The 72,089-nt window shown below is 44.4% G+C and overlaps 3 protein-coding genes across 3 annotated transcripts; 2 read left to right on the top strand and 1 right to left on the bottom strand.

Annotated features, from left to right (window-relative positions):
* Positions 1-29,401: 29,401 nt before the first annotated feature.
* Positions 29,402-34,931, top strand: LOC136492975 (uncharacterized). Its single transcript, XM_066488996.1, has 2 exons — positions 29,402-29,715; positions 32,284-34,931. Exon 2 carries the CDS (start codon positions 32,345-32,347, stop codon positions 34,307-34,309), a length of 1,965 nt encoding a protein of 654 aa, XP_066345093.1. The 5' UTR covers positions 29,402-29,715; positions 32,284-32,344; the 3' UTR covers positions 34,310-34,931.
* Positions 34,932-50,972: 16,041 nt separating this feature from the next.
* Positions 50,973-59,429, bottom strand: LOC136492974 (uncharacterized). The gene is made up of 9 exons (XM_066488995.1): positions 59,078-59,429; positions 58,873-58,965; positions 57,658-57,762; positions 57,238-57,390; positions 52,261-52,359; positions 52,047-52,175; positions 51,566-51,745; positions 51,354-51,470; positions 50,973-51,264 (listed from the first exon to the last, which is right to left on the bottom strand). The coding sequence occupies exons 1-9, from the start codon at positions 59,357-59,359 to the stop codon at positions 51,100-51,102; spliced, it is 1,323 nt and encodes a 440-aa protein (XP_066345092.1). The 5' UTR covers positions 59,360-59,429; the 3' UTR covers positions 50,973-51,099.
* Positions 53,398-56,561, top strand: LOC136492973 (uncharacterized). The gene is made up of 3 exons (XM_066488994.1): positions 53,398-55,671; positions 55,779-55,897; positions 55,972-56,561. The coding sequence occupies exons 1-3, from the start codon at positions 53,922-53,924 to the stop codon at positions 56,488-56,490; spliced, it is 2,388 nt and encodes a 795-aa protein (XP_066345091.1). The 5' UTR covers positions 53,398-53,921; the 3' UTR covers positions 56,491-56,561.
* Positions 59,430-72,089: the final 12,660 nt, after the last annotated feature.

The raw sequence follows: 72,089 nt of genomic DNA, 5'->3' as shown, positions 1-72,089 counted from the left end.
GACGGCGTTACTGCCGGCCGCGAGGAAGAAAGACGACGCGCAGCTAAATTTGGCAAAGTTAGTCTTCAAGGACTAGATGGCTAGGTTCACAAAGATTAGGCAGAGCTATGACATGCTTTGTCGAGATTGGAAAGGTGCTACGGCGACGGTGCGAGCTCGACGGAGTTGGGCGGTGACGACGGGAAAAGCAGAGGAAGGAGAAAAAGCGGCGATGACAGCATCCCGGCCTTTATAACGCGGTCAAGGCACATGGAGATGATGCGCAGTAGCTTCTCCACGCTGAGGAAGCTCACCGACGGTGAGGTGTCGCCCATGGTTACTATTCACCATATTTACCGAATTGCCACTCATCTAATTTCCCAAATTACTCCCAAATTTGTATGGTAACTCAAAAATCTCCAAAAACAAAAGTTGTTACAAATTCAAAGTTATACAACTTTGCTTTAATAACCATACCCAAATTATGTCTACATTTTGAAATGCAAGTTTAAAATCAAAAGGGGACAGTTTAGGAACATATCGCCTTTTCAAATTACTTCAAATTTTATATAACAACTTTGAAAACTCCAAAAACCAACTTTGTACAAAATGACAAGATCTACACTTTTCCTTTTAGGCTTAACCCCAAAATGTGCTTAGATTTTGAATTAGGTTTTCTAGGCTAAAAATAAATGCTAGAAATTAGGGTTTTCGGAAATCCAAATCAACACAAATGTTTTGAAATTGATTCATTCCATACAAGTCAACACATATAACATGAAAGTAAACTTGTTTTAGTGAGTGCATATCAAAGTTTTCACTAACACCAAAATGATGTGCAATGCATATGATAACATGGCATGTTTTAGGGTTTAAAACACCAGAGGTGTTACAATCTTTCCCCCTAAAAGAAATCTCGTCCCAAGATTTAAAGTCATAGGGTAAGTAATGGAAAAGGAAATGTGTCAAGCAAAAACATTCAAAACTCAAAATAGCTAAGGTCCCTTTACAAAACATGGTTCGTAACGACAGGGCACAACTAACATTCTGATTAGGCACTCGAAGATATTTCTTTAACTGAGAAATATGGAACACATCATGTACAGCTGTGAGATGTTCTGGTAACTTCAAGCGATATGCCACATTTCCATACCTTTCCAATATTTGAAATGGTCCAATATAACGAGGTGCCAACTTGCCTTTAACACCGAAACAGGTAACTCTCTTCATTGGTGATACCTTCAGATATACAAAATCTCCCTTGTTAAATACCAATGGTCTACGTCATTTATCCGCATAACTCTTTTGTCAAGACTGAGCTATCTTCAAATTACTTTGTATATGCCTAACCTTCTCTTCTATTTCTTTCACAAGGTCAACTCCAAAGAACCATCTTTCCCCGGGTTCAGACCAATTTAGCAATATTCTACATCTACGACCATAGAGTGCTTCAAACAGAGCCATCTTAATGCTCTCTTGATAACTATTGTTGTATGAGAACTCAGCCAAAGGCAAACATTCATCCCACTTATTGGAGTAGTTAAGGACACAACACCTTAACATATCTTCAAGTACTTGATTTACTCTTTCAGTCTGACCATCAGTCTATGGATGATAAGCTGTACTAAACAAAAGTTTGGTACCCAACGAAGCATGCAATTGTTTCCAAAAGTTGGAGACAAACTGTGTACCTCTATCTGACACAATGGTCTTTGGTATACTATGTAAGCTCATGATTCTCGCTAAATACATCTTGGCATATTGGATAGTAGGATATATACTCTTGACTGGAAGAAAATGTGCTAACTTAGTTAGTCGATCTACAATAACCCATATTAAGTCAAAACCTTTAGATGTCTTGGGTAGACCGACGATAAAGTCCATACTAATATCCTCCCACTTCCAAGCTGGAAAAGGCAATGGTTGTAACTCTCCAGTGGACCTCAAATGTATAGCTTTTACTTTTTGATAAGTATCACACTTGGCTATATATCGAGCAATCTCTATCTTCATTTTAGTCCACCAAAATCTCTGTTTCAAGTCATGGTATATTTTATTACTTTCTGGATGAATAGAGAACCTGGTTGTATGTGCCTCTTCAAGAATTGACTGTCGCAACTCAGGAACCTTTGGTACCACTAAATGATTCTTGAACCATAGCACACCTGCATCATCTATTCTAAAGCATTCTGCTTTTCCCTTCCTCACTCTTTCTTTGATATGGGCTATACCCTTGTTTTCTTTCTGAGCGGCAATAATTTGGTCTCGAAAAGTTGATTCAACAATTATATTGGTCAAACTACCTTGTTGAATTATCTCTATTTTCAACTTCTCCATCTCTTGACATAAAGTCAGATCCATTGTTTTTACTGCAAGACAATTGCAATGACTCTTACGACTGAGTGCATCTGCAACCACATTTGCCTTACCAGGACGGTAATGCACCTCCAAGTCATAATCTTTAATCAATTCTAACCATCTTCTTTGCCGCATATTCAATTCTGATTGAGTAAAGATATACTTTAAACTCTTGTGATCTGTATAAATATGGCAAGTATTACCAAGCAGGTAATGCCGCCAAATCTTCAAAGCATGGACAACTGCTGCTAACTCCAGATCATGAGTTGGATAATGTTCTTCATGTTGCTTAAGTTGTCTGGAAGCATAGGCAATGACTCAGCCTTCTTGCATCAATACACACCCAATACCAATACCCGAAGCATCACAATAAACGTCAAACGGCTTCTCGATATCTAGCTGTGCTAACACTGGGGCAGTGGTTAATAATTTCTTCAAAGTCTGGAAAGCTTCTTCACATTCAAGTGACCAGACAAACTTGGCTTGATTCTTCAACAATACCGTGATGGACTTGGATATTCTAGAGAAATCTGGAATAAAACGACGGTAATAACCCGCCATTCTCAGAAAACTCTAAACTAGATGAACAGTGGTTGGTGGTTTCCAATCTAGTACATCCTTAACTTTTCTTGGATCTACTACAACTCCTTCAGCTGACAAGACATGTCCTAAAAATATACTTCCTTTAGCCAAAAGTCACACTTACTGAACTTGGCATATAACTGATGTTCTCTTAGGCGGGTCAGAACAATTGTGAGATGTTCTGCATGTTCTTTCTTGTTCTTAGAATATACTAAGATGTCATCAATAAACACCACTACAAACTTGTCTAGCTCAGGCATGAATACTAAATTCATTAGATATATGAAATGAGCTGGGGCATTCATCAAACCAAAAGACATTACTAGGTATTCATATAATCCATATCTGGTGGTAAATATCATTTTGGGAATATCTTTAGGCTTAATTTTGATTTGATGATAACCTGACCTCAAATCAATCTTGGAGAAAACTTTGGCTCCAGCCAGTTGATCAAAAAGTAAATCTATCTGAGGTAAGGGATATTTATTCTTAATGGTCACTTCATTTAATGGACGATAATCAACACACAATCTCAGGGTCTCATCTTTCTTTTTCACAAAAATAGCAGGACATCCCCAAGGTGATGAACTAGGTTGGATAAACCCTTTATCAATCAACTCTTGCAACTGAGTCTTCAACTCGGCTAACTCCTTGGGAGGCACCCTATAAGCTCTCCGAGAGATTAGAGCTATTCCAAGTTTTAGATCTATGTTAAACTGAACATCCCTATTAGGTGGTAGACCGGGTAAATCTTCAAGAAAAACATCTGGAAATTCACCAACTACGAGGATATCTCTAATCTCCTTAATGGAAGTAGCACAAACTTTTTCCACTGATCTCTTTAAGGTTGGAAGTTGGATAAGTAGCTGAGAATTACTATCTAGCAAACTCAACCTTATTGTCCTATTCAAAGTATCTATAACAGCTTTATGCTGATACATCCAATTCATTCCCAAGATCATATCTATATCCTAATCTTTTAGAATAATCATGGTGGTGGGAAAAATGTGCCCACCTTGGTTTATCGGTACCTGGTATACCATTTTCTTAGTACACAGACGTCCCCTGGGCGACTGTATATAGAAATTTTCCTTCGTTGCCCCAATTGGAATTTCATGCTTTATGACAAAGGTTCTATTGATGAATGTATGAGATGCACCAGAATCAAAAAGCATAACTGTAGGATGATCGGTGATAGGAAACATACCCAGCATCATAGGTTCCCCTTCCAGAATCTCCCTAGCTTGAGTATAGAAAACCCACCCTATCTTCTTTTCATTTTTGCCCTTCTGAGCATTTTGGTTGTTGTTCTTGTCCTGAGCTTGACCCTGTTGTTGATTTCTAGGAGCCTTCTAAAAATTTGGATTATACTTCTTAGGATACGGACATTCCCTCGAGAAATGACCTGACTTCCCACAATTGAAACATGGGTAATTGTGGCCTTGTGGTGTTGGGGCACAAACACTAGGAACATTTGACTATTGGGAGTTTGGATAAGTCATGGCAGGACGGACATTTTGTTGTTGACCGGCTTGGAACTATGGTGGATGATAAGGAGGACAATAGTGATTTACTAGATGATAGATTATCTTCTGTCTCTTTTGATTGCCACTGAAAGACCCAGATGGCCCACTATTTTTCTTTTTAATCTCCTTATGCTGCCGATATTTCTCCTCTGATGCAATAGAAATGTTAATTGCCTCATGATACATGACATTGGTATAGGTAGTCATCATGGTCTGAAGTTTGGTATTAAGGCCACGCATGAACTACTTCTTCTTGGCATCTATGTTAACATGCTTAGGTGCATACTATGAAAGGTGATTGAACTTGCCCACATACTGCATGACTGTTTGATCACCTTGCTTTAAAGCAAGAAACTCATCAAGCTTCATGGCCATAACTCCCTCTGGAATATAATGGGCACGAAAAGCAGTGCAGAACTCGGCCTAAGTTAACTGAACACCTACTGGTTGCATAGCCACATGGTTCGCCCACCAAGCGCCTGCTGCACCTCTAAGCTGTTGGGCAGCAAAAACAGGCTTTTGAAACTCAGTGCAAGGAATGAGGTCAAACTTCTGCTCCATGGTACAAAGCCAATCATCAGCTTCAAGTGGTTCGTTAGCCTTAGTAAATACTAGTGGCCATGTATCTGTGAAGTCAACATATGTAGCTTCTTGCCTTTGATAATTACAACCACGGTTCCCTTGCATCATATTCTGATTGCTTTGAGCTAACTCCCGAAGCAACCGAGCATTATCTACAGTCACATTGACTAGTGCTATGATAGCATCAGCCAAATTTGGTGGAACTAGTGGTAGATCAGGAATATCATCCTCGTCTTGTGAAGAACCAGGAATAGTCGAACCCCAAGTACGACGCATCTATTCATGACAAACCAAACTTTACTCACAAACATTTATTGAACTGTTAAAAGAGCTTGCGACAAACACATTACACAGGGACCACTTATTTATACACAAGTCTGCACTTAAGCAAGACTACCCAACTAGACTAGAACTCGCTATATTACAACTCTACTCTTCTCCTTGATCACATCAAACCTCATGATCGGTATCCATTCCAGAAACATTTCCACCTTCATTATCACTTTCATTGACCATCACTACTTCTTCTGGATCTTCTTCTTCTTCCTCTTCCGGTTCATCATCATCTGCTATGATGACACCTGGGTCCATTGCATCTGCCTAAGGCTCATGATTTAGATTCAGGAGATTGTTCAGCCTATGGACTTCTTCATGCAGATTGGTATAATATTCTTCTAAGTCTTCTATATAGAACTCTAACTCATGAGCTCGGGCTCTAGCTACATCTTCTCTATGCCAAGCTTCATTCCTTCCTTCCACCATATGAACTAACATACGCTCACAGTTCTTATGAGTGGTGGTGAGACACCTCAATTGATCCTGTAACTTGCCCACCTAGATGGCATCCAAGGCCCTATCTCTAGTAGCCTATGCTAATTCTGCTGAAAACCTCTGTATCTCAGCCTAGGGATCAGGCCTAGAGCTGATACTGCTAGCACCATCACTTCTAGGGGTAAGCTAGTGATGAGGAACTCCTTTAGGTCCAACTGACTTACAAGGCATTACCTTGGTACAAGCCATACTGTAGAAAGCAAGATTTCAATACAGTAAGACGATCTAATAAAAGTTTAAAGAGCAGCAAGGATGGATTACACTACTCAACCCAGACAAAGAGGGAAAGTAAGTAACAAGTGGATTAATTATGATGCACGAATCATCCGTACGAAACTTAAACATCAAAGCTCCTATGGTACATAAACAATAGTTCTTGTTATATAGGGCATAATAAGATTACTACTCCACCATACAAAGCCTTTTTAATCAAATAAGGAATGACGAGAATGAATTAAGATAAGTCAGAAGTAATTTGGACCAAATTAACATGTTAAATTTATTTGTTCCAAATCATTTTGAAGTTTTGTAAAATAATACTACAAAAACCTTTGTAATGTGCTCTGATACCATTCTATGGTAGAACCTCCTAAATTATAGGGCCCACATGCACCTATCACTGTCCAATGACCTCTGACAACTATGCATATGTTCTCGATAACTTAAGAAGACTATCAGGTGTCCGCGGGGAACCCCGAATCATCCACGATTTTCCAAGCAGGATCCCATTACAAAGTCATTGCAGTATTACAACAGTTTATTCATTAATATACATTAGAGTGAAATAGCGGAAGTCTTACAATAACTTAGTTTACAAAATAGTTATTTCAAACCTTACAAACTAAGTATGATTATTATTACAAACAATAGTAGAGGAGTGGCATTAGTAACATAAAACAAAACACGCAATTTAAGTACCCTGCCCAAGGGTCACACATTTACTTATCATCTTTGATTTGAACAACCATCATGCAGCACGGTCCAAGGCAGACCTGCGCATGAGGCTCACCTGCAACAAGGGTCAACGAACCCTGAGTACGAAAGTACACAATAAGACTTAACCAAAATAAAAACTAATAAGACTCAGGAATGCAGGCTCCGAGATTCAAGGTATGGCTTTAGCAATAATCAAAATTCTTTTGCGTAAAAGCTTTCTAACAAGATTCTTTCATTCAACATTTAAATCTTTCTCAAAATCGTATATGAATCTAGCACGATCCGTAATGAGATCATGAACTTCATATCAAACTCTTTCTCAAATCTAGCTCAAGTTTCATTTGTTAACTACGATAATGAACAGTGAGTTGAGTCTCCATAACCGAGGAGCAATGATGAGTCAAACCAATTAAAACCCAGCTGGGGATTCCCAACCACATGACATATGCAGGTCCCCAACCTATATATACCAACCTACCCTTAGATCCTCTAAAACAAGAACGGGTCCGCACAACCAGAGAATACAGTACTCCACCAATCTAGCCCATTGCCACGTGGGTACACGCTACTCTCGCCACCTCTCCACTCCTAGTGCGTGAGTAGCCATTCTCGTAATAGAATAGCCAAGTTAAGGCTTATGGGGGTATGTGATCAGTACTACAAAGTCTCACCTCATGCAATTCAACAACGGACATGTCTTAATCGACACAGGCGGAAAGAACCTGCTCACAAGACCTCCATGTCTTGTGGCTCCCATACACCGAGTTCGCCCGGTCTAGATTTATTACTCCACATGCTCATATCTCATGATCACATAAATAACCAGTCGTAACCAAGAAACCATTTATATCTCGTAGGTGACCGGTGATCCCCCGACTTGTATCGTTCTAAGCATGGCTAAGCATAAATAAGCATTCTCGGATTGAAACGGGTAACAAGGTTGATATTGAAAAACAAGGTTGGTAATGCACCAATTAGGTTTTCACTCAACTCCTAATCACTTAATGCAGTATTGAAAAGCAAAAGTGATATAAATTTGTAAAACACAAGGTAGGTTTAAATGCATTCGGGGCTTGCCTTGGTTGTCAAAAAAGTCAGGTTCAGGAGATTTTCCACAGATATCAAACCCGACCTCAACAAACGGATTAACTTCCTCCACAACTTGATTGACTACCATGTTCTCGCTTTTGTTCACTACACATAGTAACAATGCCGTGTTTAATATGATGCGAGATATAAAACATGATGATTGACGATGGATGCAAAAGTTAATTACTTGAATACAACTTTCCTTCGCGGTACAGTTGCAAACCAACAACTAACTAAACCTTTTCATAAACTCAAACACTTTCTTTAGGTACCAAAAATTATTTTATACTAATGACCCAAGGTCATCACTCAATCCAAAATTCAAACAAAACCTAAGTCATTATGGTTTACTATTTGCTTTTATGAATTAATTATTTAATTCAAAATTATGAAATAAATCAACTTCCTCCAAATGAGCTCAAATTTTTTGTGAAGACTCATCATATGATAACTAAGTTGCAAAACAATTTTCATAATTTTTGGATAATTATTTAAGCCTAGAAAAAATCATGGAACCCATTTATTAATTAATTTGAGCAATTTTTATCACATTCAAAATGTACTAAAAATAACATTTAATATTTTTCCTGAATAGTTTGCATCTCAGAGAGGTCACACAAAAATTTTCATAATTTTTGGAGCTTTATTTAATTCTACACAAAAATAACAAATCACAACACTATTCATTCAATTCTACAAAATAGAAAAATCCATTTTCAAACCCACGGCCACTGACATCGGGTCCCACATGTCAGCACCAATCTCCCGCGCTGACGACGGCGGTGAAACTCACTGACCAGTGATTTCTCGCCGATGGTGAGGTCTATGGCGACGGCAAAAGCACTACCATGTCCCCCTACTCATAGCAGTTCGGTTAGAGGTACTAGCTACACCAATTACGGCCTGGACCGAGCTTGTCGCCGGCCATGGTGGGTTGGCCAAGCTAGGCATGGCGGTGCCGTGGTGTCCTAGATACTAGAGTTAGCGAGAGATTCATGAAACCACTCGAATAGCAGTAGAGGCTCACCTAGATCATGCTAAAGGGTTCGGTTGACGATGAGCAGCAAAGGTCGCATCAGTCAGCGTTGATGGCGATGGTGGCAACGGCAAGCACGACGTTCCAGTGACTACAGCAGAGGAATGGATCAATCAAAAGGCCCTAGAGCATCATGGCAACATGGAGAAGCTAAAGGTATGCTTAGCAAGGATAGAAACACACCGTAGAGCGCTGGCCACGGCGAATCGAGCTATACGGCGTTGCTGCCGGCCATGAGGAAGAAAGATGGCGTGTAGCTAAATTCGGCGAAGTCAGTCTTCAAGGAGTTGTTGGCTAGGTTCACAAAGAGCAGGTGGAGTTGTGACACACTTTGCTGAGACTGGAAAGGCGCTACAACGACGGTGCGAGCTCGATGGAGTTGGGCAGTGGCGACGGGAAAAGCAGAGGAAGGAGAAAGAGCGGCGACGACGGCATCCCGGCCTTTATAACATGGTCAAGGCACATGGAGACGACATGCAGTAGCTTCTCCACGCCAGCATGAAGCCAAAGATGGCCACGGGCACGACTGGAACGCTGAGGAAGCTCACCGACGGTGAGGTGTCACCCGCGGTTACTGTTCACCATATTTATTGAATTGCCACTCATCTAATTTCCCAAATTACTCCCAAATTTGTATGGTAACTCAAAAATCTCCAAAAACAAAAGTTGTTCCAAATTCAAAGTTCTACAACTTTTCTTTAATAACCATACCCAAATTATGTCTACATTTTGAAATGCAAGTTTAAAATCAAAAGGGGACACTTTAAGAACATATCGCATTTTCAAATTACTTCAAATTTTATATAATAACTTTGAAAACTCCAAAGACCAACTTTGTACAAAATGAGAAGCTCTACACTTTTCCTTTTAGGCTTAACCCCAAAATGTGCTTAGATTTTGAATTAGGTTTTCCAGGCTAAAATTAAATGCTGGAAATTAGGGTTTTCAGAAATCCAAATCAACACAAATTTTTTGAAATTGATTCATTCCATACAAGTCAACACATATAACATGAAAGTAAATTTGTTTTAGTGAGTGCATATCAAAGTTTTCACTAACACCAAAATGATGTGCAATGCATATGATGACATGGCATGTTTTAGGGTTTAAAACACCAGAGGTGTTACAACTCCAAAAGGCGCTCTATGGGCTTAAGCAAGCACCAAGAGCATGGTATGAATGCCTTAAGGAATTCTTGCTTAAACAAGGGTTTGAAATAGGCAAAGCTGATCCTACCCTTTTAACTTGCAAAGTTGGTAAAGATATCTTTGTGTGCCAAATATATGTCGATGACAGAGGAAAGTCCTGAGCCGTACTCCGAGACCTCTGCCAACAGCTGCCCATCTTTTCCTTAGGTTTGGGGAGAGGGTTTTTTCATGGTTGGCTATGATAGCATTGCTGTCAATGGAGAGACCAGTGTCCAGCATCATGAGTGCGAAGCCAAGAACACCGATCGTCAATGATGTCGCAATGAAGAAGCAAAAAACACTGCCCAAGCCACCAGAGGTGGCCCGCCGCCTCTCGCTCGTAATCTCTAATAAGAGTTTCTCATGGTGGACAATCAGCAAGTAGAGCAGACGCCAAGCGCCAATCTCACTGTGGCCACCCATGAGTTGGCTAGACTCTCACAAATGCCAGAGATACTCAAGATTCAAGTGCTGCTCAAAGTAGCTTAGGCCTAGGTCAACAACATCTAGAATTGGATGTGGCCACCCATGAATTGGCTAGACAGTGAGGCCATCTCTACTTTTACTAGAGGACTCCATCACTGTCAGGAGCTGTGCTCCAAAATTTACCGCAAGAGGTCCTAGATCGTCGTGAACTCCTCAAGGGTGCAAGCTCATACGTAGACTCCGAAGAAGCAGATCGTCTAGAGAGATAAAGGGCTGCACAGCCACATCGCCGTCGACCAGGAAACTCCATTGACAACGTAGAGCAGCCATGCGCTAAGCAAAATTTCAATGCTGCCTATGAAGAACTCCTTGATGGTCCATGCCTAATTCACAAGAACAGCAAGCACACCATGCGGCAATGCTATGGCATGGCCAAAGCTTTTCGCGATGAGGAGCAAAAATGGTGAACGCGCAAGGATGACAAGTCAGATGATGGCAAAAGGGAGGAGCATCCTAAGGGTGCATGACCTACTCCCTAAGATGCCAACAAGACCGTCACCACAATTTTTGGAGGATGTGCCATCTCTGAGAGCAAACGCCAGTAGAAGCTCACCGCTTGACAGATCATGTCAATCACCAAGTATGACACGGTCGCTGATCCCAAATATCTAGACTGGTTGGAGCATCCTATCATGTTCAGTAGGGACAGCCAGTGGGTAGATATCCCATACTCTAGGCATTTTCCACTCGTGCTGGATCCAACCATCTGCAATGTGCAGTTTAAGAAAGTCCTCATCGAAGGTGGGAGTACCTTCAATATCCTCTTCGCCGGAGCCCAAACTGAGTTAGGCCTCACTAAGGATGATCTCGTCCCTGTTGATTCTCCATTTTGGGGTTTTGTACCTGGCAGAGCATCCCAACCTTTGGGGTAGATCACCTTGCTAGTCTAGTTTGGCACCACCGACCACTTCCATACTGAGTACGTGAACTTCTTCATGGTAAACTTCGACACCGCCTACCACGCCATACTTGGCTGACTAGCTCTCACCAAGTTCATGGCTATGCCCCATTATGTCTACATGGTGTTGAAGATCTCAATGGAGCAAGGTGTTCTCACCCTGCTCACCAACGTCTCCACTGCCTACGACTGCAAATGAGAAGCAATGGACCTCTTAGCTAGTATGGAGGTTTGCATCGCCGACACCAAGAACATCCCAACAGAGGACCAGGCGATCCTGACTCAGGAGCCACCTCGGTCTGTGACTAAATCCAAAGACACAAAGTAGGTTGAGCTCATGATCGGCGACAGAAGCAGGATGGCCTAGATTGGGGCCCATCTTGACCCAAATAGGAAGACACACTCGTCAGCTTCCTCCATAGAAACATCGATGTGTTTGCATGGAAACCTACTGACATGCTCGGTGTTCCTTGGGAGCTAATTAAGCACTCCTTAAACATCTTGCCGACCGCCAAACCAATCAATCAAAAGCTATGATGATTCATGCAGGACAAAAAGGAGGCCATTAGGGCAGAAATAACATGGCTCTTAGCAACCGGTTTTATTAAACAGGAGTATCACACGGAGTGGCTCGCCAATCTAGTCCTCGTACGAAAAAAGAATAATGAATGGAAATGTGCGTTGATTACACTGGTCTCAAGAAGCACTGCCCTAAAGACCCCTTTGGATTACCTCGCATTGATGAGATCGTAGATTCAATAGCCAGTTGTGAACTCTTGTGCTTTCTCGGTTGCTATTCTGGTTATCATTGGATCTCCTTAAAGGAGGAAGACCAGATCAAGACTTTGTTCATCACACCCTTCAGTGCCTATTCCTACACCACCATGTCCTTTGGGCTTAAGAATGCCGGTGCCACCTACTAGAGGGCTATCCAACAATGCCTCTAAGAGAAAATTGGGAAGAACATCAAGGCCTATGTTGATGATGTGGTGATTAAGTCTAAGACTACTAATAACCTCATAGATGACCTCGAAGAAACCTTCCAGAACCTAAAGAAATTCTAATGGAAGCTCAATCCCACTAAGTGCATATTCGGTGTTCCTTGTGGTATACTCCTAGGCAATGTCATCAGCCACCATGGCATCAAAGCAAACCCAGAAAAGATAGAAGCAGTCACCAAGATGAAGCCACTGACCTACATAAAGGATGTCCAAAAGATAATGGGATGCATGGCAGCTTTAAGCCGTTTCATATCCCGATTGGGGGAAAAGGGTTTACCTTTCTTCAAGCTGCTCAAAGCTTTGGGGAAGTTCACTTGGATGCCTGAAGTCGACAAGGCCTTTGATGAGCTCAAACAATTCCTCATGATGCCTCTAGTTATGACAGCACCACAGCCTGGTGAAACCTTATTGGTCTACATCGCCACAACCAACCGTGTCGTCAGTATGGCCATTATCGTCGAACGAGAAGAAACTGAGCATGCCAATAAGGTTCAGTGCCCTATATACTTCATCAGAGAAGTCCTGAATGAGTCTAAGGCTTGGTATCCTCAGGTCTAGAAACTATTGTATGCTATCCTTATTACGTCCAGGAAGCTCCGCCATTACTTTGAGATGTATAAAGTAGCAGTGGTTACTAAGTATCCACTGGGCGACATCCTACATAATAAGGAAGCCAATGGCTGCATCATTAAATGGGCGGTAGAGCTTGGCACATACTCCATTGATTTCAGGGGCCACCAGATGATAAAGTATCAAGTGCTCGCCGACTTCATCACCGAATGGACCAACATGTAAGCCCCTTGTCTCAGTCGATCAACCCGAGCATTCGGTCAAGTACTTCGATGGATCCCTCAACCTTGGCGGTGCTAGGGTAGGTATCTTTTTTATTTCTCTATCCTAGGATCACCTCTGTTATGTCCTCTGAATTCATTTTCTAGCCTCCAATAATGCCACCGAGTATGAAGCTTGTCTCTATGGTCTCCGCATTACTGTCAAACTTGGTGTTAAACGCCTCTTGGTATACGGTGACTCTATGCTTGTCATTAATCAGGTCAACAAAGATTGGTCTTGTACCAGTGACAAGATGGATGCTTACTGCTCGGAAATTAGAAAGTTGGAGGGCAAGTTCTACGGTATCGAATACCAATATGTCATTTGAGATCAGAACCAAGCAGCCGATAGTTATCTAAGCTAGGGTCGACCAAAGCTAAGGTCCCAGCTAGTGTCTTTGTCTAGGATCTTCAAACTCCATCCATTAAGCAGAAGCAAGTAGTTCATGAATCTTCCCCTATCGAGCAATTGGTCCTGGTAATTCCCGCACCGAGCAGTGATTGGCGAGAGCCTTTTATCAAGTACTTGACCACTGCAGATGTACCGGCTGACAAGACCAAAATGGAACGCCTAATTTGCCGCAGCAAGCATTATGTGCTAGTCGATGGCAAGCTAATGTGGAAGAATGCAAAGGAGGAATTGCTTTAGAAGTGCATATCTTAGGAAGACGGTGTGGCATTGCTACAAGAAATCCACGCTTGATCCTGCAGCAACCACGCATCCTCTAGAAGTCTGGTCGGCAAAGCCTTTTGAGCAGGTTTCTACTAGCCTTCAGCAGTAGCATACACCAAAACACTCGTTCGATGGTGTGAGGGTTGCCAATTTTTTGCCAAATAGATCAACATTATAGCTCAGGCTCTGTAGATGATTCCTGCCTCTTGGCCTTTTGCATGTTGGGGCCTGGACATGATTGGGCCATTCAAGAAAGCCCTTGACAAATTCTGACGTGTTTATGTTGCTATTGACAAATTCTCCAAGTGGATCGAGTACAAGCCACTCATCCAATCTATTACAAAGAAAGTAGTGGAACTCTTCAACGACATCATCCATAGGTTTGGGCTATCGAACAGTATCATCACCGACCTTGGTTCTACATTTACTAGCAGCGACTTCTAGGATTTCTGCGAGGATCGGTGCATATCCGTTAAGTATGTATCGTTCGCACACCCTAGGGCCAATGGCCAGGTTGAGCGTGTGAATGACATGATTTTAGACACCCTGAAGAAGAGGTTATATGAGAAGGATCAGAAACATCTAGGCAAATGGCTCAAAGAACTACTAGCTGTGGTCTAGGGACTTAGGACCCAGCCCAGTCACAATACTAGAGTCTCCCCCTATTTCTTGGTGTTCAGATCAAAGGCCGTGCTACCTGTAGATGTTTCTTTCCGAGCACCAAGGATAGAGAATTATGATGAAGAGAACAACGATCAGGCACGATAAGATGATGTTGACCGACTTGAGGAAGAATGCTTGGTCACATGTGTTCGGATGTCCAAGTACCTAGACAGTCTGTGTAAGTACTATAGAGCGATCCTTCATGGTCGACAATATGGTACTCCATAGGAGACAGAAGACCGACGGGATGCACAAGCTATCTTCACCTTGGGAGGGTCCATATATCATCAAGGCTATGACCCGACTAGGGTCATATAGGCTTTGTGATCAAGACGGCGCTGACATCCCTAATTCCTGGCACATTGAACACCTTAGGTGTTGCTATCCTTGAGACGTCCTGCAAAAGGTATGTACATTTTTAAGCATTTCAATAATGATTCTATCCGTGATGTTTTCTCCATTTGCTTTCTGTATTTTTTCTAGAAATACTTATTTCTCCATGCTAAACATCTTTGAGACAATGCATTCTATCGTCATTTGATTCGACGACCAGCCACGTTCTCATTTGTGTTACCCAGAAGCAGCCCTATCCTCGACCTAGCACTCAAGTCTACATGAGCAGTAGCGCTCCGTGCCATGGGTGATCGGCAGCGGCTCCTTGGTGATGCCTATACCCCAAGTATGCATGAGCAGTAGCGCATCGTGCCATGGGCGATTGACAGTGGCTCCTTGGTGATGCCTATATCCCCAAGTATGCATTAGCAGTAGTGCTCTGCGCCACGGGTGATCGATAGTGGCTCCTCGGTGATGCATACATTCCTAAGCGTGCACAAACATCTCGGGATAGAATGGCCCCCATGTTTCATTGGTATAGTGCTTAGCACTCTCCACGATCTCCAATTTTTGGCACGGGTCTCCAAATTTCTCCATGGTCTCCATATTCAGCCATGGTCTCCAAATTTCTCTACGGTCTCCAATTTTCACCACAATCTCCATATTTCGCCACGGTCTCCAAATTTCTCCACGGTCTCCATATTTTGCCACGGTCTCCAAATTTCTCCATGGTATAGTGCTAAGCACTCTCCATGTACTCCAAATCTCTCCATGTTCTCCAATTTCACTATGGTACAGTGCTAAGCACTCTCCAAAATCTGCCATGGTTAATTGCTAAGTATTCTCTCCATTTTTAAGTGCTCAGTACTCTCCAAATTTTACTCCTATGTCTAGTGCTAACCACCAAGATTTTGTCCTTTATATAAATATGAATAAACTCCAAACAAACATAAACTGCTCTGTAGGATATAAAATTCATGGATACATTGCTCCTGATAAACTTCGCTCTATTTTCTTCATCACCGACTTCATATATTTTATTTTTATACCACATACTATCTGTCCTACATATTTATATTGCAGGAACATCGTCTAGACCACTAGGTCACACCATCTGGCCTTTGGATTTCTCTGCTGATCAACTGGTCAGACCACTAGGTTCATGACTTCGTCGCCGACCAGTTGGTCGGACCTTTCAGCATTCACTTCTACTCGGTGCTCACTTTGCCGCTGACCAGTTGGTTGGGCTACTCGATACTTGATCTTTGCCAACCAACTGGTCAGATTGTCTATCGCTTCATCTCAGTTATGTTGGGGGCTCGCCAGCTAAGCTAGGGTCTTCATCTGCCAATTCGCTTGTTGGCTTACTACGTTTTGCCGATGCTGCATGTCGTGTGTGATATCAAGGTTTTCCATGTTGTCTAGATCAAGGTGCAGATCTTGAGCGGCATGTTAGGGGCTTTGATAAGTATATCTATAGTAGCAATCCAGTGCTAAGTACTTTCTATTTTCTCCATGTTTTACTGCTCGATATTATCGAGTTTTACTCCACACGCCTAGTGCTAAGCACGGGGACTTCGTCCTCTACACTTAATTCTCTGATCCTACTACAAGATGCAACTCTATCTTACAGCAGGCTCGGGGACTAAGTGTGTACACTTCACCTAGCACTGAGTATAATTTTCATAGCTAAGCTGAGAATATATTATTTGATCTCAATATTAATAATGTTCTTTGATCCTACTATAAGATGTTTCTCTATCTTACAGTAGGCTAGGGGACTAAGTGTGTACACTTTACCTTGCGGTGAGTATACTATTTTTTCTCCTTACTAGTTTTTAGCTAAGCTAGGGACTAGTTGTGTGCTCGGCTAAGCTAGGAGTTGGTTATTCTAACTAAGTGATCGTTGATATTTTTTGATCCTAACACCAGGTGTCTTCTTCGCCTACTATTAGGCTTGGGGACTACAATGTATACATTACACCTAGCGGCGCATGTATTGATACTAACATCATCTTTGACTAAGTCAAGGATGATGATCATCTTACTTCACCAACGAAGCCTAAGCGTGTACACTTCACCATAGGTGGAGAATTTTTTAAATTTTAAACTTGAGCTCCTTACATCCTTCTGGCAAGCCTTACTTGGCTAAGTCTAAGATCTATGTACCAGTTAAATTGGTTGGCTTCGACTGGTCGAATTACTAGTTAAACTGGTTGGCACTACATTTTGTTGTTTGGATTACCAGTTAAACTAGTCGGATTACCAGATTAACTATCTGACTCCAAGTTAAACTGCTCAGACTTGCTCAAGACGGCGTTGCTCAGTGGATACAAGGCGCTCAGGGACTAGCTATGGGGGGTATAACCCTAGGTACCCACTTCAATGGACATGTCCAAACCGCTAGGGGAGGTCCAGCCCATAAGATCAAGGCTTATGGTGCCCAGTTCTAGTCAGCGTGCACCACAAGGCAATCACAAGACATCTTGGCGATGAAGGAAGATCTTTTTAGATATGATAGATATCATATTCCTTGTAAATACTTACCACATAACCGAATAGATCTATGCCTAGACTAATTTGTAACCCTACCCCCTAGACTATATAAGGTAGGTAGGGACCCCGTGGAATGCATTGATATTCAATACAATCCAACAAAGACACAGGACGTATGGTATTACGTCAATTAGATGGCCTGAACCTATCTAAATCGCTGTCCCTACGCCTTATGTCACCATTTGGTTCCTATCATGCGCACCTCCATTGATCATCTACTACCATGGGTATACCCCTGGATAGACTGCCGACCAGATTTCATCGATAGGTAGAGAGAGAGGGTGTTTGCAAATGAATGGATGAGTGAGAGGGTGAGTGGGAGAATGCTCCTTCAGCTGGTGAAGTGTCACAACTCATACTGACATGTGGGTCTAGGTCCATAAATTAGAAACAACTCAATTCCACTTAACTCTGTTCTGTCCTGACTCCTATCGGATGGTCCGGTATGTTGGTGGACGGTCCGGTGTTCCTTGTCTTTGCTGAATTGACTAAGTCATTGAATGGATGTCATCGATGACCATGGCATCATGCTAAGGTATGTCCTTAGGGGTGATTGGGTGTTGATGATGTCAGTAGGAGGATTGCTAATCAAGTAGAAGTTGTCTTCCAATATGAATATGAGCCTGGCCCTGGTTATCTAGGGATTCTCACAAGGTGCTTTGGTGGTTTCTTGGTGTCGGGCATCGCATTGCATGTTGCGAGTCTGCATGGAGGGTCGATGGCTGACTCCTTTCGCCAGTCAAAACGGTTGCCTAGGTTGCAATGAACTCAGGTCATTACACATTGTTAACATCATGTTCGGGTGGTGTACCAGATAACCAGAAGCGTAGCCTCCAGGACATCGTGGATGCCATGCTAGGGTAAAAATACCGCTGTACTTGAGAAGTTGGTTCCCAACATATTTTGACATGTAAATAGTGGTTGCACATCATTAAGTCATAGCTGTAAAACAATAATGAGGATGGGGTAGGTGCACCTCCATCGCTCGCGTGTCACTAAGCCAGTTGATTTTTAGAGTGACCTGTTGTAGGTTGCTTGTTAACAAGCACTAAGGGCATCATGTTTTTCTTTGAGATCCATCAAGTAACATGATTAGAATTTTCATGAGCCTCATTAGTGGAAGAGCGAGGACGTTGTCTCAGAGCCTTGAGGCCAATATAACAGTGTCTCGGGCCAGGCACCATTGTGGGTCAAGTAACGAATGCGTGAGCAGCTCTCGATAGTTGCGCTTATTACTCTTCGAGTTGGTAATGAGTAGAATGAGTGAACATCCGCTATCACTAAAAGAAAGTGGCAGGACAAAGCCTGACCAGTGGGGGAACGTCATGAAACTTTTTTTCTAGATTCCACGAGCTTGTATGTTTGTTACAGCCATAGGCCAACCAGTTTTCTAGTTTCCCTCGAAGGGGCACATATCCACTGAAATAAGGTACTTCGAGCTCGTCCGGGTATTGGGAGATTTACGTGACACTGAGTGTAAAAGGTTTTAGGATCAAACTGGTGACCCTCCTGAATACCCCTGGCTCTAGAGGGGCAGGGTTGATAATGAATGAATCGCTACCACTTACAGCTGCTGAGGTGGTGAGCCAGGCTGAGTACCCGATCTGAGTGTCAGATCACTCGCCTGCACCTGCTCGAGTGATGGTACATCGGATTTTGGGCCATGAGGCCCATGGTTTCCATGATTGTGGAGATGGGTTCCTTCTCGGCGAAGTTAAAGTGTTGGTTTCGGTGGCCCATTTCCCCACGTATGTCTCTCAGGAGGCCTCCCTCCAGAAATCATGGGGACATGGTGTGGCCTCAATGTCACCATTGCTCAGAGAGATTATTGGAATTCCATCAGCAGTGTGCATCCCGTGTCTATAAAAATAGAGGAAGCGAAGGAGGGTTAGTAAGCCAGTGTTGTAGCTTTTATATTCTTATCTTCCATCGTTTGCCGTGGTCCTCCTTGAGCTTTTGTTCATCAACCATGGCCAGCGACAAAAGGTGCAAGGATGGAGATGGAGGAGGAGGGGACTATTGGGAAGCGCATGTTCTAGGGCGCCATTCTTCTCCATGAAGCATTGGTGTGACTTGGGTAAGTATGAATCTACCTCTTATTCTTGTCGATAGGAGGAGGGTCTGAGAGAGTCATCAATTGTAGGGTGGTCTCGATGGCGTGTCCTACTCCAAGACCCCCCACTAATGGGGGTGTTTCGTTGTCATCATGAGTCCCATCAGGATGGGGTGGTGATGGGGGAGGCATTCTTGCCATGGTGTAGGAGGGCGACGTGACACGTGAAGCCCTTTGTGATGTCGCTCAGGAGGAGAGGCGACTGAGAGAGTATATCTCGGTTGTGAGGGCAGCGATTGACACCATGAATGAGGAGACCGGTGAGGCCAAGTCCACGATAGTGGCAACCCAGATGGAGCTCATTGGTAAGTTGGATTCTGCATTCTTCAGGCTTTATCCGATCTAGATGGGGGAGTTCTGAGTTTTTTGTTTTTTTTCTCCCCAGGTGCTAGGGAGCAACTGGCTGTCGTGCAAGCTGAGGTGGCAGAGTTGCGGTAGGCCAGTGAGGGTCCGGCCAGGCAGTTGATGGAAGTTACCCATGAGCAGGACAATGCAGCTGCCTAGGCGTGTTCCTCCACTGCCCTAGCGCAGTCTAGCAGCGAGCGTCACTCGGCGCTTCATAAGGCGGTGATCGCCGCCATTATGATGGTGCTGTTGGTGGGGATGGACATTCCCAATTGGCTCCTATGCCTCCCAACGTAGATCCACGAGGTTGTGGCTCATGGAGTCTGCCATAGGGCCGCAGGAGCCTTGACCGTGGCTCATCTCCGTCTTAGTCATAAGATGGATTTGCACGAGGTGGCACCCAGGTTCCTAACGGTGGACGAGATTCCCGATGACATCGACATCCACCGGTTGATTGCTGAGTTTAGTGATTATGCTAAGGCGATTGCTACCGTTGTTGACCTAGAATAGGTCATCAAGGACGCCCCCCTTTAGGAGTAGATTCTATACCTCTTTGTGAAAGGTGTAATAAAGTGCAGGCTTTGCAGTTATTCGATGTCCCTACAAATTGGATTCTCTATGCATGGTGATTGTGTGTGCTAGTATGTAGCCCTCGAATGCTCGGGTAGGTCAGCGTGGTGCACCTAAGGGTTGGAGTCACATCACAATCGTCATGAACCCATAGGGTAGTCGATGTCCTAAGACTATCTTTGATTCTATGATAAGTATTGTCGTGCGCGCATAGCCCTCGAGTGTTTTGCTCGAACATTATTCGACTGGTTACCATCGCACTTTAGGTGGCATGCTAATTATTAGCGTAGCTACGCCAATATTAGCTCCATGACCCACAGATATCTCATGAGACTTTTAGGGTTGAGGTGCTTGAGGGTATTTGTCACGTGGGACCAAGGCCTCACTCAATCTAGGGAAAGAGCGCGAAGCTTTGGTTCATAGTGAGTTTCGATCAAATTCGGGTGGTTCACCCGACTTATTTGGAGCAGAACGATGTTGCTTGAAACAAGCTTTTGTTCGACATAACCTGCGCACCTTTTCGTTTCTTGTCTTTCTATCTTTAGTGTTTGATGTTGGTTTAAGCTTTTGGACTAACTACCTAGGGATTATTCGACCAGAACGAAATGTCCTGGTAGAGTCCACGCAAGGTCTTGTTAAGTCACTTATACCATTTCACAGCCTATGAGACTTCGATCGATGGAAGGAAAAAAGGGGAGCAAGTGTGCGGTCCATAGGACGGCCTCTGTAGTTCCCTAATGTAATAGTAGGTCAGTGTAACCTTCGATCATAACAACTACAGATGTTCGTAATTGGGTCAGTCTGATATAGTCAGCCCCAAGTGGTTCGGGGATATCCTCCTCGAGGTGCCCGGGAGGTATCGATACACATTTGAATCAAAAGAATATATGTGAATTCTCACAGAATGTAATGCAACGGGAAAAACACATGAAACAATAAAGGTGAAATAGACATAACTGATGATTGTCAACTATCATCCTAATGCTCATTGAGTTCTTACTAATAGGCTGTGTCCTTAGGGGCGGGACTCACCATTGGATCTGTCCTTGTGAGCCTTCACCGTCCATCTCGCTTGTGGGTAACCTCTTTGTCGATGAGGGGAGATCCATTTAGGTCCTCGATCTCGGACAACAGATGAGTTAGGGGTGATCAGATCCTTTGGTGGGCAAGAACATAACAAGATGATTGGTGCAGCCACGTAGTTATGCGTGTAGGCTGACTCATACAGTTTCCAGCCTCGCTCGGCTTGGGAGGTGCTACTAGTTGTACAGGCCCTCCCCTCGGGTGATTCTGCTGGCTAATGGGGGTTTCCTTCTCGTTGAGGGAGGGATGACAGCCCCCTCTTACCTGCGATCATCGGCCATCAGATGCAAGCATGCAACTTGGATCAGGAGTATCCCAAAGCAGGGTCAGTGCTTGAGTAGTCGACCGCACTGCCCTGTTACTCTTTTTCGGTTAAGGAAAAGGTCTTACTCTTTTGTCGATGGGGACTGTCTAAGTTTTGGCTACTTGTCTGATGATGATTTGGTGTTAGTGCCCGCGCACATGGGATGGCCTCCTCATCGTCGCCATTAGACTCTGAGTTCTCGGGTAGCTAGTCCTAGTTGTAGAGCAAACAACGGAAAGCCTCTAGATCGATGAGTCCGGTCAGCGGCGTCCCACCAATTTTGTTGATCGGGAGTGCCGTCGATGTCGTCACAGTCTGTCGATTCCTATGGCTGGTGTTCCTCTATGGGAGGTCTGGTTGGTTCCACCGTAGCTTGCGAGAGTGTCTCGCAATGGGTTGTCGTTGCATGCCCCGATCTTCTCAAAGATAGGGGGCATGGCGGTGAGGTATGGGTGTCGCACCCAATTTTGTATAGCAAAATCAAGTACTCATATATGTGCGCCCAGGATATCCAAACACACACATATATCACAAATTGTAATAATATCAAAGTAAAGTACTTATTACATCGCATATCTCATCATAATGTTAATACATAGTTTTGCTCATTGGCAACATTATTACACATACAGCGGAATAATTAGACCCAATCTGCCATAGGGACTCCAACTGGTGAACATCTCCTAGTAGTCCTGGACATCCTCCGGAAACTCCTCATACATGTTATCTGTTACCCATCCAAGATTTTCATTGAATGTAAAGCAAGTGTAAGCTCACCATGCTTAGCAAGTATATCAAAGGGATCTATGAGGCTCAAAGGCTAGACACGGATTAATTCTCTAGAAACCGAGGGACTAATTTGCAAAACATCTGGCAGCTGGCCGTGGGTTGACTGCGGCTGCTGACTGGAGGCCACGCGTCAGTGTGTGAGTGGCCCTGTGCACCATGGGCCGATCCATAGCCGCGGTGGACCAGTTACACACTAAACCGTTACGTTTTAATCCCGACCATTCAAAATAGATCTGAGGGCGCCGGTGTGATCAGGTGATCTCCCGTCGGTTGCATAGTGGCTCCGGTGAGCCCGCCATGGCTAGCGGTGAGGCAAGCACGATGGCAAACACCGGTATAGTGTTCTAGACCTTCTTGGGCAAACCAAGCACACAGAATCGATCTATTGGTGCTCACAAACTCAACAGGGTGCAAACCGAGGGCGGGGGACATGCTGGAGCGATGGTCCCACGGTGGCGCCATGGCCAACGGTGACTAGTGCTTGTCGATACGACGCTCCAGTGCGTTATTCGATGAATGTAAAGCAAAGGTAGGTGGAGAAGCTCACCGTGAGTCCAACGACGATGGGACGTCCGGGAAGGCTCCAAAGGGGTGGGTCGACGGTGGCGGTGAACTAGAGAGAGAGAAAGGGTGTGTGTGAGAGTGAATCCAGGTGACAGTTGACCAAAACGATGAATTGATGGTACCTACAGACACGGGGGAGTACGGCGGAGCTCCGAGGCACGTCGGCGTCGAGGATTACGGCGCTGGTATGGCGTATTGCGGTGGTGGTGGTGAGCTCGAGTGCAGACAAACAAAAGGGAGAGGGAGGGGCTCGGCTCAGGGCTTTATAGGCTGGATGGGTGCTGTGGTAGATGGAAGGGGAGCGAGAGGTGGGCGAAATTGGTCACCTTCCATGCAGGCGTGACAGTGGTGACTTGCCGTGCATGGCATGCACCATCGTCGGGTGGTGAAGAAGGAAAGGAGCACCGGGAAGGAAAGGAAAGAACGTCCGACAGGTGGGACCCACGTCGCAGCGAGAGGAAGGGAGGAAGCGGCTTGCGGGCGTTGGCGTGCGATGAAGGCCAAAGCGGGCCACGGTAGTGGGCTGCGGGCGTGCGCATGCGGTGCGGAGGAAGGGCGTGGAGCGGCCACCAAGCGGGCCGGTGTGGAGCAGGCCGTATGGGAGGAAGGGAAGGCACTGGCTAGGCCGCCAGCAGGCCGAGCACGGGAAGGGGAGGAAGAAAAGGCCGGGCCGGTTTCAGAGTTGGGCTGAAAAGGAAGAAGAAGTTTTTTAAAAATTAAATCCTTTTCTATTTCTAGTTTCCAAATCCAAGCCAAATTCAAATGGAATTTGACTTCAACCATTCTAGCCCTACACTCAACCAAAAATAGTATGCTTCGGCATGAATGCAACAAACATGTCTTTAAACCTTATAGTTAATTTTATTTAACCAAAATTTATTATTTGGTCTAGGTTAAAAATACATAGAAAATTAAATAAATGCTCAATGTTAATTACTAATTTGTAAATGATATTTTAGGGTGTTACAATGGGTATCGGATCTGAGGCAGAGTCGAGATCCATGGTTTTGCTGATGTGGAAAGTGGGGACGATCTCACCTTCTCGCCCATCTTCGATGAAAAGATGAGCGTAGCACTTCAGGTATAATGCAAGGGCGTCTGGTCCGGCATCCACAGCCTCCTCTAGCCCGATGGTGAAAGCATAGATCTAGAGGGACTGTTCCCCTTCTTCAGTCAGCTCGGGTCCCTAAAGGCATAGGTCCCCGAATTGGTTGACGATGAAGTCAAGCTTGCCGAAGGTGATCCTCTTGCCCAGCTGCTCCTGTCCTGGTTCGTCGCTGATGTTGAAGATGACTCCCATCTGAAACACAAGATTAGTCTGAACACGAAAGGCCCCTACCTAGCGCGCTAACTGTCAAATTGTTTAGCTTCGGCTATGCCTAGCAACGTGATCGTCTAGACGAATCCAGAAGGTAGTACACAAGACAAAAGGATTTATACTGGTTTGGGACATGCTACCTGCTAATCCCTTCTCCAGTGGTGCTGCTACTCTTGTATTCGTATACTCAATTATAGGGGTTGTTGCTCCTAGCTACGAGGTAGATTAGGACAGCGGAAGATGGATCCTGTGCCCGAGGTCTCTACCCTTCTTTATATAGGCAGGAGAGGTAGGGTTATAGAGAGGGCGATCGGGCTAACAGATTGTGTTCTTAGTTTGTTACAACACATTGATCCTTGCTATCATCCAGATATGTCTGCCTTGGTTTGCCTTGATCTCCATGTTGGTCGACCGTGTCAGCCCTTACAGGCCTCCTCCTTGATGGCTGCTGGGTCGATAGCTTGGCAATGGTCATATATACGGGCGGTGCATGTACCCCTGGCCCATATCTCTGATACTCTGCAGAGTTGATCGATCTATACGTATAGCTGTGTCCGTGGATTTGGACATTCCTATGACCTACGCTTCCCTTGATTAGAGAGTAGAGTCCTTTCTCTTCTCCCCCAGGTTGGTATTGGTTTTCGGCTTTGGCCGTTGAGGCAAGGCACGAGAGGGAGTTATCCTTGCCGCCTAGAGAGGGAGAGTGTGGTGAGATCTGTGTGATGGGTTGGGAAAATGTGTGTGGAGGAGATGGGTTTAAAACTTGATGAATTATTATAAAACTTGACTACACTTGCATAGGAAAAACTACAGACTAAAGTAGGTCTTTTGCTCTACCCTTGCATTACACTACCACAAAGCAAACGCAAAGCATAGGGTGGGAGCTAGTGGCCAATACAAATCATATTGATAATTGTTTGGCAGGTCCTAAGTCTGAGTACGACTTCCAGGGAGATGATTGGGAGGATTAGAGGTCTTGTTCTTCGCTCGAGTTTGGTTCATGAAGATGGAGTTGATGTCTGCTGCCGTTCTACCTGAAGTTGTTCTAGATGCTGCGTGCTCTGTGTGATTCCGCCAAATGGCAATGTAATGATGAGTAAACCTTGCGATGGAGATGCTATTAGATTTCTCCACAATGATGATCGAGGAGCTAACGGGGCGGCTCAAGGCTATCGACGACCGCGAAGTTGAAGGTTCTACATCAACAAGGGGCATCACCTTAGAGATTGAATAATTCATGCTCGCTAAACCTAAGTCCGTTATAGGAAGTTTTTACTCAAGCACTTTTTATGTTAGCAATGGTGCTAAAGTTGAGAGCAGCATGCTTTCACAAAAGACTTTATCATGCTAGTTTGCTCTTACAAGGTTGAATGTTTTATTATTGTGCTCTTGTATGATTTGGCTCTTTGTAATAAGTGCTTCTTCGGGGGACTCTCAAGATGAGATTCCTGTTAAGGGGTAGTTTGTCACACCCTACGATTTCTATTTTAGGTTGCGAATAGAAAACACAACAAATAATGATTTTAGATTTTTCTAAAATTTTGCCAAGATGTATTTAATTTGTTTTGTTAATATAAACAATGAAAATGTGATATTCTAATTTGTTTTCTAATTAAACTTAATAGAGGTGTCGCATCCATGTTGGCTGCATTAATGTGATTGTATGAAAAATGAATTTAAAAATTTGTTCGAACCGAGTGTGTGTCATTGTTCTTGTTGAAAAATAGAATTCTAATATTTTGTTCCCAAAACTGATGGTGAGTTTGGAAATTTTCAAAATCTCAAAACAGGTTTCAGATTTTTTTCACTAAATCAATTTTCAAAAAGCTCATTTATTCATATACCAAAAACTTAAAATTCATTTTGGTCCAAGTCTCTTTCCGTTCGAATCTCGATCTATGAAAAACTACTTTTTCAGTTTCACCTCTCCGTTCCTTTATGAGAGCATGAAAAAAGAGTTTTACCCTATGACTTGTATTAAAAAAGATATTTAGCAACAAACAACTCATGAAGCTGTGCTAAACATGCTCTTAGTTTTCTTTCTATTTATCTATCTAGATTTTTTTATCTTATTTCTCTGATATATTTTTGAAAGGATCCAGGCTAAGCCTAGAGAGGGGTGACTAGGCTTGTTAAAACAAAACTTGAAAACTGTTGTCAGATCCTGCGCGGCACTGCTGCTCGAGTAGCACTGCCCGGCACACGCGCGACACTGCCGCGTGCACAGACACCTATGAGAGCATAATTCAAGGTCTGCCTAACAAAAAGTAGATCGAGCAAATTACTGATGTTTCTAAGGTAGTGTAGATCCTATTCAACTAGTTGAATCAAGTCGAAAGCTTAAGCACAAGTAGAAACAACAACACACAAGAATAACACAATCCAAATAGCAAGAACACGAGAGAAAAAGAATTTATCTCGTGGTTCAACTTGTCACTAAGGCACCTCCACTTTGTTGAGAAAGCCACTATGGCTTGGGCTTTGCAATCCTGTCCTCGTTCTCAAGTTAAGAAAGTGAACTCTTAAGAAGAGGAATTTTTTACTAGATAAACGGGTGATTACAAACATCCCAGAGCAGCCACAATGAGTTGGGAGCTTTCGGGCGATGCCTAGCCTGCTAGGAGTCTTGCTCCAAGAGTAACAAACACAATTCACTAGCTTGAACGCGAACCATGTGCTCTAGGAGTTGAAGATCAAGTGGAGCAGCTCTCAAATGGAGTTTGGATACTCAATCTCTCAAAGATTTGCAAAGGAATCAAAGGGATAAAGCTTAGAAGCTTGGGAGCCTTGATTGGGAGAGAGAGGCTGCTCTAGATGTTGTTGTGTGGAAATGGTCGAGATGACTAGTAGGGGTGGAGAGAGGGGGTGTTAAATACCCCTCCATCCCAATAGATCAGTTTAAGTCGCGGCAGTGCCGCGTGAGTCCCGGCATTGTGGCTCGCGCGGCAGTGTCGCTCCACCTAGCAGTAGTGTGGCTTTGCCCAGACAGCCAAAGGTGTTGGAGTGAAAGGCTTGCCGTCTCGGTTCTAGTTTTGATGATATTTTTTTGTGAGTATTTGAGCACATGGTTGTACATTGAAGCTTGTGCATTGTATCCCCTTTATAGTGTGGCTTTTCATAAACTCAAATTCGAAATATAAAGAATTTAAATGCCTTTCAGTCGATCACCATGTCCTTTTGTAATTAGAGGCTCCACCAACACGCGTATTATCCTCCTTGCATTTACCTGTTTGTCATCTCGATAAATATCATTAGTCCTCTAAACATGTGGTCATCATCACCAAAACTCACGATAGAGCTTGATTGCACTTACAATTTTAATATGAACCTAATAGCTTGTTGTTTGTGTTTGACTAGCTGAGCCTGAAGCATTGTTTCGTATAGTAAGAGGATCTCCGGCTGTACTACCTAAAATAGACTATGTATTTGTTTGTTTGGCAGCCATCCATTTTTATACTGTCCATATTTGTCTCTCAACTCCAGCAATACTACCTAAAATAGGCTACCCAAACTAATCCTAGTAGAGAATGACATGTGGATCCCACATATCATCCACTCTCATGTTCTTCTCGCCATGCGTGGAGTCGGAGGTACGCCGGGGGCAGCCACTGTGTCTAGCAGACCGTTGCGCTAGGGCAGGGCTGCTTGCGTTGCCTTCTTCGCCAAGAGGACCTCCGCCCTCGAGAGTAGCCGGGGAGCTCGCCGCAGGAGCCGTTGGGGCAGCTGCCACGCCACCGGCGTCGGAAAAAAGGGCCGCCGGCCGGCCAAGAAGCGATAGCATCGGGGCAAGGCCTCCACATCCAGCCAGGAAGCGCTGGCGTCAGGGCTCGACGCTCGCGCACGGAGAAGAAAGAAGGGGGAAGAAAGTTTGGGTAGTCGAGTAGGGGGCCAATAGGAATGGACAGTGGAAGGAGAAAATACGAGCCCAACAAATTTGGGGGTCTTATAGAGGCCTGCTGGAGTTGCATTTTTTTACCTCCACTATCTAAATTGAGGATAGGGGTTCACTTGGGCAGTGCTGCTGAAGTTGCACTAAAAGTACAAGCCGCAACAACAGATATGTGTTTTGCCGTTTTTATTTAGCCAGGATATGGAGAGAAATTGTTTGGTTTGCTTGTGCGCCGCACCATCCCTCTCTATCCAGCGCGGCATGCCCATTGCTGCTGCACGTGGTCGGCTAGGCAAGAAAAGCAGAATTTTTTCGCATGCATCGAGCCAGGCCTGCGCACGTTCCTTGCATGGCATGCCCAGACAACGATGCAGGCAACCAATCATGCAAATCTTGCATAAAGGCAATCTAGCCGAGCTAAAGAACCAAACCCGCTAGAGCAACTCTAACCGCTTGACTAAAATTAGTAGCTAAATTTTATTATTACCATTTTGTAAAATAGAAAACTTTAAAAAAAGAAGAGGTCCACAACAGTTTGCTATTTTACAAAATCAAACAATGGGTCTCCGTGGTTGGCTGTATATGGTCACTGAAAATTAAGAGATAGAGATTCCTAATTTTATAAAGACAGATAGCACCTGTTGGAGCCTAAAATTGGCTATAAAAATTCTAAAGTAGCCTCCACAATAAAAATAATCCAGCTGTGCAGCATTGCGCGCTGTCAACCTGAATGAACCCATAATAAAAAAAAAAACTGAATGAACCCATTCTGGGCTGGAGGTTTTTGTTGTTTGGACGACGAGCCCGATCGCTGCGTCTCGGCCCATGGGCTTCAGATGCCGTGTCCTGCGGTTTAGCTGGAGTCGTTGCTGTCCCCACCTCACCTCAGTTCCTCCCCAGCGCGCCGCCTGTCCTCGCCCTCGCCCTCGCCCTGGCGCCGCCGCTGCGCCGCCTTCTAGCGCCCGCCGTGCTGTTCCTGCCTGGCGTGCCCTGGCGTCCCGCTGCGCCGCTCCCTAGCGCTGTGTGCCATCGTCCAATCGTCGCATACGCAGCGCGTTGCCCGTCCATGCCCTCGCCCTAGCGCCGGTGCTGCGCCACCGCCTATCTTCTGCCGTTCCCAAACTCGGACGAGCGCACAGGTGCCGTGGTCTTCCTCGTCGCCTGCAACTTTCTGAAACCTCTGAAGCTGCCCCGGTGAGTTAAGCCACTCTCTGGAACCTTTGAAACTCTATGCAACTCTCTCGTACTGCAAGGTCAAGCCACCGAATCCCCAAACAAATAAAAGCATGGCCCTTGAAACTCCAGTTCTTTTGAGACCACTGAATCCACAACTGTCAAATTTAAAAAAGAGTTGAGCCTCTGTCAGTTATATGTTCATCTGAAAAGAGTTGAATTTTGTGACTACTGAATCCACCATTGTAAAATTTATGTTGTTCTAAAAAACATAGTTGAACTGCTGTCAATTTTATGCTGATCTGAAAATAGTTGGAGCAAAACTGAATCCACCCATATCAGTTTTGCGCTTTTTTTTTTCCTTCTGAACACTGAAGAACAGGATATATGTATTTGAATTAAAGTTTGCCATTTTTGTGTAGTGTTCAAGCTTGAGCTCTGAATTTTATTTCCTGAACACTGAAATAGGTCCATTTATCAGCCACTGAACTTAATAGTTGAAGATAATTGTGAGGTCCATTTTGCTACACAATCCCTTGGTTTGATCACAGCCACACATGAAAAACTCAAATTCCCGCAGGTGGCACAAGATAATAAGCCCTGGTCTAAAAGGCCAGCAACACTGTTTATATCCCTGTCGCCACTGCTGGATGTTCAGCCAGACAAGTTTGCACAGTCATGTATGCACGTTGTAGGTGGGACCGTCTTTCCTGAGCAGATTGGCAATGAAATTTTCTCGAATATGCAGGAGTCTGGCAATGGAATTTACTAGAATTAGTTGTTGCCTTAACCTGTCACAGTTGGGCCCTCCATCACTCCAAAGCCCAGAAGTGCCAACAGTAGGAGCACCCAGCCGAACAGAGAGAGATGTGAAGCGTGCGGCACCTGGAAAAAGGAAGCCATCTTTCCCTTCCCCACCGCCACCTCTATTTATCGCCGGCTGCTAGGGTTTTATGGTTGGAGCCATGACCCCAAGAACCATCGCCTCCACCCCCGAAGCCCTCTCATTGCATGGCCGATCCTTCGCATCGCCGCCATCCCTGTCCTCTCTTCCCGTTCCATGTGACCTCCCTGACCCTCATGCCGCCTCCTTTCAACAAGCCAACGCGCAGAATGGAGGGAGATCCGTTGGCCCCGGTCCTTCTCTCAGTAAGGAAGCCCTGATCAGACCTTTATTTGTTCTAATCCATGTTCGAGGCTTCGATATTTATTGTGGGGAGAAGGGGGTTAGGTCACCATCTGATTAGTGAGAATGCGTAATTTATGATGCCCTCCACCATGGGCATCTGTGATACCTGATGAATTTGAATTAAAGGGGGCTTATGCAGCGGGTGGCCACCCACCCCATCCTGTGCCTTGTTGGGCTTGTTTTGTGGTTCTTAGGATTAGCATTCCATGCTCTTCTAATTTGTTCTAGATTGTGTGCAGAGTACTCATGTCGTGTTGCATTTGTTTACCTGCTTGTAAGTTAAGATCATTGGTGCTGGTTCGATTGCACTTTGTTGAAGTATTTTGTGTTACGTGACCTTGCAAATTGAACAAAAGGACTGCATTTGTTCAAATCTCCTTTCTTGGTTACATATTCCCAGGGCTTCAGTTGGTCTGTCCGGGGATTGTTAAACAATTAACAGTTCTGTAGCCTTATAAGAGTTGAAAAAAGGTACTGCATTTGTTCACGTCCTATGTTACACATTCGAAATTGAGCAAAGTGATTGTTTGTTCTAATCCCCTTCCTTTGTTACATATGATTACACAGTACACCCACTCACAGCGCACGCACACTCATCCCCATGAATGCACGCACTCTAACCCTACCCCTATGAGCATCGTCGAAGACTGGGCTGGCAAATCCTCGAGATTGACAAAGTCACCATAGGCGCCTTGCTGTCGACGGGAACGTCGCCTACCACTGAAAGCACAAATGCAGTTAAATCCTAGAAAATTCGCTGCCATGGGAGTCGACCCCTGAGGTGCTACTGAGGCTCTTGTAACCACTAGGCTACAGGCCCTTTCGCCAGCGTTTCAATTGGTCTATCTGCTCATTATAACAATTAAGAGTTGTATAGCCTTAAGATTTGAAAAAAGGTGCTGCATTCTGTCCAAATGTTCTATGTTATGTATTACAATGAGGCACAACAGGGTTTGTGCACTTATTGTTGAACATTTACAGGTTGTGTAGCCTTGCAAACTGGAAGGGGGCTGCATTTTATGAAGTGTCCTAGGTTTCATATTCCAGTGGCAGCAAGTGAGCTTAAAAGCTATGATGGTTTACCTTAATTATTAATCCTTAATATACAGAATACTAGTACGTAGCATTTATGCTGTTTTAGCTACCAAGTTGCCTTTTCATCGCATGCAACTTGTATTACCACTTAATCAACTTAGATAGCAGATGGCATGCTAAAGATTAAACTTTACATATTGTCAACTGAGTGATGGAACTTAGCTTCTTATTTGTTTGTTTGTTCATCATTTGGTTGCACTGATTACTAATTAATTGTTGTATATTTTCTACTTCGAAAGATGTTGTTTTTCAACTTGGAACCAATTTGCTAAGTACCTGGCTAATTGACTTGTTAATTTCTGCAGGTTGTATCAGTTTATCTTGACTCAAGAGCTTTATTAATTAATAATTTGAAATCATTGACATATGGAGTCCCAGAAGAGTTGTCTTCTGATCACTTACTCCCAGGAGATTGTAGATGGAGTGCCTTTGTATGTTTCATCAAACTGCCTGCCTGTAAAAGCTTTGAAATATGAACCTGCTGGTCATTCGTTCCATGCTGCGGCAATGAAGCTTCTTGGTCTTGTGGAGCATGAAGACATAGAAACTGATGATCGCAGCGTTTCATTGGATGACAAAAGCCAAGATTTTAACACTGGTTCTGATACCTTTAGCAGCAAAGGGAAGAAGAAGTCATCTGGCAGTCAACAGCAGGATCACTATGCATTGCTTGGGTTGGGACACTTGAGGTTCTTGGCCACTGAAGATCAGATTCGGAAAAGTTACCGTGACATGGCTCTCAAACATCATCCAGATAAGCAGGCTGCCCTGATTCTTGCAGAGACAACAGAGGAGGCAAAACAAACAAAAAAGGATGAGATAGAGAGCCATTTCAAGGCCATCCAGGAGGCCTATGAAGTCCTCATAGACCCTACAAAGAGGAGGATTTATGACTCTACAGATGAGTTTGATGATGATGTCCCAACAGACTGTGCCCCACAAGACTTCTTCAAGGTTTTCGGCCCAGCCTTCATGAGAAATGGACGCTGGTCTGTTACCCATCCTATTCCTTCTCTTGGAGATGACACTACTCCTGTAGAGGAGGTTGATAAGTTCTACAATTTCTGGTACAACTTCAAGAGTTGGAGGGAATTTCCAGATGATGATGAGTATGATTTGGAGCAAGCTGAATCTCGTGAACATAAGAGATGGATGGAGAGGCAGAATGCAAAGCTACATGAGAAGGCCAAAAAGGCGGAATATGCGCGAGTACGCACACTTGTAGACAATGCTTATAAGAAAGACCCAAGGATCCAGAGGAGGAAAGAGGAGGAGAAAGCTGAGAAACAGAGAAGAAAGGAGGCAAAGTATTTGGCAAAGAAATTACAAGAAGAGGAATCAGCAAAAGCTGCTGAAGAGGAAAGGATAAGGAAAGAAGAAGAGTCTAAGAAAGCTGCAGAAGCTGCTCTACATCAGAAGAAGCTAAAGGAGAAAGAGAAGAAGCTGCTCCGCAAAGAGAAAACTCGTTTGCGCACTCTTGCAGCACCTGTGGTTGCAGATAGCCACTTTGGTCTGTTAGAGGCAAATGTTGAATCAACATGTGCTTCACTTGATATGGAACAGCTGAAGAAGCTCTGTGATGGAATGGATGGTAAGGATGCAGCTGAAAAGGCCAGGTTGCTGAGCAATGCATTTCGCAATGAAAGTTCCTCAAAGGAAGCAAAGAAAATTGAAGCAAATGGTGTGGAGCGTTCTGCTCCAAAATCCAACTCTGCAGGAGGTAGAGTGACAGAAGGCAGTAGCAGCATATTGAACAGCTATGAAAAAAAAGAGAGACCATGGGGAAAGGAAGAGATTGAAATGCTTAGGAAAGCAATCCAAAAGTATCCTAAGGGAACTTCGAGGAGATGGGAGGTTGTTTCTGAATTTATTGGGACTAGCAGATCGGTTGAGGAAATTCTCAAGGCCACGAAGACTGTGCTTCTGCAGAAGCCAGACTCATCGAAAGCTTTCGACACTTTCCTTGAGAAGCGCAAACCGGCCCAATCTATTGCTTCGCCTCTTTCGACCCGAGATGAAATTAGTTCCTCAACTGAGGGAGCTGGGACTGCATCATCAAAGTCTGCGGCACAACATGCGAGTAGCCAGACAGCCAATGGGAAAGCTGTTGCTGACCCTGTCCTGGATGGAGCACCATCCGTGTCAGATCCAGATGCCTGGACAGAGGCCCAGGTCCTGGCTCTAGTCCAAGCTTTGAAGGCTTTTCCCAAGGATGCAAGCCAAAGATGGGAGCGTGTGGCTGCTGCTGTCCCAGGTAAAACTGTAGTCCAGTGCAAGAAAAAGGTTGCGGCAATGAGAGAGAATTTCCGGAGCAAGAAAAGTGGGGAGTAGACTGAGCCACTGAGGCATTGCCTCACTGAAAGTACATTTTGCAAGAGAGTCTCTGGATGGCAATATTTATAGAATGGATTCAGCATCTTAGCTGTTGAGGTATTGCTTGGCGAACCTCTCATGCCACCAGTGATGAGGATAATTATGTTATGGAGCTGTGACAACTCATTTATTGTGCTAGGCCACCAGGGTTGTTCTACTTTGGTCAGTCGTAGGAGGATGCCATTGAAGCTCATCTACTGTTGATGGACTGATGATTGGCCTTTTGAAGCAGTGGTTCGTGCGGTTTTTGTTCCGGCTGGCTCCTGGGGTTGTCTATGCGTTGCCGGAAGCCATTGAATGTTACCTTGCATTGGTGCACTGGTTCGGTAAAAATGTGTAGAACCATATCTGTTTTTATTCATAAATAACTATAAGATAGGAATATCTGTTACATCACGAGACCTGTTATCGAAGTGAGCATTATTTTTCCTGGCCACATATTGTAGTGGCTAGCTATGTGTAGCATTTTTTATGCTACTACTATATCCCATAAAAAGAGTCGCTATAGGACTCATGCAGGTCAAACTTTCCTAAGTTTGACTAGGTTTGTAAAAAATATTAGTAACACTTATATCTTCAAATAAGTTTATTATGAAAATATAATTAATGATCTATTTAATGATACTAATTATGTATCGTAAATATTAATACTTTTTAATATATATTTGATCAAAGCTTAAAGCCTTTGACTTCTCGGAAAACGAGAATGACATTTTTTTATGAAATGGAGAGAGTACTTAACACAATTGCTAATGCTAAGGGGCTGTTCGTCATTCGTTAATCCTTATAATCGTGAGGGCCCGTTTTTAGTTTCCAGGGTGTGGCATTCGGGACTGAAGCGCCCCCCCCCCCCCCCCCCCTTGATTTTTTTGCAATTTAGCTCTCTTTTTTTTAAAAAAAAAAATAAAGTTTACCCCTCTTAAACGACAAAAATCCAACTTTGGACCCTTTTCTCGGCACCGTGACCTCGGCGCTGAGGTAAACATCTCGGTAGGAGGCTAGGAAATATGTTGCGCTGACATGGCCAGAGGTTGGCGTCATGATTCACGGCGTCATGATCGACGCCGCCGAGCTCTGAATTTAACCTTAAACTCTAAATTTGGCTAAGTCTTTAAATTTTACTACGACTTGACATTGCTAGAATTTGACTTTGCTAGAATTTGGCGGGTTCGTGAGGAAGTACTACTGGCCGGTTTGTGCGAGAGAAAAATACTCTTGTTTACTGGGAATACTGTTCATGTGAACAGTGTACGTGTGAGAGGGCTGGCTGGCACCCGCCAGCCAGCCGCTCCAGCCGAACAGAGAGGCAGCCGTGGGCAGATCCGATCTTTAGACAAGGTGGGGCCCACTGATGGCAGGTGAAACTGAGATAAGCTCTTTTTTAGCTTTATGTCAACTCATCCTTGGTAAGGGGAGAGAAAAAACAACTAAACTCATGAAACTGTTTTGAAAAATAGTGTTTAGCAAAAAAAAAAAACAGCTCATGAAAGCTATGGTAAGTTGTGCCAAACAGACTCTTAGTCGGAATAGAGCCAGCCTAGTTGTAGTCTAATACCCTAGTTCTCCACTCCGTGTAGGCGCAAACAACCTGCTGGCTGTGCAGGTTTGCGGCTTGATTTAGCTCAGCCACCCTAGAAACGAGGAAGGACTTGGCTATGCTTAAAAAAGAGGCAAGAAAGCCCTTGCTCCTCACAAGACCTTTGTGAGAAACAATAATAAGCATTGCAACAAGTGCTAGGGCATTTGGTATATTCAAGTCCTTCATTGTTCAAGTGTCATTGCAATACTTGTCATTACTACAATAAATCCTTGCATTCCTTCTATTGATTGCCCAACACAAGAACTAGCCGTTGAGCTCTTACTGTAACTTTTTTGGCCTCACGGGGGCTTTATCAACAGTAACCTGCCGAGCCAGAAAGTAACCATTGTATTCTCCAGTGACATCTCCGATGCACCATCAGAGAGCTCTGGTGCGTGCACCCGACTTGTGCACAAAAATAGCCTCTCTATGCTCAGTCTCCGGTGAACGTTAGAGCTCAACTATGCACAAAACATCCTCTCGGGTTTACTCTCCAGTGCACCTCTCTAGTGCTACACCAAAGAGCTTAGGTGAGCTCTTTTTAATTTGCCACCTCCTGGCAATGCAGTGTTCCAAAAGCTCTAGCGCCACCTCCCCAGTGCACACCAGAAGATAAGGGCCCTGAGGAGGAGCAGCCGGCTGGTCAGCCGGACCAGACCTGCGAACGCGCCCAAGGTACACACTCTTAAAAAGTGGTTAGGAGAACACTGTTCCATAGCTTCGGTGACTACTAACCAACACGCTGTTCATCATCGGAGATCTCCGGTGAATGCAAAAACAATCCATTTGGCTCCTTTTTTCAAACCTTTTCAAATTACTAACTCCAAAACGTCTCCCATAGAATGACACCTTTAACTCTGAGTTAGCATTTTACAATCATTTTCAAATGTTTTCACTTGAACTCACATCGCCACTCGATCTAAATGCATATGCAAAGTTAGATCTCATAAAGTGGCACTAGATAACCGCGTCTACAACTTGATTTGCCCCTCCTAATGGTACGGTTATTTATCCTATCAAATTCGGCCATTGGCACTTCACTAATCACCTTATAGCTGGTCAATGACAGTGCATATTGAAAGGATCGAGATGCCCAAGAGGGGGGTGAATTGGGCTAATTCTAAATTTTCTTGCAATAATCAAATCCTATGGATAGCCCAATTAACCCCTTGTGCCTAGAAAAGTGTTTCTATCAAATTAACGCACAAAAGACTTGCAACCTATGTTTCAAACTTACTCTAGCATGGCAATTCTATGAATGTAAAGACAAGTATTGAATTGCTCAAAGTAAATACTTAAAGTAAATGCTCAAAGTAAATAGAGAGAGGAACGCGGCGATGTTTTGCCGAGGTATCAGAGAGTTGCCACTCCCCACTAGTCCTCGTTGGAGCACCCGCGCAAGGGTGTAGCTCCCCCTTGATCCGCGCAAGGATCAAGTGCTCTCTACGGGTTGATTCTTCGACACTCCGTCGCGGCGAATCACCCAAAGCCGCTCACAACTTGAGTTGGGTCACCCACAAGCTCCGCCGGGTGAACACCAAGCTCCCAATCACCACCAAGCCGTCTAGGTGATGGCAATCACCAAGAGTAACAAGCACGAACTCTCACTTGACCACGCGAAGCCTAATGAGAAGATGGATACACACTTGTCTACTCTTGATTCACTAATGAGGTTTCACTCTTGGATTCTCAAATCACAAACACCTCACTAGGACCTTGCTCTTCTTGGCACTCACAAACGTGTTTCTCAGCTGTTGAAATGAGCAAAAGTTACTCCACACACGAGTGGAGCTTCTATTTATAAGGCAGCCTGAAAAACGAACCGTTATGAGCTTCTGCGGGGTGACCGGACGCTCCGATCGTGTTGACCGGACGCTCCGGTCAGTTCAACCCGCGAACCAGTAGTAATGAGTTGATCGGACGCTGGCAGGGTCCGATCAGCACTGGTCGGACGCGTCCGGTCGCATAAAACCCTTACTGGGACCTTACTGGACTCGACTGGACGCTGGATACTCAGGGTCCGGTCACACTTTCTCAAGTCTGGGCCCTTACTGGAGTCGACCGGACGCTGGCCCTCAGCGTCCGGTCACATTGACCTTCCAGCGTCCGGTCACACCAGACTTGTTCTCCTCGGTCAAATGAACTGACCGGACCCTGCGGCCAGCGTCCGGTCGTACCAGAGCCAGCGTCCGGTCAGTATTTGACCCTCCATTCACTTCTAACTCTCGATCATTTGTGAATGAAGTTGCTCCATGGGATCAAATGGCTTCGTAGGAGCTACCTAGAGCTAGTTTTAACAAGTGTGCACCACACCTAACTCACTAGACTCAACTAGGTCAAGCTACCCGTCCATACCCCCCCTTAATAGTACGGCCAAAGGAAAAAACAAAGTCCTAAACTACTCTAAGTGTCTCTCCAACTCCAATCGACACTTAGAACTAGTCATCCTTAACCTTGCCGTCCATCCTTTGAAAACCGAAATGATTTCCATCGTAGGGGCATGACAACTTTGATTGCCCGATTGATCTCCATTACCATAACCTAACTTAATTGCATCTGCAAAACACACGTTAGTCATAGTAACCTTGTATTGTCATTAATCACCGAAACCCAACTAGGGGCCTAGATGCTTTCAATCTCTCCCTTTTTGGTGATTGATGACAATACCACCTCGAGTATGTGAAAGAGTGAGGTTTTTGACGGGCTTGGTTCATATATAAGCTTTTGTCAATAAGAACACAAGTGTTAGTCAAGCTTATATGACCCAAGCCAACACAATGTACTCAAAGGATGTGAATTAAACATGAGTACGATTAACAAAGCTCATTTGCATCGGAGTATAAACGCGGAAGCAAAGGCAAATGAGCATAACACAAGTGATATGACATTTAAATAATGCAAAGTAGAAAGCACACATGTCATATATCACCATCACATAGATAGCACTATCACAAATATATAATAGTATGCATGAAAGTAAACACATGAATGCATAAGTAATAGTGTATCACACAAATAGAACTCCAAATGTATATAATAAGCTAATACTAGATAACTAGCTCCCCCTAAATGTCGCTCCCCCTGAGTCTACATACTCGAACCCTCTCCCCCTTTGGCGTCAAACACCAAAACCTAGGGGTCGGTCGGTGGGGCTGCAGCGGACGAGCCGGGCGCTGAAGAACGTGGGGCAAGCTGGAACTGGGCACCATCATCATCTGACCCTGAGCTCTAAACTGACTGACCCTCTGTGGTAGGAAGAGTCGCTGAAGCGGTCTGGGTCTGAGCTGGGGCTGGTGCTGCCTGTGAAGCTACTAGAATGTCTGTCATAGGATCTAACGAGGCAACAGACAAGGGGAGCCTCTGAGTAGTCACTGTGACTAGAGCTGCTATGGAGGGACCGGCAATATGCATATGAGGCGGTGTAGGCATGCCGGTCAGCTCGCTGAAAGATGCTCCAAGACTCCTGGAGACTGACGTGTCAGGCACGAATAGCGAGGAAGACTACTCTGGTGTGAAGCTCGTCTGAAGTGGAGTGAACTGTGGGGCTACCACGGGTGAGGCTAACCACTGGGACACCTGTACAAGAGGTGAAGCAAACTGAGCTGGAGGCTGTCTCTGACTCTGGAGCCCACTAGGCTGTACTGCTGGAGTCGTCGAAGTGGTAGCAGGTTGAGTAAGCTGGGGCGAAGGCTGTGGTTTTGGGGCCCTAAGAGCTGTCACTACATGCTGCATGAAACCCATAAGCTGCTGCTGCAAGAGTATCTGCTGCTGTTGCTGCTGCATTGCCTACTGCTGCCTCTAGAACTCGTCCTATCGAGCCTGAAACTGGGCAAAAGTAGCAGCTGTCTCCTGTGCCTGTCTATCCTGTGTCTGCTGCATCCGCTCAAGAATAGCAATGAGAGCAGGGTCTGTCTACGGAGCAGGTGGAGCAGAACTAGAGCTACCGGCCTCTGCATCATGTCTGCGCGGAGGCATCTGAGGAATAGGCTGGTAGTCGTCGTCAGAGCTATCACTATACTCGCTCACCTCCTGTTGTGCCTCTAGCTCCTCCTCCTCAGTGGCTGTAATCCCTCTAATAATCTCATCCTGCTGAGCTGTGGACTCTGGCACGTCGAGACGACGGCTAGGCTGTCTGGGTGCCTGAGGAGTGCTGTGTCTAATCCTCTATGACAGGTTGTAAGTTGGGAACTCTGTGGTGGCACTTGTATACTCGTCCATCATACCTGGGGGCTTATCAAGCACTACTCTGTGAATGAGAAATGTGATCCAGTGAGCATAGGGAAGCTGCCTACGACCCTTGAATCCCTCAGCTATTGTATCCTCCATCTCTGAAAGAAGGAGATCCCAGATATCAAATACTATCTGCTACATCAGGGCATTAAGAAGCCAGAGCTATAAGCGAGTTAGGCCCTCTCTGTATCCCAACCTGGGAAGCAGTGTCCTCCTGATAATGGCCTCTAGCACTCTCGCTGTAGGAGTCAAGTCACTGGGGTTCCTGCTCGACCCCTCACCAAAAGGCTCCTTGAAGCAATGTCGCACTAAATTTGTAGGAGGCACCAACCCTCCATGAGGACGCCTGGGAGGCTCCTGCTGTCCATAACAAACCTCATGCATCTTGACAGGCTGATCCTGTAGCCTCAGTATCTCTCTGGCCCTGCCACTCGTCACTCTATAGTCTTTGCCTCTGAAGGCAAAGTGAATAAATCTGTGATGTGGATCGATGAAGAGTGAAGCATAAAACTGACAAACCCAAGATGGTACATATATTCCCGTCCATCCAATCAAATCTGTCAACCCTGGCAAATATGATAAGTAAGGCCGAATGTGCTCTCCGGCTGCTGCCACAATAGACTCTATCTGACAGACTCTCTGAGATCTAAACACTGCCCCACTGTTGAGATAAGCATTGTAGAAATCTTCCTGAAGTGGCGTGTAGAAACCCTCAGCTGCTCTCTCATCCCTCCTCAGAGGAAACCAAACCTCAAACTCTACAAATCGCAGCTGCTGAACCTGTCTGGCCGTGGCGGCCCTCAAGTTGAGATGCACCACTAGAGGTGGACCCTATGGTCTAGGTGGTGGACGTGATCCCCTCCGCTGTGTCAGTGGCCTCGGCGAGACTGGTACATGGGTCTGTCCAGAGCGGCGAAGCTGTGGTGCCGGCTCTGTCCCCTCGGCCTCCTAGGTCTACTGTGCCTGCTCGCCCTCCTGAGTCTGCTGAACTGGCTCCTACTCTGCTGACTGACCCTCCTCAATGGCAACCCGTCGTCCTGCAACCGTGGCAGTCCTAGCTGGACTACCATGACGATGCTCAACCTCCTCAAGCGCAGCTCTCACTGCTGGTGAAACCGGCTGATCTGCAATGACAACTCCGCTGCGGGTACCACCTCTCTCGGCACGCTCTGCGGCCTCTGCAATAGCTACTGCTCTCGCTGTCTCTGCATCGGGGGTACTTGCGCTTCTTGGATGTCACCTGCTTGGTTGACTTGCCCTTCGATCCTGCAGGCTGACGAGGCGGGGGCCTCCGATCATCATCACCTAGGCCACCACCAACGTTCTTGGTGCGAGCCATCTGAACTGACAAGAGGATGAACTGTCGCTGATGAAGATCAACAAACAAACTAACACTCTCGAGGCTTGGCCTCGTTCCTTACTCATGAGCTTGGCTCCGAGTTGACTGCCAACTGCCAAAAGAACCACAATGACACCGACTCGCTGCATGATAGAATAGATGGATATACGAATAAATACAATATATCTACTAGATGCGAAAACCTAGGAAGCAAGCAATGTAGGTATGAAATTGAGACGACGGGCAAGCTACCTGACGAACAGCGATCCAGGAAAAGGAAAGACGTCGCGTGGGGGAACCTCGGAACCAGCTCGGGTTAGGTCGAAAACCCTGAATGCGATTTGGAATCAGAACAATGCAGTTGATCTAGGTTCACAGGCAAATCAAATTTGGAGCATTGATCTAGTCTTACCAAGATGAAGGAGGTAGGGCTAGGGCACATGGCGCTTGATGACCTGTAGGATGACTGGAGGCGCACGATGAGGCTTGGCAGCAGGCTCGGCTTAGGCGGTGCGGTGGTGAGAGGGCTGCGGTGGCACGGGCTGTGCTAGCGCGGTGGCGCACAGGGAGGCTTAGGCGGAGCTTGCTGCGTGGCGGTGCGGTGAGCTATGGCGGCGCGCGGCTGGCGAGCTGTGGAGGCGTAGGAGGCGGCGGCGAGGGCTAGGGCTAGGTCACGGGGAAACAAGTCGAAGACAGTGGTTATATGGGGTCCTCAACATGACAGAGAAGGAAACAGAGAAAAGAGACCTGAAGCCGTGCGAGATCCACTGACCGGACGCTTCGGTGGTAGCGACTGGACGCTACCACCTAGCGTTCGGTTGATTCCAGAGAGGTCCAATTCCTCTGGAATCAGGACCGGACGCATCCGGTGGTCCATGATCGGACGCAGGCAGGGTCCGGTCAGTACTGCCTTTCCTTCCTTCGATCGACCGGACGCTGAAGGTCCTCCTGACCGGACGCACAGACGCAGCGTCCGGTCACTCCTTCGACAGCAGTTCACCTCCTATGAACTGACCGGACGCTGGACAGCAGCGTCCGGTGCAGCGTCCGGTGTACTTTTTCCAGCAAATCTTCAAACTTCCTTCGTGCTGCCTGTTTCCAATCAAGTCCCAACTTGAATAAGATCCAAATAAACACCAATTGGGACTGATGTGAGTGACCTCTCTTAAACCCTTATATTTTTCAAAATATTTTGCCTTAGACTATAATTCTTTTTAAGAAAATAGGCAACAAGAGGGCAAATGGAACAAAACGACAAAACAACATTCATGCATATGCCATACTTGTAAGTAAATCTAGTTGCTTGTCAAGTTTGATCCAAGGTTAAGCTTCTTCACACGCTTTTCGGCGGTTATCTTAACCATGTTAGACAAGCCCTATGTGCATTGCCACAAATTAAGCATGTTGTATATTACAATGAATGCAAGGGACAACACAAGCTCAATTTTTAGTGAAGTTACTAAAATCAAGTACATTGAGCTCATTCCGCAATCTACAAAAAGTAGCCTCATCTAGCGGTTTAGTGAAGATATCCGCTAATTGATCTTTGGATCTAACACCTTCTAGTGATATATCATTTTTAGCCACATGATCTCTTAGAAAGTGATGACGGATATCTATATGCTTGGTGCGAGAGTGTTGAACCGGATTATTTGCAAGTTTTACCGCACTTTCATTGTCGCACAAAAGAGGTACATTTTCTAGAACTACACCATAGTCTAGCAAAGTTTGTTTCATGTATAAAATTTGTGCACAACATGCACCCGCGGCAATGTATTCCGCTTCGGCGGTGGACAAAGCCACACTATTTTGTTTCTTGGAGGACCAAGACACAAGTGATCTACCAAGCAAATGGCACCCTCCGGATGTGCTCTTTCTATCAACTTTGCATCCGACGTAATCCTGAATCGGAATAGCCAATTAATTCAAATAAAGCTCCTTTGGGATACCAAAGGCCAATGCTTGGTGTGTGCTTAAGATACCTAAGGATTCTTTTTACGGCAATTAAATGTGTTTCCTTAGGACTAGCTTGAAATCTAGCACACATACACACACTAAACATGATGTCGGGCCTAGATGCGGTTAAATATAACAAGCTACCAATCATAGAATGGTAGAGAGTTTGATCAACCAGGTTACCTCCCTCATCTAGGTCGAGATGTCCATTAGTAGGCATTGGGGTCTTGATTGGCTTACATTCATCCATCTTGAATCTCTTGAGAAGATCTTTAGTGTATTTCTCTTGAGAGATGAAGATGCCTTCTTTCATTTGCTTGACTTGAAAACCAAGAAAGAATGTAAGCTCACCAATCATGGACATCTCGAACTCCTTTGACATCAATTCACCAAATTCTTTGCATGAGTCTTCATTTGATGATCCAAAGATGATATCATCAACATATACTTGACAAATGAAGATATGCCCATCAAGCTTCTTGGTGAATAGTGTAGTGTCGACCTTCCCAATGGTGAAAGCCCTTCTCAATAAGGAAGTCCCGAAGGCGCTCATACCAAGCTCTTGGCGCTTGCTTAAGCCCATATAGTGCCTTGGACAACCTATAAACATGATTAGGATATCTAGGGTCTTCAAACCCGGGAGGTTGATCAACATAGACTAGTTCATTAATAAAGCCATTTAAAAATGCACTTTTCACATCCATTTGATATAGTTTCATTTCATGATGTGATGCATATGCAAGTAGGATACGAATGGCTTCTAATCTTGCAACCGGTGCAAAGGTCTCTCCAAAATCCAAGCCTTCAACTTGAGAGAACCCCTTTGCAACTAGTCTTGCCTTGTTCCTCACAACAACACCTTGATCATCTTGCTTGTTGCGGAACACCCACTTTGTTCCAATGACTCTTGCACCTTTTGGTCGCTCTTCAAGAGTCCAAACTTCATTGCGAGTGAAGTTGTTCAACTCTTCATGCATGGCATTGATCCAATCCAGATCTTTAAGAGCTTCTTCTACCTTGGTAGGCTCATAGCAAGAGACAAAAGAGTGATGAGCAATAAATGAAGTAAGTTTTTGAGATCGAGTCATTACACCCTTTGATGGACTCCCTATGATGAGATCTTGTGGATGATCTTGTAGGAGAGGTGTATTTCTTCTATTGACCACTTGAGGAGGAGGTTGTGGAGCATCAACATCTTGTGCTTGTACCACCATTTGCTCATGGGAGATATGAGTATCTTCATTTTCTACTCTCCCATCTTTTTCACCATCTTGTGGCACACTTGATGAAGAAGGTTGGTTAATGACTTGTACATCATCTTCATCATCTTTTGGCTTGATGTCTTCCTACCAGAATATTCTTCATAGCCTCCCTCAATGGTTCATCACCTACATCATCAAGATTCTCATGTGCTCCTTGGGAGCCGTTAGATTCATCAAATTCCACATCATATGTTTCTTCAACCAAGCCAGTGGCATGATTAAATACTCTATATGCTTTGGACTTCAATGAGTAACCAACAAGAAAACATATATCACAACATCTTTGAAACTTCCCTAGGTATTGCCGCTTCTTGTAGATGTAGCACTTGCAACCAAACACCCTAAAGAAGGAGACGTCTGGCTTCTTCCATTGAGCAACTCATACGGTGTCTTGACAAGGAACTTTTGAAGAAATAGGCGGTTGGATGCATAACATGCGGTGTTGATTGCTTCCGCCCATAGAGCTTCGGGGGTGTTGTACTCATCTAGCATTATCCTTGCAAGAGTGATCAAAGTCCAGGTTCTTCCTCTCAACTACACCATTTTGTTGAGGAGTATAAGTTGCGGAGACTTCATGTTTGATTCCAACTTCATCACAATAATCTTCTATGTTTGTGTTGTCAAACTCTTTGCCATTGTCACTTCTTATCTTCTTGAGCTTCACTTCAAATTCATTTTGAGCTCTCTTGGCAAACTTCTTGAAGCAAGATGCAACTTTGGATTTGTCATGAAGGAAGAACACCCATGTATACCTTGAATAGTCATCCACAATCACAAGACAATAGAGATTTCCTCTCAAACTCTTGTATGTTGTTGGTCCAAATAAATCCATGTGTAGGAGTTCTAGCACTCTTGTGGTTGACATGAAAGCTTTGGTTGGATGAGTGTTTGCAACTTGCTTGCCGGCTTGACATGCACTATAAAGCTTGTCCTTCTCAAACTTCACATCCTTCAACCCTCTCACCAAATCATTCTTCATAAGCTTCTTGAGTGAGATCATCCCAACATGAGCAAGTCTTCTATGCCATAGCCACCCAAGTGTTGTTTTGGTGAATAGGCAAGTCTTCAAGTTTGTATCTTCGAAGGTGAAGTCAACTAGATATAAGTTGTTGTATCTAAATCCATTGAATATCACTTGATTGTCATCTACCTTGGATACAACAACCTCCTTCTCGGTGAATAAGCATTGAAAGCCAAGATCACACAATTGCCCAATGGATAGCAAGTTGAAGCTCAATGAAGCAACATAGAGCACATTGGAGATGGAATGATCATTTGATATTGCCACTTTACCCAATCCTTTAACCTTGCCCTTTGAATTATCTCCAAATGTTATTTTCTCTTGTCCATCTACCTCTTCATCTAGTGAGGTGAACATATGAGGATCACCGGTCATATGTTGAGTGCAACCACTATTAATAACCCAATAACTTTCACCGATCTTGTAGTTCACCTACACACAAGAGATTCAAGCTTTAGGGATCCAAACTTGTTGAGGGCCCTTCACCTTCTCAACAAGTGACTTAGCCACCCAAATCTTCTTAGGCCTACTCTTGTTGGGGGGTCCTAAGAACATGACTTTCATCTTTCCACTAGAATCTTTTCTAAGCATGTAGTGAGCATTGAAAGCAAAGGGTCTAGCATGTTTGGGCAAGGGTTGTGGTGGTGGAGTTTGACACTCATGAGCAAAGTGGCCTTTTTGTCCACACTCAAAACATCTCTTTGGCTTTGGCTTTGGCTTTGATTGTTGGTGTTGAGCTTGGGCCTTCATCTTCTCTACACTTGCCATATATCCAATGCCACTTCTATCCATCTTCATGATGGTATTCATGAGTAGCTCACTTTGGAGATGCTTGCCTCTAGCAAACTTGCTCAATCCCACCTTGAGATGCTCTTTCTCCATCTTGAGCTTCTTGTTCTCTTCCTTGAGAATATCATTGTTCTTCTCTTCCTTGAGTTTCTTGTTTTCTTCTTTGAGCTTCTCATTCTCAAGGATCAACTCTTTGTCATGATCAAGAGTTTCTAGCACAATGGTGTTGTGACTTTTCATCTCTTCAAGATCTTTCATGAGCTTCTCATTGTTACTCTTGAGCTTGACATACTCATCGTAGTCATTGCACTCAACCACTTGTTTGCCTTTGCTACTAGATCCATGCTCAATGCTTTCATCAATTAAATCATCACATGAAGTAGCTATATCAATCTTGACAACATGGTTAGTAGCATCATGTGGCTCATTTGGTAAAAATTCTTGAGCAATAACAAGAGTATCATGATTAATCTTAAGAGTAGTGTATTCATCTTTTAGCTTGTTGTGGCTAGTGATGAGTTCATTGTGCACCTACTCAAGTTTATCATGTTTATCTTTAAGCTCTTTCTTGGAGGATTTAAGCTCCTTGAGTTTGGATGATATAGCATCATTAGTTTCTCGAAGCTCATCATTAGTCTTTTCCAATGTATCACACTTAGCTAGGAGTGAATCATTTTTAGCATCAAGTTTTTCATTTGTAGCTCTACTCTTTCTAATGATCTTAGTGTATTTTCTTAGTATTTTGACAAGATCATCATATGTAGGATTATCATCATCGCTATCGCTATCATCATCACTAGCTTGCTCATCATCACTACTATCATCACTCTTAGTTACCTTGCGTTCACCCTTGGCCATAAGGCATAGGTGTGTAGAGGATGATGGCGATGGTGGCGGTGAGGATGCAAGATCAATAGCAATGGTGGCCACCTTCTCATTGTCACTATCATCATCGGATGATCCGCTTGATGAATCAATGTCCGTGAGCCAATCACCGACAATGTAGGCCTTGCCACTCTTCTTCTTCTTGTAGAAGTCCCTCTTTTTGCCATCTCTCTTCTTGTATGGCTTGTTCTTTTTCTTCTCATCTTCATCTTCATTGCTTGAATCATCTTTCTTGCCCTTGTTTTTGAACTTGTCTTTCTTGGGCTTTGTACATTGATGAGCTAGATGGCCAAGTTCGCCACAATTGTAGCAATCCATCTCGGAGATTGGCTTTCTTCTTGAGCTAGTGAAGAACTTCTTCTTCTTGCCATCAAACTTGATGCCACTCTTGTTTAGCTTCTTTAGCATCTTGGTGGTCTTTTTCACCATGAGAGCAAGACTTTCTTCATCATCTTCATCACTTGAGCTCTCATACTCAAGTCTTGCCTTGCCCTTATCTTGGCTAGCTTTGAATGCTAAGTCTTTCTCTTTCTTCTTTGTAGAGGATGAACCATCTTGTGGCGTGATGTGCATGTACATCTCATGAGCATTGATCTTTCCCAAGATTTGTGTCGGTGTAGCGGCGGAAAGATCACCTTGATATAGCATGGTCATAATGTGCCCATATTTGTCAATGGGGAGGACACTCAAGATCTTTCTCACAACGTCGGATGGTGACATTTGAGTAAGTCCAAGCCCATTGACTTCCTCTACAAGAACATTTAAACGAGAATACATTTCATTAGCACTTTCTTTGGGAAGCATCTCAAAAGAATTTAGCTTTTTAATTACAAGATGATAGCGTTCCTCACGCTCACTCTTGGTTCCCTCATGGAGCGCACAAACGTCCGACCATAGTGCATGGGCGTCTTTGTGGTTCCTTACACGATTGAACACATCTTTGCAAATGCCTCTAAAGATGGTGTTGCGAGCCTTTGCATTCCATTTTTCATAGTTCACTTCATCGCCTTGAAGTTGTGCGGCATTCTTAGGGGTTGGGAACCCTTGAGAGGCGGCTCTAAGAATTCCAACGTCTAGAGCTTCTAGGTATGCCTCCATGCGAATTTTCCAATATAGAAAATCATCCCCCTCGAAGATAGGAGGAGGTCCATCCCCGTGAGACATCTTACTCTAAGAGGTTAAGCTTAAAAACATGAGCACGAGGCTCTGATACCAATTGAAAGGATCGAGATGCCCAAGAGGGGGGGGTGAATTGGGCTAATTCTAAATTTTCTTGCAATAATCAAATCCTATGGATAACCCAATTAACCCCTTGTGCCTAGAAAAGTGTTTCTATCAAATTAACGCACAAAAGACTTGCAACCTATGTTCCAAACTTACTCTAGCATGGCAATTCTATGAATGTAAAGACAAGTATTGAATTGCTCAAAGTAAATACTTAAAGTAAATGCTCAAAGTAAATGGAGAGAGGAACGTGGCGATGTTTTGCCGAGGTATCGGAGAGTCGCCACTCCCCACTAGTCCTCGTTGGAGCACCCACGCAAGGGTGTAGCTCCCCCTTGATCCGCGCAAGGATCAAGTGCTCTCTACAGGTTGATTCTTCGACACTCCGTCGCGGCGAATCACCCAAAGCCGCTCACAACTTGAGTTGGGTCACCCACAAGCTCCGCCGGGTGAACACCAAGCTCCCAATCACCACCAAGCCGTCTAGGTGATGGCGATCACCAAGAGTAACAAGCACGAACTCTCACTTGACCACGCAAAGCCTAATGAGAAGATGGATGCACACTTGTCTACTCTTGATTCACTAATGAGGTTTCACTCTTGGATTCTCAAATCACAAACACCTCACTAGGACCTTGCTCTTCTTGGCACTCACAAACGTGTTTCTCAGCTGTTGAAATGAGCAAAAGTTACTCCACACACGAGTGGAGCTTCTATTTATAAGGCAGCCTGAAAAAAGAACTGTTATGAGCTTTTGCGGGGTGACCGGACGCTCCGATCATGTTGACCGGACGCTCTGGTCAGTTCAACCCGCGAACCAGTAGTAATGAGTTGACCGGACGCTGGCAGGGTCCGGTCAGCACTGGCTGGACGCGTCCGGTCGCATAAAACCCTTACTGGAACCTTACTGGACTCGACCGGACGCTGGATACTCAGGGTCCGGTCAGTATTGACCGGACGCGTCCGATCACACTTTCTCAAGTCTGGACCCTTACTGGAGTCGACCGGACGCTGTCCCTTAGCGTCCGGTCACATTGACCTTCCAGCGTCCGGTCACACCAGACTTGTTCTCCTCGGTCAAATGAACTGACCGGACCCTGCGGCCAGCGTCCGATCGCACCAGAGCCAGCGTCCGGTCAGTATTTGACTCTCCATTCACTTCCAACTCTCGATTATTTGTGAATGAAGTTGCTCCATGGGATCAAATGGCTTCGTAGGAGCTACCTAGAGCTAGTTTTAACAAGTGTGCACCACACCTAACTCACTAGACTCAACTAGGTCAAGCTACCCGTCCATACCCCCCTTAATAGTACGGCCAAAGGAAAAAACAAAGTCCTAAACTACTCTAAGTGTATCTCCAACTCCAATCGACACTTAGAACTAGTCATCCTTAACCTTGTCGTCCATCCTTTGAAAACCGAAACGATTTCCATCGTAGGGGCATGACAACTTTGATTGCCCGATTGATCTCCATTACCATGACCTAACTTAATTGCATCTGCAAAACATACGTTAGTCATAGTAACCTTGTATTGTCATTAATCACCAAAACCCAACTAGGGGCCTAGATGCTTTCACATATATCTTTGCCTTCACTTTATCTTCCACTTCATTACTTCTCATCTTTGCCTCCATCTCTTCTACTTGTTAAGCTTTTGGATCACATGGCTCATGCTCTCTCTCCTTCACGGCCCCACGTAGCTCAAATCTTGCTTGTAGATCACACTTAAACTTTTCACCTCATATGAAACCATTAGTCCACAAATGTTGTAAAATCTTGCTTGTAGATCACACTTAAACTTTTCACCTCATATGAAACCATTAGTCCACAAATGTTGTAATTAATTACCAAAACCTAAATAAGACTTCAGGTGGCCTCGCATGGTGTCAGGTCTTTTAGAAGTAGCCAGGTCTTCCTCTGACAAATGGCGGAAGCCACAATTGGGGAACACGTTGTGGTGACTGGTGAGTGGCTTTAGAATGATGTTTGCTCGTTTGGGACCAAGTTTGGTTAGCTCATTCTCTCTCCACACAGGAATGATTTCACTTACGGGCACCACATTCTTCCCACGCAGAAACTAAGCAATGTGTAGAGCTATGTGACTGTGAAGAGAGAAGACAGGTATAGGCTGCGTTGGACAAACTGTGGTTTGACGTTCATGAAGTGTCTTCTATTTTTTTAGAGGCTAACGCTGCTGTATGCTTGTGTTGTTGTTGCCCTGTGGTCTCACGGACTTCCAGTGAAGTTGAGAGGTGCGTCATGCATGCATGGCACTCGTTCAGTTGACATTCACAAACAGCAAAGTCGCACGAGCATCCAGCATAGAGCCGGAAACTACACGAGAACCAAGTGGTACTTTGGAGGTTCATTTAAAGAGTTCCTAATGCATCTTTCTTTCTCTGGATAATACAGTCTAGCACAAAACCATATGCGATAACAAAATATGCAAGGAATCCAATTGATCAGAAGGGAAGCGGCCCTCGCAGCTTGTTAGCAATGTGTAGAAGGTGGTCGATGTTTGTGGGTGGGTAGTTCTGGAGGAGCTTGAGGTTCGCAGTGAAATCGCCAGCCAAAAGCCGCCTTCGGACAAGAATTAGCATCGCGCAGCAGATCCGCAACAATGTAGCCTGCAAACCGAACAAAGAGTTTAGTCCAATTCTAGCGTGCTTTGAAGCACAATCTCATGGCATAAGACCAAAAATTGTGGTTCCCTAACCTGAGGTCCCTCTGGATCGCCCAATAGTGTGTCCCACAGGCTGAGGCAGTCACGGAACTTAAACTCCTGCGTTAGCAGCAAGGTGATCCATCTGAATGCGTAGAACTGTGGATTAACCTGGGATGCCAGATAAGCATGAGACTGGAAGCACAAGTACCTGTAACCACACGCTGATATCATCAACTAAAAGAAAGAGCTCTTTGTATAAATACCTTGGTTACAACTTCTAAATGCCGCCAGAGTTCCTCGTCATGTCTTCTCAGAAGCTGTGATAGTCTAGTAATTGTGGAGCGTATACCAACCACACTGTTGTCAAGTTGCTTGCAAAAGTTATCTCGGAACCCACTAAGCAGCTCGACAAAACAGAAAAAGGCATCTGGCTCTGCTAAAGCCTGTTCACAGGTAAAACATGAGACAATTATGGTCATCTAAGCGCTATACTAAAGCATAATGTGTACAAGGCACAAGGAACAATGCTATTTGAGAGTTGTTCTGTCACATGAACTGAAATTATATTTTCCTTCATATATTCCAGAAAAAGTAAAAACATCTGGGGGCAGTGCTGCACCAGGATTAGTTTCACACTCCAACAGGCATATCATTAATCATTATTTACCCACACATGCTACATTCACAGAAATTGAATGTCATAAATGTTTGTACTATCAGAATAATCAGAATAAGTGGACTTACAGCATGACTTTGGTCAGGGTCATTCTTGAAAACATAATAGAGAGGTGCCAAAACCTCATTCATTCCTTGTACATATCTTATACCCGGATTCAATTTTGCAAATATTGTAAGTATACGCTTTAGTGACTCCTGGAAACAAAACATATTGCATTAGGAAAACTGAACAATGTTACTGACAACAAAAAAGTGATCCCATGCCAGAGAACACACCTACCTGATTAGACAATGAATCTGAAGAGTCCCCATTGAAAAATTGCATCTCAGGATGAGTACGCTTAACATCTCTATCGATCTGCTCCACAATCTCAGATTCCTGAAATATTGGATAGTCAGTATTTTCAGTAGTGCAAACTGCAGAAGAGATATTCACAACAAAATTTGACTAACCAACAATGAAACCAAAGGGAAATCTCTCAATACTCAACAGAAAAGCAGTATCAAAATGCAATATCAAATCAAACTAAATTACAACCGTAGTGAAAATACAAAGAAAACCAGCAAGCAATTCATGTACCAATTAAGTTCATGAGGATTCAATTAGCATGTTGCTAATGCTTTATGGCCAACTCTCCAAATATAGAAATTCACACCAAATATTTTTACGTTTATAATGAAAGATGGGAAAGGTTAGGCAGATTTTAGAAACAAGATGCAGGACTATAGCAAATAAAAATTTAGAATCAACATGAAGTTGGTTCGCATCAATGATTTCAAGTCGTCCGATTAATCGTCCTAATCGGTCCTGGGTGCTCGATTAGGGACCTCAACCCGATTAGCTCGATTAGGGGCCTGGTCGTCCGATTAGGGGTGGGACGACTAGTTTTGGCTGTTTTTTTTTTTGCTGCCGCGCGCGGGCCACTGGGCGAGCGCGCCAGAGCGCGAAAACGCAGCTGCGTGAGCGCGCGCGCGCGGGGTCATGGGCGCGCGCGAGCGTGGGAGGGATAAGGGGTTTTGGCTGGTAGCGACAAAAATTTCACGGGAAATTAACAGCCGCCGCCGGCCCTGTGCTCGCAACTCGCGAGTCGCGCCCGCCCTCTGCTCCGCCGGTGGCCGGCGCCCCTGCAGCCTGCTCCTGCCGGCGGCCCTCTGCTCCGGCGGTCCCGCCCGCCCTCTGCTCCCGCGGTGGCCAGCCGCCCAGCCCTCTGTATCCTGCTCCCGCCGGCGGCCATCTGCGCCAGTCCGCTCGCCCTCTGCTCCGCGGTAGCTGGCCATCTGCGGCTCTGCGCCCGCCCGCCCTCTGTTCCTGCAGGTGCCTGGCCGCTCAGCCCTCTGCTCAGGTGTCTGCTCCCGCCGCCTGCCATCTCCTCCCGCCGCCCTCTGCTCCAGCAGGTGGCCGGCCCTCTGTTGATCTATTCCCGCCGCAGCTGCCTCCCTGCCGTTCAGGTCCTTCCCTCATCCCCTGCTCCTCTGCCCTCTCATCTCTACTCCTCTGATTTGGATGCTTCATGTTCTCTCAGGGGTCAGGGGCTCAGAGTTAGAGCTGCATTCCTCTGATTTGAAGGCCTGAAGGTGCCGGCCCTCTGCTCGTTGGTGATGAGCTGCTCTGACGACTGTATGTCCATTTTCCCTCCCCATCTGCTCTCCTGACCTACATGGCTGCATCCTCTCTGGCTCTGCTAGTAATGCTGCTAACTATCAGCCTTGTGCTTGTACAGCTGTGGAGCGACGACGTGCAAACGTGGAAGTGATAATGCCGATGCCTGACCTTGACGGAGGTGTTCTACATTCATCATCTGGGTCAGGTGCAGCTGCCACGGCTTCCTCAGCTAGTCCAGATGTTGCAACACTAGTTGAGAGGGCTATTGCAAAGCTACCTCCAGAGCTTGCTGCCCAAGCTGTTGACACCAAGAGGAAGGCAAAATCACAAGATCCAGGATGGAAGTATGGGTGGTGGCCAGATGCTTCGAAGAAGGATTTTGTGCAGTGCATATTTTGCAAAAAGATTGTCCCCTCTGGAATAAAAAGATTCAAGTAGTACCTTGCCCAGTTGGATGTCCTAGTGCTCCAGAAGTAGTTAAGAAGGAGATGGCTGATTACCTGAAAAAGAACTCAAGAACTATTCTAGCTTTGAATCCTACATTAGGTGAAGATGAAGAGCAACAAGATGATGCTACTGCTGCAGAAGAACCAGCAGCTGTACCAGAACCAAGCTCTGGAACAAAAGTCAAGCAAAAGAAGAGGATTGCTCAGGCTGCCATCTCTTCTTTCACTGTCACTGCTGCACCAAAACCAGCCACTCAAAAAATGTCCAGATCAGTGAGCTCAATGCTTTGCAAGTCACCGGAAGAAGTAGTTGAAGAGAGGCACAGATCCAAGCATAGTCAACCTACACTTGAGCATTGCACAAAGAAAAGTAAGGAGGCCAAAGTAGTTGTTGATGATCATGTTGCAGATTTCTTCTATGAGAATCGCATTCCATTGAAAGTCATTAATTCTAGAAGCTGGGAAGTTTTGATTGAGTCAATTGGACAATACGGCCCTGGGTACCGCTCACCATCATATCATGATATAAGGGTACCACTGCTTGAAAAGGCTGTGAACAGGACATCAGAGTTGAGGAAGAAGCATGAGGAGGCTTGGAAGGAATATGGCTGCACCATAATGTCCGATGGGTGGACTGACACAAGCCATCGCCATCTCATCAATTTCCTTGCTAACAGTCCAGCAGGGACTTTCTTTCTAGGGTCTGTTGATGCTTCAAGTGAGATAGCAAATGGACCATTGTTGGCTGATTTGTTGGAGAAGCAAATAGATAAGGTTAGGAAGGAACATGTGGTACAGATTGTCACTGACAATGGAGCCAACTTCAAGGCTGCAGTAATGGAGAGGATCCCACATCTATTTTGGACACCATGTGCTGCCCATTGCTTGGATTTGTTATTAGAGGACATTGGGAAGATCAAGGAATTCAACACTTGCATCAACATGGCAAAGAAGGTGTGTAGGTTCATGTACAAGCATGGGAGGATTCTAGATCTCATGCGAGATAAGATTGGAGGAGATCTTGTGAGGCCAGCTATAACTCGCTTTACCACTTCATTTCTCACATTGGCAAGCATGCATAAGAACAAGACTGGATTGAGGAATTTAGTGGTTAGTGAGGAATGGCAAGCTACCAATTTCTCTAGCACTACAGAAGGCCGGCAAGTTGAGAACATTATCCTTTCAATGCCATTTTGGAATAAAGTGGAATTATGCATAAGAGCTACACAGCCACTTCTTGTTGCTCTTAGGATTGCAGATGGAGATGAGACACCTGCGGCTCCTGAGATTATGGCAGCCATGGATCATGCAAAGGCTGCAATCAAGGATTCTTTGAAAGACAAACCAAATTTACTCAAAGAGGTACTAGAATATTTTGACAAGAGATGGGAAAACCAAATGGAGCAGCAGTTGTATGGAGCAGCCCTATACTTGAATCCAAGCAAGTACTTTGCCATAAGGGAAAAAGATAGGAGACAAGCCACAAAGCTGAGAATTATGTTTAATCAAGTTATGTGGAAGATGGTGAGTGATGATGAGGACCAAAACAAGATAAGCAAGCAAGCAGATGACTATGAGAGGTCTGAAGGCCAATCCTTCTCAAAGCCAGGAGCAATAAGAGACAGAGATAGAAAAAATCCTAGTAAGTTCTCCAATCTGAAATTTTGTATAATTATTTCCTTACCTTTTCTGAAAGATATCAGCAATGAACTAATAATGGATTTCTATACTTTGGAATGGAATTTGCAGTTCTTTGGTGGGGTGCATATGGTGGCCTGACATATGAACTTCAATGTTTAGCAAAAAGGATTGTTAGCCTTTGTTGTTCTGCATCTGGATGCGAGCGTAATTGGAGTGAATTTTCTACTGTAAGTGCTATGCTACAGCTATTGTTGTGCTAAGTAATTGAGTATGGTATCTAATTCTGCAATCTTTTGTGTAGATCCATACAAAAAAGAGAAACCGGTTAGAGCACAAAAGGTTAAATAAGTTGGTATATGTCAGCTACAACCGCAAGATGGAAAACAGATTTAAAAACATTAGAGAGCTGGGTTCCAAAGGAAAGCGATCAAATCCACTCTTGCTTGATGAATTTCATTGGGAAAATGAATGGGTCAATGACAATTGTGAACCAGTTCATGAAGGTGCTGCCAATGCTATTACTTGGGCTAATGTGGATGATGCTATTGGTGCAACTCAGGGTCTAGAGGGCCGTAACTTGCCTAGGGCTGCTGCTGCTCGTACTGCTATTCCTGCCCCTGTGAGGCGTACTTATGCTAGGAAGCGTCCAAGGAACACAGTGGCTCAAGATCTTGATGAAATAGATGATGAAGAACAAGATCAGCAAGTAGAATCTGATTCAGCAACACCTATGGATGAGGATGAAGAATCTGCACCACCACCAACAGCAACTGCAGATGGACATGGAGGCTTCCATTTCAATGATGATTTGCTTTATTAGATGGCTACTAGTTGCCTACTTTTGTTGGACTATTGTGTGTTGATGTTTGCGACTTTGTGTTGAACACTTTTGCTTATCTGTAATAAACTAATTTGCTTATCTGTACTAAACTAATTTGGTTATGTAATATGCTGCCCGTGTGGCTGCCATGGTCTGCTAAATGCTAGATATTTGCTACTGCAGCAGTGCTGCTATTGATATGTGTCAATAACTCAAGATCAAGACTACATTAGTGTTGCTAATTATGGTGTTCTTTGGTATTGCAGGCTTCCAGCAACAAGTCAGCAAAGGAATGGAGTTTGGGACAGTTGGACAGTGAAGAAAAGGCAAGAAAACAACTCCCACAAGTAAGTCACTTGCTAAACACTAATGTAGTCTTGATGCTTGCTATATTGTGTACACTATATAGTACATATAGGTATATATATAGTATGTATATGTCCTGATGCATAGGACGATTATATGGACGACCAGGGTCGACTAGGCTCGACTAATCGGCCTGGTCGACGACTAATCACGATTAGTCGCCTGGTCGGTACTATAGCGACTAGGTTCGACTAGACGACCTGAAAACATTGGTTCGCATTGCAAGAGGTGTTCTATTCCATATCAATGCTTGTAATTTTATATAGACCTAAGAGCCTGGAAAGGAAACAAGTGTACATAATATACTTCCGAGCATAGAAAATATGGTCATATGAGCACCTGAGAAACCAGCAAGCAATTATTAATTTTAGGTAAATTTACCTGGAAGTATTGGTTCCAAACACTAGTTTCCCCAAGGCTTAGGGGATGCTCATCACGAACGATTTCCGCCCTTGGTAGCACACCAGTCCCTTCAGCATTATGTTCCTCTCTTAGAGAAACTGACATTTCCTCCATTCTTCGAGTAACTTCTGACTGGCCAGAACATAAATGTATTACTACAGAGGTGGATAAAGGAGCAAAGAGCTGCCTCAAAATAAACAAATTAATGAATCTGCAACAATGAACAAGAATGTTCATAATTGGTTACTTTGTCCACAAGTGTAATAGTTTACTGCCCATGAAATGAAAGCTTCATCCATTCCTGATGAATGAGGCTCGGTACATTCTTAGAAAAATGATATATGCACGCATCTGCAATGCAAAATAACTCTTGTAACACTACATGCATCAAGCACTTACAGGATTAACCAGAAGTTCATCTTTGAAAGCACAGTATTGGGACCTCTTTTTCTCCAGTTCATATGGCCATAGAGCACGATCAGTTGGCAAGTATCCCAAGAGAAGCTGCTAACTATCAAAAAAGTCAAATAAATTTGTAGTGTACAGAACAAGGAGAAAATTTGTAGAGACCATAACTACCCACCACCCTACAAGACCAGGCAAATGTGCCATCTAGTTTACCTTAATACTAGCAGTTTGTTTTGCGATTTCATTTAAGCTTTAACTGAATCACAAACAGAAGTTATAAGGGGCAGACCTAGTGCCGGAGGCTCCCACATGAGTGGGGTCTGGGGAAGGGAAAAACTGAGGCAAGCCTTCCCCTCGCAAATCTGTAGAGAGGCTGCTTCGAACCCACGACCTAGTGACTCAGTGAGATAGCTCTCACCACTGCACCAGGCCTGCCCTTCACAGAAATCATAGTCATTACGTCAGAGTTCCAAAAGAAGCCATGCAATCAAATACGGTTCAGCACAAGTAACAAAAAAGACATGACAAACTGACAAAAGTCCAGGCTCTCATTTTATTCCAGAACTGCCAGCAACATTGGATCGAACTAGACATTACAGACACACAAAAAAAGATACTATATTCTCAGAATCGCTTAGCTAAAATATGTGGCTGCAGTTTCTACAGAACCAGTAGACCTCAAATATCATGATGTAGTACTGCCAAAAATGCCTCTGCTCTTCTTATTATTAAGTGCAAAATATACACTGAACTAAAAATCAAATGGAATTATTGATCAACCCAGCTAACCAGAAGTGCTTGAATAATATCAAACCAAGTGCTGAGCAGTTCTTCAGCAACGGGTAAACAAGAAAAAAAAACAAATAGGATAGAATTTATGTGAAAATACAAACACCAGCAAGCACACACAAAATAAACCTTGAAAAAACACAAACTGTTCTAAATCAGAGCAAACTTGCACACTGAGGTGTGATTTATCCCATCCATATTGAGCTGAATGAAAGCATCCAAAACCATACTGTCGTCCACATAGACTACTTATACCTATAACTTCCTGAATGGTCGAAACTAGTACAGGGGTCATCAACATGATAGTCAACATAGGCAATGCCATTTCTCTAGCTAGGGGGTGATAGAGAAGCACTCGATCAGGGTATAAATGCAGTTACGCAGTGAATTGAGAAGATCGTGTGGTGATCCTCGGACCTTCCAGACGACGGGCCGAATACCAGCGGCGTCGGGCACGCCCTGGCATGCGAGCCTCCGGAGCTCTGCCAGATCCACCACCTTCCTGTCCAGCTGCAGCGCGGCAAGATGCAAGAACACAAACAACCCAATTGAGCTCAAACTGCTGCCCAACTCAACACCCAGTAAAAATTCCATCCCGATCCCCGAGAGCAGCAGTACTCACCGCGACTTTGAGCTCAGCGACGAGGTGGGCGCGCGACGGGTACTCACCTTCGTCGTCTTCGTCGTCTGAAGCATCGCCGCCGCGTGGGGCGTTGGGAGGAGGGATGGGAGTCGAATCCCGCGGCGGCTGGGGAGGGGGCAGGGGAGACGGCGGCGGCTGAGGGGGGGAGGGTGCCGTGCGGGGAGGGGAGCTGTGGCGCGGGGACGGGGGAGGCGCGGACCAGATCGGGCTGTTGAGCCAGTCCGGGACGGATTTGCGCCTGGGGGTGGCGCCGTCGGCCATGTCACCGGCGGCGGCACCGCTGGCTGGCGGGGTTTTAGGAGTGGGACTCCGGAGATGGGGATGGGGGCGGGGGCGGGGGCGGGGGCGGTCGGTCTCGGTCTGGGAATCGAGGCCAACGGGTGGGGTGGACCTGGACTGGCCGGTGCCAAGCGGCCGTCGGTTCCCTCCTCCTTTTTGTTTGGAAAGATTAGGTACAAAGAAATGGTAAAACAATGACATATTTTTTTTAAATACTCTCTCGCTTCTATCTAAATTATAAATCATCTTAACATTTTTAAATACATAGTTTTTGCTATATAAAGTAAAAAAGTAATATATCTAAAATATAAAATCAAAACATCTCGTAGTTTAGATCGGACTCGCGGCTCCGTTGGGCTCTACATGAACAAGAAAAAGCCTTGCCAACACATACCTTGAGATAGTATCACCTGGAATTTGGCCTCCGCAAGGTAAGGCGAAGGATCGCTTGGGAACCAAACTTAAGTAGTGTAATATGCTAAGATTATTAGGCCAATCTTAGCGGAGGTTTCATGTCTCAGTTTCCAATATATTCATATTTTGAAAACAATGCAGAAGAGTTTCATCCCTATGAAATTATCTATACTCCTATGAAACTTTTATCATCTCTCTCTTCATGAATACGGTGCCAAATTAGCATATTTAATGAACATGAAACTCTGTTGAAACCCCGATTAAAATTGGCCTTAGTACAATTTTTATAATCTGCTTCCTTCTAGTTTACATTTCGTAACAATCCATGGTGTGCAAACTAATACTCGCATGAGGACATGGTCAATGCAAGTATAAGGATTGTCGGGTATCAGTATTAGGGATACCCGACGAAGGGATCTGAGCATCGCGAACGACAAACTTACCTAGATAATCGAGGACGTATTTTAGTCTCAACCAACCCCGAAAGGACGGTTTCCGCCTCGCCAGAACCCTCGGGCACGGGCCCCATGTCGCCCGACCCGATACGGGAGACGTCTCGCCCTATCCTGAGGGCACGGGCTCTGTCTCGTCCGACCCCTCGGTCACGGGCCCCGAGTCGCCCGACCCTGAGGGCACGGGCTCCGTCTCGCCCGAACCCTCAGGCACGGGCCCCGTGTCGCCCGACCCCGAGGGTACGGGAGCCGTCTTGCCCGACCCTGAGGGCACGGGCTCCGTCCCGCCCGACCCCGAGGGCACAGGCTCCATCTCGCCCGATGGGGACTCATACTGCTTCCAACCACTACGGGTCTAAGGGTACGACTCCGGGGTTAAACTTCTGATATCGGGAGGGAAGCGGGCACATCTCGACGTGACCCGTGGCCACGTCAGGCCACGGCCGGGGGTTCACATCGCCAACAGTGACGGGTACGTTGTCGCTGTGCTGCCTATTCCCCGTACGGCCGCTGACAGGCACGTCGGTTCACCACGCCGTCTGTCGGGACAGGATAGGACGCCACGACTGGCTGATGACATCGGGGCATGGCACCAGTGGTGAACAGGAGCCCGACGTGGAGCCGTCCCCGTCACCATCTACAGCGTCGGCAGGACCCGCATGAAAAAAAAGAAGGATGTGATGGCCCTGGAGGCCTTCTTCTCCCTTGTTTTCCCCATTTCCTCTCTTTCTCTCTCCCTGTAACCTGCGTCTTCCCCTTCACCTATAAAAGAAAAAGTAGGACGCCCCACGAGAGAGGGAGCACACGGCTGAACGAGCTCAACAAGACTCAACTCCGTTCGATCCTTTCACTATATACTTGGGACATTCTCCCTCTCTCGTCCGTTTGTAACCACTACTACAAACTAGTGCCGGTACCACGAGCAGCAGCAGACTGGACGTAGGGACATTCCACCCAAACGAGTATAAATCATTGTGTCCTCTGAGCGCACCATCTGGGCCAGACGCGCAGATACAAATTTACTAGCCGGTGATCCGAAACACCGATAAGGAGCATGTGTCCATACCCATGATTTAAATATGGTTTTTGGTGATTTAGAAGATGACCCAATCATTAAAATTAGTATGTGTTAAGATGTGTCCGACGAGCTCTAATATTATCCTAGAGATGCAAGAGAAGAAGTGGTCCAGAAACCGATGAAAAAAACGTAGTCAAATGGAGCAAGTGTGCAAAAACTGCACACACCGAGTAAATAGATAGGCAACAAAATGAAATCGCTGGACAATCAACACTTGATCTGGTGGCACTTTGCATATTCGACAGAATGTATAAGAGAACAACGAATGGTCTAGCTGTAGTTTACATGAGTGCTAAGACAAATGCAACTCGGCCGGACAATTGGCTCAGCGAGCTGAGAGGGGAACTTGGAGAATATTCACTATAAGGAAAATGGCATCTAGCATGGGCCATATGTGTTTTTGGTGGTTAATTAACAATACGATTAAATGGAAAAGTGGAAAAGTGGAATAGTTCTTGAAACAAAGTCATCTTCCCAATTTCACATCTTAGCAACTTGGAGGTTTTTCTCAAGGAAAAGCGTAGTTCACTTTATGCTCCTCAAATGGCACTCTCAAATCACTCAATGGTGTATAACTCCTCACCAAGGCATAGCAGAGTTTTGCCTTCTTTTGTTTTCTCCTACTTATAAAAAGGTTTATGTGGAGCTTTGGGTAGGGATAAACAAAATAGTATACTTGTATTGCATATGTTGTAAAGTCAAATCGAGGATCCAAGGAGATAAATGCCATACTCTTAGATTAAGATGTGCATGTGTGTGGAAACAGGTAAACTAAAACTATACTCTTTTTGTAGATGTGATCTCTCTCTATAACTCATTATTTGGAAACATGACTATCTTTCTTCCTTCTTCTTTTTTTTCAATACACAAGCCTTCATGTGCTCATCATTTTTTTTACTTGGACCTTCATGTGTCTATATTTTTTTTTCTTTTTTAAGCTTTTTGCATAGCCCATGTTTCTTCTTCTCAACCACATATTTGGAGAGAGATCTTTATCTTTTTAGAACATGGAGTATTTGTCTAACAAACAAATTTTTGTCTACTCCTAGTGTAGGAGCATAATCTTTGGTGGATGGAGGCATGTTTTTGTGTACTCTCAGTGTAGGAGCAGCATGTATATGTGGGTGTACGTGATCTTGATCTTGGAAGCATGACAAATCTCTCAATAAGGGTCAACAAGACTTGACCAAACTCAACACAATAACAAGTAGCATATGTGGAAGTCTTAAAACTTTGCAAGATGTCAAATTTGGCTTTGGTAGAAATTGCTCACCAATTAAAGAGTATGTGATACTATGGTTTTATATTTTTATCAAAATAAATTCTCCAAGTACTTAGAATAGAAATGGTAGGATTTCTAAGTCTGAACTATATCACACCTCACAACAATTTAGTCAACATGATTGTCCTATTAGAATATTTTCCCACAAGCATAAGTGTATGTATATGGAATAAACTTTATGTAGGCTTCTATCTTAGAGATGTTATGAGCATGTCACTTTTGGAATTTCTGAATGAAGTGTGGTTTATAAAATTGCATGGAGATGGAGCGACATTTATTTTGCATTTTTAATTTGTTCAATTTAAATTTAAATTTTTTGGAGAGTTTGAGGGTAGCGTTGCATAAACCACCATTTGAAGAGAAGAAGCTGGGTCAGAGGTGGTTTAGCTAAACCAAAAGTTCAGCCAATCCTCTCTTGCCATTTGTCCTATCCTCCTGCATGTTGGATCAAACGATGTTTGTGCAACGTGTTGGTGGGAGGTCTCGAATGTGTGTTCGTCATGCTTGAGAGATCTCCCCACACTTATTGTTGTACCTGCTTTTTATTTAACAAAGAAAAGCAAAAGGAAACAGACAAGGTCTACCAATTGAAATACTGGGGAGCCTTAGTTTTATTATTATTACTTTTATTTTGTTATTTATTATTACTATTATTATTATTTTTTATTTTTATTTTATTTTATGTGTTCACCAAACTTTTTATCATTTAGCATAAACAAGGCTAAAGTAAAGTTTGCAAAAATAAACATAGTCTTGATTTATCTCCATAATAGATTACTTCTATTGTTTATGAAGGTAATACTCAAAGTTCATTAATTAAATTTCAACACCATGTAAAATTCTGATTAAAGAAGGCTATTTTAACCTAAGCACCATGCTTAATTTAAAAAGCCTATGGATGTTTCTCGAGTGAATACATCCAAACCAGAGCATATGTCATGAACAAAGGAAGCATGAACTAGTATGGGCAAGTTTATATTTTTCATAGAGACAAATATGAGTAATGGTGTTGGTGAACATTTAGTTTTTTTCTTTCTATGCCATTTTTCTTTTCCTTTTAATCAAGATGGTCTTTGGTGTGAATGGAACATGTGATGAGGTCCTCACCATCCTCCCCCACACTTGGAATTTTGTGTAAAAGTCAAGTGTGCAATGTCGGGGTCTCCTCTTGAGTGTGTTCCATCACCAAAGGGCATCACGGTGTTTAGTTGTTGTGGCTCTCATGTTTTCTAGCATCATATGCCCCTTGTTCTTCTTAGTCTCAACCTGAAAGGGTTGTCGCACAAGAATACCCGAAGGTGCATACTAACTTGATAACATGTTCTTTGCTTTTTATTAATAAGAAAGTTATTTTTTTAATAATCCCCTTTTTTTATGATAATCCGGGGTATCTCCCGGTAGTGCTTTGTTTATGGTCATAAGCTTGACCTTGGGAACTACATCTTGCAGCTAACAATAGTGGTTTAGTTTCTAGCTTCACTACTAGGCATTTAGCATTATCGTTCAAGCTTCAAGGTTAGTACCACAACGCATCCACGAGATTTGCAATATTTATGATAAACATATGCATCCACAACCATTCTTCTAAAAAGTTTGTAAACGAGGACTAAGAGATGGTTGTGGTCATTGTATAAGCGTGTGGCACTAAGTGTGATCAACTCTAGAGACTCTAGAAGTGAGCATGAAATGCGAGGAGTCTCAAAAGAGGAACCTTCATGCTTGTTAGTGGAATCATTCTTTTTGAGCTCTAGAGTTGGTGCTCCAAGATTGTAACACCCAAAAATTTCAGTCTTTTGAAATAAGAAAAATTTGATTTAATTATGTTATTATGTGAGCATTGAAATATAGGAAAGAAATAATTTTTTTGTGAAAATAAAATCAAATATAAGGTTAGTAACATGTTGATGCATTCATGCTACTGTACATTTGTTTTTGTAATGATTGGCTTTGACTAGAATTTGAATTGAATTCAAATTCAACTTGAAAATGAGTTTGGAAGATGTATTTGGAAAAAAAGGAATTCTTTTCCCTCCCCTTTCCTTTCTTCACTTTCGGCATGGCTCTATTTTTCTTTTCCCGCGGCCCGCTCGCCTCCCCCTCTTCCCTTCTTGGGCTGGCCCAGCTCGGCCAAGCAACCACCGCCGCTTCCCCGGCCCAGCTCGGCCGCAACTGCCCGGCCCAGCTCGGCCAGGCAGCCGTTGTCGTGCGCCTCCACCCCGCTCTCTGCCGCAGCCAACCCGGCCCCACCTGTCGGCATTGTCTCCCTCCTCCCGCAACCGCCGCGCCGGGTCCAAGCCGAAACCGCCGCCGCGCCCACCTTGCATCGTGGGAGCACCCCCCCCCGCGCGCCCTGGCCTCTACAAAAGGGTGTCGTGACCCCCACGCGCACCCCGGCTGCCTATCCCCGCTCCCTTTTTGCTTTTGCTCGAGCCGAGGAAGCCGCAACAACTACCGTGCTGAGGTCGCCGGGATCTGCCGTCCGCCCCTCCGCATGAACCATCGTCTCCGAGCCGCCGTCGACCCCATTTCTCCTTGCTGTGAGCTTCACCGTTCTCCCTGCTCTCTCCCCGTGTAGTTTAATTCTTGTTTCATGGCTTCTAGAGCCTTAGCCGTGTGTGCCCGTGTGCTCTCGCCGCCGGCCATGGCGACCATCACCTCAGCCGCGTCCTCCGGCCCCATTCTCAGCCTGGCCAAGGTCCCCTGCTCCCCCTCCTTCTCTCGGTGCCCTTGGTTCTTCGAACCGTGTCCCGTAGGCCCCTAACCGCGTGCGCCGGCAAGGTTCTTGCCGTCGGCCATGGCAGCGCCACCGTCGGGCCACTGTTCCGGCCGGCGCCTCCCTCTCTCTCTCTTTCCCTCTCTAATATAGGCCGTCTCTTGCTTGATCGACGGCCCAGAATGGCCGATACCCTTTCGCCCTGACAGTTTTGCTTAAGAGACCCTGGGTTTTTCTAAGTCCTAACCTGCCATCCTTAGCGCAGTTTCCAGAGTACGCTTTCTCGTTTTGAAAACGTAAAGTGCACTATTTTAGTCCAAAATACATTTTTAGTATTTACAGAAATGCCACTAGATTTGTTTTGCTCATAAAAACTTCGTTTTAGCTCCGAATTAACCTGTTCAAATTGCGTTAGCTTCATAATTTCATAATCTATGTGTTAGTACCACTGTTAATCAAGTTTGCAACTTTTAAATTTCATAGTTAGGTTTAATTAAATAAAGTGCTACAGGAAAACCCGTCTAATTCATAACTTTCACGTTTTAGCTCCGATTTTTGTGAACTTCGCATTGACGTGATCATAGCGAGATGTAAATTCTTTTCATAAACATTTTATCTTGTTTTCTATACTATTGGTGTACTGTTCTAACTGTAGGATTGTTTGCTTTGCATGAATGTTCCTGGAATGTTGTGTGTTGCCGTGTTGGTCGTGTTCAAACGGTGAGGAGAACGTTGGAGATCAAGAGTTCTTCGATGACCAGCAGGACCAACAAGAGTTTGTGAACCAAGGCAAGTATAGCATGGGCCTACCTTGATGTCCTATTCACTTTAATCATTTACTCATGTGCATGTGTCTAACTTTGATAACCATAAGGACATTCCATTTATTTGATGACATGTTCCCTTGACTCCTATGGGTTAATTGCATATGGGTAGATTGCTAGTGCTCTAACTGAACATGATCTATACAATGGTTAATGGTTCTATGGAACTAAAAGTATAACATGATTTATAACAACTGATCCATAGGGCGAAGGTGCAAATAACTTTTGATCATGTTGCTCCTGGCCCTCCATAAGGACTTATCTGTTGGCAAAAGCTGGGACTGACAGTGCAACCGTGAGAGTCATATGGCTCTGACTTTAGTTCAGTAATAGGACCTTTACTAGCTTGTTAGAGGTTACCTTTATGGCATAAGAGGGGCTTGCCACGTTGGGTATAGGGCTGCCTCTATTCCTATGTGTATAGCCACGATGGATATGTGCCATAGGAAAGGGGGGTTCCTACATCTGCCTGCCGAGGAAACCTAGCGACCCTAACTTGTTAGAGAAACCTATGAAATGGCTTCATAGTGTACCTTGCCCGCTCACCATGGCAGTGACATGGGAGTAATTAACCCGGGCATATGGGAATCATGACTCATGGTGAATGTGCACCACCTCTGTAGAGGGTTACAAACTGTTATAACAGCCGTGCTCACAGTCACGAGCGGCCCGGAAAACTCATAGAATAAATGGTTACTCATTGTGGTTCATTTATGATGGTATACGATGATAATATGATGCAAATGATTCTGATATCTGCTTATGTGGGTTTAAATGGGAGCTTAAGCATAACTTGTTAATACTTGATAATAAAATCTTGACTTACTAAAAGTGCTAACTACAGTAAACCAGTGTCATCCTTTTTGAGCTTCATAACCTCATGTTATCTTGTTAAGTATGGGAAGTACTTACGCTTGTTTACTTTCTATATTTGGATAAAAATCCCGGATGGGTAACAGATGACAACGTGTATGAGGAGTTTCCTGAGGATTATTAGGCTTGTGGTCAACCAGTTGACCTTCCCTGTGATGGTGTTCCACGAGAGAGAGTTATCTTTTATTTTTCGCTGTGATGTGTAAGACTAAGTTATGTTATTATCGTGATGTAAGATACATTGTGATGATACTCTTTTATAATTTGTCAGCTTGTGTGTGTGACTGATCCCTGGGCACACATGAGTTAGTGCATTCAATTTTATCCTTAAAATTGGGTGTGACAAATTGATATCAAAGCCGTGTTGATGTAGGACGCAAGCCTAGTTAGAAATGGTCGTTTTAGCATCTTTGCTCCTCTGGTTTCATGCTTACTAACTTATTCTTGTTATTTTATTAAAACATTGATGCTTTTTATACCTTAATCTATTATATAAAATTGTTGATTCTAATTCTATCTCACTTTAAATCTATAGATGTCTCATAACCCAAAGACTGCCCGCCTCAGCACTACAGGCTACCGTGACTTGTTCACCCCACGTGCTCCACAGGCGAAGAAGGAGATTGTGATCATCTCTGACGATGAGGAGATGGCTACCCCAACACCTGCACCTGCTCCTACTTTAGCTGTTGCACCGGTCTATCCTACTGTAGCAACACCCGAGGAGTCATCAACTACTTCACCTACACCTGTGCCATCCCTAGCTGTCCCTATGGTGGATGAGGAGATAGGCTAGAAGTGCAAGTACTACTTCAAGCCAGCCCCTGAGACGGCCTACTATAACACTCTCCTCACCCATGTGCTGGATGACTACTACCCCGATCTGCACGCCTCCATCAGCTATCATTGTGCAGAGTACCAACATCCTTTGGAGGCAACCTTTTGGAAGGTAGAGCTGGTTGTCACTGCTTGGAATGACATTAAGAATGGACATAAGTTGGAGACTGTCCACCGTGCCACTGCCAGGAGGGCCCATGCATTGGATGGCATGGAAGATGCAGCGCAAGACGCCTACATCTACTACCATGGTCATCGCTTTGAAGCCATGAGGGAGGATTGTTTCAGATTCCTTCCTCACAATGATCATGAGGGTGTTTGGCAGGTCTTGGCACCACCGGAGAGTGACCCAACTCTGGAAGCAACAGTGCAATATGTCCATGCCATGCAGGGGGTGGATGAAGAGGTCAAGGGAGAGCTGCGTGCATCACAGAGGGCCAAGAGACGCCTCCAGAAGCAAGTTGATGAACTACGTGCTCAACTTGGGCAGCCACCGATCTACAAGAAGAAGCGCCGGTCGTTCACCATGATTGACACCGCCCTATAGGTGTTAGGTGCCTTGTTTAAGATTACAACGTTGTTAGTTCATGAGTCATGTTTAGACTTGTTGGTCTTGTGAACTTTGATGATTAGATGTTTTTAATTGTGAACTTGGTTGATTTGGAGTTTGGTTGTTTGCTAGAAGTTTACATAGATTGGAACCTTAAGTTTACATGAAATCTTAATGCAGATAGTTTGCTTTATCTTATCTCTGCTGTGCTGTTTTCTGGAGCAGCCTATGATCTTTATTTTGTATCTCAAAATCTGGGCTGTCAAAAATTCTAAAATTTTTGTGGAGATATCTACACTTATGTATCTTTAAAATGTTTCTGGAATCATGTCAATAGCTATTCAGGTTTGTGAGATCTAGCTGTCACAAGTTGATGTTCCTGCGTAGACTGGAACCCAGAACAGATTCAGTTTAGCTCTATTTATGACCATGTGTATGTCAGAATCTGTAAAAGTGATCTAAATAAAAGTTGTAGCTGATCTCCTAAGCTTTCCAACCGTTCTTGGTACACCTCTGTTGGATCTCTGAAACTCAAATTATGATAGATTTACTGAACTGCTGTTTTTGGAATCTTGTCCAGAAAATTTTCAGCATTGTTCCTTATCTTTATAAGCTCTGTATAAATGGGAAATCTCTAAATTTTGCGCATTTGTTGGAAAACAGATGGCCGCAAGAGGAGGAAGAGGCAGAGGTCATGGTCGTGGACGTGATGCTCTCATAAATCCACCACCACCGCCACCTGTGACCATGGAACAATTGATAGGAATGCAAGCGCAGTTAATGCAAGCTATGATGCAGCGCTTGGATAATGAACCTGCAAGAGGACCACCGCCTGTTCAAGTCAGAGATAAGCATGAAGAGTTTATGAAGGGTCGCCCATTAGTGTTCACCCATGCCTCAGATCCTATGGAGGCAGATGATTGGTTGTGTGATGTAGAGAAGCAACTTAACATAGCACAATGCAACGATCTTGAGAAGGTGTTATATGCTTTTGGTCAACTCCAGGGAGCAGCTCAGGATTGGTGGGATTCTTTCTAGTATGGACATCCCAACAATGCTCCTGCTATCACCTGGCAAGAATTCAAGGACAACTTTCGGTCATATCATATCCCTGATGGACTGGTGGAATTGAAGCAAGAGGAATTTAGATCCCTTAAGCAAGGATCCATGACTGTGGTAGAGTATCATGACAAGTTTGCTCAACTATCACGTTATGCTCCAAATGATGTAGCTGATGATAAGGATAAGCAATGCCGCTTCCTCAAGGGGCTCTATGATGGACTACAGCTTCAGCTGATGTCCAACACCTACCCTAACTTTCAGTCTTTGGTGAATCGCGCTATTATGATCGACGATAAGCGCAAATAGATGGAAGCCAAGAAGAGGAGGCTTCAAGGGCAAGCTTCTAGAAGCAACACACACCCACGAGCCTATCCCTAGCAGGGTTTTCAACAAAGGAATCACAGACAATCTAACTAGGGAAACCATGGTCAGTATCCTCAGTGTAACCAGTTCCAGCATCGCCCTCAGTACCAGCAACAGTATGGTAATCAGCGTCCCCCACAATAGACTGGCAATCTGGCAACATGCCAGGGAACGCCCAACAATGCTCCTGTGAAGAGTGGTGCACCCAATAAACCCAATGCATGCTACCACTATGGAGAAATAGGTCACTATGCTCATCAGTGTCCAAAGAAGCAGAACCAGCAAGTCCCTCAGAACCAGACTAGCAATCAGAAGTTCAACGCCCGACCACCTCACACTACGAAGGTGAACTATGTGTCATTTGATGCAGCTTAGGAGATGCCCGAGGTCATGTTGGGTACGTTCAGCGTCAACTCTATCTCTGCTATAGTACTTTTTGATTCCGGTGCTTCGCATTCATTTATTTCCCAAGCTTTTGTTAGAATGCATAGCATACCTTTGTGTGCCATGAAAAACCCCATACTAGTAAATTCACCAGGAGGTAGTATGCCCGCTTCATATTGGAGTCCCTCAACTAGCATTTCCTTAAGGGGGGTAGACTTCAAAGTGAAACCTATTGTGTTGAGAACAGCGGGAATTGATCTTATCCTGGGAATGGATTGGATGAAACAACACCGGGCAGTGATTTAGTGTCAGGAGAAACCTGTTGTTGTGACATCACCCAATGGAGATAGAATCTATGTAGTAGTGATAGTGCAAGCTTAGCCAACAGCCACTATGAATCAGTTGGATGGTGATGCCAATGAACAAGATCATGTTGTGGAGGAATTTCCGGATGTCTTCCTCGATGACTTGCCAGGTATGCCACCTAACCATGACATTGAATTCATTATTGAATTATTACCTGGAACTGCACCAATAGCTAAATGCCCATATAGAATGGGGGTTAATGAATTAGAAGAGCTTAAGAAACAACTAAAAGAGTTGCAAGAAAAAAGGTTTCATATGCCCTAGTTCTTCCCCATGGGGAGCACCTGTGGTCTTTGTGGATAAGAAGGATGGTAGTCAATGGATGTGTGTAGATTACCATTCACTTAATGAGGTTACAATCAAGAATAAATACCCTTTGCCTAGGATTGATGATTTGTTAAGAGGAGCCTATATGTTCTCCAAGATTGATCTCCGCTCAGGATACCATCAGCTTAAGATTCGAAACTCGGACATACCCAAGACAACATTCACTACACGGTATGGCTTGTATGAGTATACCATTATGTCTTTTGGATTGACCAATGCACCTGCATACTTTATGTATCTGATGAATAAGGTGTTCATGGAGTTTCTCGATAAATTTGTGGTGGTATTCAGTGATGACATACTGATATTCTCCAAGACTAAAGAAGAACATGCTAAACATATAAGGTTGGTCTTGCAAAAGCTTAGAGAACATAAGTTGTACACTAAGTGGAGCAAGTGTGAGTTTTGGTTGAAGGAGGTCTCTTTTCTAGGTCATGTTGTCTCCAATGGTGGAATAGCAGTGGATCCAGGCAAAGTGCAAGATGTGTTGAATTGGAAACCACCAACCAATGTAAGTGAGATTCGTAGCTTTTTGGGATTGGCTGGATATTATAGGAGATTCATTGAAGGTTTTTCCAAACTTGCTAAGCCTATGACAGCACTGTTGGAAAAGAATGCTAAGTATGTATGGTCGGATAAATGCCAGGCAAACTTTGATAAGCTAAAGAAGAGATTGACTACAGCTCTAGTATTGATTTTGCCCGACTTAAGCAAGAACTTCTCTATATATTGTGATGCATCCTATTTGGGCCTTGGATGTGTGCTTATGCAAGAAGGAAGAGTGGTGGCATATGCATCTAGACAATTGAGGAAGCATGAGTTGAATTACCCTACTCATGACTTGGAATTGGTAGCTGTGGTACATGCTTTGAAAATCTAGAGACATTATCTAATTGGGCATAAGAGTGATATCTATACAGATCACAAGAGTTTGAAGTATATCTTTACCCAGTCAGATCTAAATCTGAGACAACGTCGTTGGTTAGAATTGATCAAAGACTATGACTTGGAAGTGCATTATCATCTGGGAAAAGCAAATGTTGTAGCTGATGCACTTAGCAGGAAGAGTTATGCTAATGGACTTGGGATAACATTTATGTCAGCAGTGTTGTGTGCTGAAATGGAGCATCTCAACTTGAGTTTTGTCACTAATGCAATGGAATTGGTGATAGAGCCTACATTGGAGC

Source organism: Miscanthus floridulus, chromosome 11, assembly GCF_019320115.1.
Source record: "Miscanthus floridulus cultivar M001 chromosome 11, ASM1932011v1, whole genome shotgun sequence".
Classification (NCBI taxonomy): domain Eukaryota; kingdom Viridiplantae; phylum Streptophyta; class Magnoliopsida; order Poales; family Poaceae; genus Miscanthus; species Miscanthus floridulus.
Note: the sequence above shows the minus strand (reverse complement) of the source record. Positions and strands in the feature narration are given on the sequence as shown.

Bases quoted from the DNA above. Each gene is read 5' to 3' on its own strand.
- LOC136492975 (XM_066488996.1), top strand. From the start codon at position 32,345: ATGGAGTCCCAGAAGAGTTGTCTTCTGATCACTTACTCCCAGGAGATT.
- LOC136492973 (XM_066488994.1), top strand. From the start codon at position 53,922: ATGGAAGTATGGGTGGTGGCCAGATGCTTCGAAGAAGGATTTTGTGCA. The intron at 55,672-55,778 runs GTAAGTTCTCCA...TGGAATTTGCAG, and splicing joins CAGAGATAGAAAAAATCCTA to TTCTTTGGTGGGGTGCATAT. The intron at 55,898-55,971 runs GTAAGTGCTATG...TCTTTTGTGTAG, and splicing joins ATTGGAGTGAATTTTCTACT to ATCCATACAAAAAAGAGAAA.
- LOC136492974 (XM_066488995.1), bottom strand. From the start codon at position 59,359: ATGGCCGACGGCGCCACCCCCAGGCGCAAATCCGTCCCGGACTGGCTC. The intron at 57,763-58,872 runs GTCCGAGGATCA...GATAGTTAGCAG, and splicing joins TTCGGCCCGTCGTCTGGAAG to CTTCTCTTGGGATACTTGCC. The intron at 51,265-51,353 runs GTTAGGGAACCA...TTCGGTTTGCAG, and splicing joins GCGATCCAGAGGGACCTCAG to GCTACATTGTTGCGGATCTG.